The following is a 72,089-nucleotide window of genomic DNA, read 5'->3' as shown; positions in this document are numbered from 1 at the left end:
AGCAAAATTCCCAAAATTTTTTGAAGAACTGTATTTTTTTCAATAAGAAAAAACCAACTTAAAAATTCTTTCTTGACGTTTATTTGACATATCATATGTAAGCGAGTTACAGTAAAAATTTCAGCTCAATCGGAGCATTGATTACGGAGAATGACATATTTGAAGTGAGCGACTTTGCTTAAAAATAGAACAAAAATCGATTTCAAATCATCAACCTTGTATGGAAAGTCGAATAAATTTCCGCTCTACTTTTTTTTCTTTCGCGTTTTCGAACTCAGGGCATGATTCTACACTAAAAATGATCATTAGATTACCGAGTTCAAAAATGCTGTAAACTAGTGATATTAGTCTAAACAGTTTTCAAAAGATGATGACAATTGCAATGTCTGGTTTGACATCAGAACATGCTTTTGTTTGCATCGATGACATAATTGTTGTAGGATGTTCAATGCAACATCATTTAAATAATGTATCAATAGTTTTGAAAGGATTCGAAAATACAATCTAAAACTGAATTTAGCAAAATGTAAATTCTTCAAAACTGAAGTGACCTATCTAAGACACAGAATAACCGATATTGGTATTTTGCCTGATAGCAGTAAATTTGAAACAATTAAGGGGACTCCCCCCTCGTAGACTTTTGTCCATACAAAAAATTTGAAATTTGTATGAAGCGTAGACTTTGGTCAGACCCCTCCCCCTCCCCCCAAAAAGTCTACGTGGTTTATGAACGGCCCCTAAGAACTACCCGGTTCCGAGAAACAGTGACGAAGTTAGAAGGTTTGTAGCATTTTGCAACTACTACCGGAAATTCGTCCCAAAATTTGCAACAATTGCTTATCTGTTGAACCAATTGTTGAAGAAAAATATTTAATTTGAATGGTCATCAAAATGTGAAGATACGTTCAAAGCCCTTAAATCATTTTTGATGTTGATGTTGATCAATTGTTACAGTATCCAAATTTTCCAAAAACTTTTATTTTGACAACCGACGCGTCTGACGTAGGATGCGGAGCGGTATTGTCGCAAAGTATTGATGGCAATGATCTACCTATTGCATTTGGTAGCAAAAGTTTTACACCTGGTGAGAAAAACAAATCTGTTATTCTTAAAGAGTTAACGGCAATTCATTGGGCCATTGACTATTTCAAAGCTTATTTGTATGGACGAAAATTTACAGTCCGTACAGATCATAGGCCATTAGTATGTCTTTTCAACATGAAAAACCCAACATCGAAATTGACTAGAATGAGACTGGAGTTGGAGGATTTTGACTTTAATATTGAATATATTCAAGGTAAAGCTAACATAGCAGCTGATGCATTATCACGCATCGTAACGTCTTTTGAAGAATTAAAAAGTAAGAGTGTATTTGTTGTTAACACAAGAGCAATGACAAAGAAGAAAATTGAGGAGTCGAAACACAAAGCCAGTCATGAAATCGTCGTCAATGATCAACTTGTTATTTATACGACTGAGAACCCGACTGAAACCCGGAAATTCCCAAAACTTCGAAGTATTATAGAAAACCAAAACTTAATTTTGACAATTCATGAAGGAGCGCAGAAAAATAAAGTTATAATTCGAATTACAACACAATTGCGAAGTATAAGACAAATACTAGTGTTTGCACTTTCAGTGTTAGGAAAAGAAATGGAAATGAAGAAAATTAAGAAAATCGCGCTTTCAAGTCATGACACAATATTTGAAATGGTACCCAAGGACATGTTTAAAGAGCTAGCAGTAAAATCTCTTAAAAAATTGCAAATTATTGTTCATAATCCACCAAAGTTCATTAGTGATCTTGATGAGGTTCAAAACATATTGAAAAACTACCATCAAACACCAACTGGAGGACACGTAGGTCAGCACAGACTCTACTATTTATAATTGGAGAAATATATTCGATTGCGACAAATATTCGATTGCAACAAAAGTTCGATTGCGCAATTCATAAAGGCCTGTGAATTGTGTAAGTTGAACAAAATTACCAAACACACGAAAGAAAAATTGACAATAACAACCACAGCATCAAAACCGTTTGAAGTTATATCTATTGATATCGTCGGACCTCTTCCAAAGTCAAACAGTAACAATAGATATGCTGTAACGATACAGTGTGAATTAAGTAAATATGTAGTGTTAATTCCTATTCCAACAAAAGAAGCAAACGTAATAGCTAAAGCTTTGGTTGAAAATTTTATACTTATATATGGTAAATTTTTAGAATTAAAATCCGATCAAGGGTCCGAATACAAGAATGAGGTCCTTGATCAAATTTGTAAATTAGTACACATTAAGCAAACTTTTTCGACAGCTTACCATTCTCAAACGATAGGTTCGTTGGAGAGAAATCACAGGTGTTTAAACGAATACCTGCGAAATTTCGTCAATGAACATCATTCGGATTGGGATGATTGGCTTCAATTTTATGCCTTTACTTATAACACGACCCCACATACTGATCATGGTCTAACGCCATATGAATGGGTTTTTCGGAGTTAAAGCAAGAGTACCACACGAAACAAACACAGATAAAGTTGATCCAGTTTATAATTTCAATATTTACGGTACAGAATTAAGATACAAACTTCAAAAGTCACATTAAATTATTAAACAAAATTTACTTGAACAGAAACAAATTAGAAAAGAAATTAATGATCGTTCAACTAATCAGATTCAAATCTAAACAGGAGACACAGTTTATTTGCAAAAAGAAAACAGACGTAAATTAGATTCATTTTATGCAGGGCCATATAAAGTAAAATCAATAACTGAACCAAATTATGAGATCATAAATTTAAGATCCCATTAAACGGGTAAATATATTTGTCATTGTAGTCCGACATTTATCAAAGGTTGCCATGAGTCACGTTGTGTTGGTCATTTGTTGTGTATGTTTGGCCAAATATTTGTCATCTTAGCAAACAGTTTAAAGGCACCTTTAGGAACAAATCAATCATCTTTAGTTCATAAAAATAGATTAATTAAATCATAAGAAGTGTTAGTTCATAAGCCAGAGCCTAATCTCGTAAAAAAAAAGGAAATCAAAAAATAGTGAAAAAACGAGATAGGTCAATATTCTCAGCATCAACTGGGAAGTGAGAAATTCGGATAGTTTTAAGATACATATTTTTTTTATAATTTGCGAAAAATCCAACATTATATTTCATCATTGTAAAGAAGATTGAACAATTTTTTAAAATTTATCGAAACTATGTTGACAAAAATTGAATGATTTCACTTCGTTATGTCATTCGCTCAAAGGGGGATGGTGTAGCATATCTTTTCTTACATATGTTTTTTAAGAGGTCATAAATTTACGAGTTTGACATTTTTGGTTCGGCTTCATGAGAATTATTCCACAAGTGGATACACAGTTATGGATCACACACGGTTACGGATCAATTCAATGTTTACGGTCGCATGTTGCAGCTTAGCATGGCATGGCGTGGCAAAGTATAGTGTTTATGCTATGAAGACTATGCTGTGTTATGTCATGCTGTGCAGTGAGGCGACATGTGACCGTAAACAACGAATTGATCCATAACCGTGTGCGATCCATAACTGTGTATCCACGGTATATGTCGCATATGCATTGTAAAGGACAGTCTCAAGTTCTTACGAACATTCCTGGGACATGTCATTTCACAAGTTATTATATCTGGCGTTAGAAGTCTAAGTCTCAAGTTCACAGTCAATCGATAGGTCATCACATTTCACTACCCATCGTTCTATCCATGTACTTGTTCCCACGACGGACCGCCAACATGCTGAGTGGTGGCGTCACATTTCATGTCGTAAATTCCCTTTTAGCTAGTGCGCTGACCTTACTCGGTAGCGCACAGCATGTAAAAAGCCAAAGCCCCTTTTCTGACTTTACGCTCTGATTGGTTAATTCATCGACAGTTGTTCAAGCCTTCTGCAGAACAAGAATGTACTAGATTAGCAGTTTAAGTTAGCTGTAAGCTAGGCTGTAAGTTTAAAACTGAATAAAGAGACATTCGTATTTCAACCATCAAGGAGCGAAGTTTGATTGACAGAAACTCTCTCAAGGTAAAGTTATACCAGAAGTGGCGCAATGAAGAATTTTCCGTTTGACGAAATGTTTCTTCTGACTGGAATGAAAATCGAACCCACAATCCGTGGCTTACAATACGTCTAAAAGGCTGGCGTCACTAACTATACGGTCACGAACCCCACAGTTTTGCTGAAGGTATTTTCAAATATAATAACCTTATTCAATTTCCAATATTACTGCTGAGAAATTTCCAAAAGAGTTATCGAACAAAATTCCAAAGAAATTGCCGAAAAAGTTAAAAAAATAAATGACAAACTTAACGAAGTTTTGGATCAAATCCAATAAAAAATGCTGAAAGGATTTCCAAAGAATGTGTCGAAGAAATTCCGCCAAAAGGAAATTCAAAATGTTTTTACAAGGTAACTTTTACTAAATTCGTCAAATCGATTCGTATAGGAAATGCCCAATTAAATTCCCAATCGAGCTCAGTAAGAATTGGCAAAGATATTTCCAGAAAAATGTTGAAAAAATTCCACAAAGTAATAATCATAGGATTTTCCAAACGAATTGTAAAAAAACAAAAAAGAAGTTTCAGACAGAAATCCCAAAGAAATTTCCGTAGAAGAAATTTCTAAAGAAGTTCACAAAGCCATTACCAAAGCATTTGCAACTTATATTAAAGTTTCCAAAGGAATTGAGAAAACTTTTTTGACACAGATTTTTTTTAAGAAATTCCTAAAGAAGTTCCTAAATAAATCTTGAAAACTTTCACCAAACAAAATTCGAGTTCAATTATACACATTAGCTGAGACAGTTTCTAAAAGAATTGCCAAAAAATTCCAAAAATAATGTAGTAGGTTTAAAAAAAATGCCAAAGAAATTCTGAAGGAACTTTCATAGTAATTTCAGAACTGATTTTCAAAGAAATTCATTAAGGAAAAAAAAAGATATTTCCGAATGAACTACAGAGAAGATACTTGACACTTACATCAAACTGACAGCTCTAGAGGACACAAGTGCCACGTTGTGTGCGAATTTGAAATAAACTTTCGATGTGGAAACTTCATTTCCTGTGGGAAGCTTTTACAAACATAGTAACATATAGATACACAAGGATTACATCAAGTTTTCAGCTTCTAAGAACAATACACCCTCAATAATTTTTGCTGAAATTTGCTGAGTTGAAAGTTTTAGCAAAATCTTTGCTAAAATTCAGCAAGGATTGCGGATTTGTTGGAAAATATACTGATCACCATAAACGTTTTGCTGTGACTCAGAAAATTTTGCAGATAGTTCAGCAAAAAAAATTTGGCTGAAAGCCACTTGATGTGTAGCATCACATCACGAAATGTAGCAATTTCTTGTAAGGATTTCGTTTACGGAACTTGATACAGGTCCACTCAGTACATGTTTCAAATATATTTGTTTCTAATCATATACCTGATTTTATTGAACAGAATAGAGGAAAAGTGATCAACTTCCCCCCAGATTACGGTAATTAACAAAAGAGATATTAATGCTTGAAAACGCGTTTTGGGTCATAATGACCCTTATGAAAATGCTATTGTATTACTTTCTTATTTTTTTCTCTTTAGTATATGTACAATTACTCAGAAATTCTAAAACAAATCATAAATTTATTGATTTTAAATGATTTTTATTTTTACACCCTTTTGAAAAGTTAATCTACAAATGCTGAAATAGTACAATAACAAAAGATTTCGATAGTGTATACCATAGAAAACGGAAAAAAATGATAAAAAAAATACATTTTTATCCGCTTGCTTGTAGGGAAATCGCCCAGATTGCACCGAGGCAATCCTGGAGAAATTTTCAGAAAAAAAAAAAAAAAAAAACAAATGAAGGAAACAATATAAGAAGGATCCCTCAAAGAAATCCCGGTGTGGTTTTCTGTTGAAATCCCTGAAGTTGGTCAAGAAATATAACAAAAATCTCTGGAGAGAATTTCCAAGGAGAAATTTACTGGAGAAATTTCCGAACGGTTCCAAGGGGGGGGGGCTTGTTAAGGAAATCCCTAGAATAATTGCTGAAGTTATCTCTAATAAAGATACAGAAATAATCCATGAAAAACTTCTGATGGAAATTGGGGAAGAAATCTCTCGGGAATTTTTTTTGAAAAATTTGTCGTTTTAGCCCTTGGAATAATTCCTGAAAGGAGCATTGGATGAATTTTAGGATTTTCTATAGAAATCCTTACAAAAACTTAGGAATGTATTTAAAACAAATATTTTCCGAAATAGTACCCGGATAGATTTCTGAAAAAATGTGTAGGAATTTGCAAGAATACCTAGAGCGAGTTTCAGAGGAATTTTCGAAAAATAAATTCGAGGGACCCTCAATTCAAATTTGTAAAGGAAGCTTTGGAAGAATTTCTCGTGGAATTCTTGGAGGAAATTTCTTGAGCAATCAATGAACAATTTTTGAAAAGAATTCCTAAAGAACCTTCCACTGGTATCCTTGATTTTTTTCCAGAAAGTCATCCTTGCAGGATATTCTATAGAATCCATACTTATAGTTATACTCAAGAATGTTTTCAGGAAACCTAAAACAGTCTCAACTCCAGTCTCAAGGAATTCCGAAGAAATTATTGAAGGAATTTTTGCAGCAATTCATGCAACCTACTCCTAAAATAATCCTTCCAGTAGGTATGAATTGATTGATTTATCTTTATTTGAGAGACATTCAGCCCTTGGCTGGTTCGTCTCCAGTAGGTATGAATGAATACTCTTTCAAATGATCTGTTCCATATTGCGCTCGATGAAGAGATTCCAGCGTCGTGCGTGCAGAGCAATTTCGATATACCTAATCACACGGTTGCACATGCTCCTCGGCTTTCCGGCCGATGTTGATCTCATTGGCATCGATCGTAGGACAATAGAGCAAGGAAAGGTTTTACTATCCTTATTATTAAGTATAACCGAGCTTATACGAAGATGAAGTATGAAAGTCTCTTAAATAAAGACAAATCGATCAATCGAAGATGAAGTACATGGTTGCCGGTATTATTAAATGCAGGCCTAGTTTAAAGTGGTTGAAGAAATTGTATATCTTGGAACATTTGTAGCGTGTCACAACAACGTTGTCGGTGAAGTGAAAGGCGTTTTGTAGCTGCCCTATCCTATTCCTCTAGTGTCTAACCAAGTTTGGTATACCTAGTTTAAATCCCGGAAAACGACTATTTCTATAATATTTTTTTCTATTATTATCGCTTGCAGTACATCGGAGATGTACTACAAGCATTGAAGCGGCATTGTCCTAAATGCTTTAAAACTTCCTGACATATGTGCGCCCCGCAGCTAAACATAACTTTCACTTTCGTTGGAACTTTAATCCATCGACCCATATCGGAAGGGCAGGGCGGTCACACTGAGACCCGCCATAGGTACAGAGAATGCGTGCTAGTGTAGCGGCGTTACTGTGTTTGTGTTTCGTGACGATGACATTTCACCGAATTATTTCCAGCGGCTGCCCGTCGTCCATTCAATTTTGCGTCGTCGTCGTCGCCGTCGTCATTGTTGTTGGCTGTCGGTTCACTTGACCACACCGTTTGACCGGGTTGGGGACACTCGTCGACTGATGGATGACCAACACCTAGTACCCCTGCTGCTTCCGTTGGTCCTTCTTTCCGCTCCACTCTGGTCCTAAAGGACCAGACATGGGGGAAAAAAGCGGGGTGACTCATATCATTTCATACGCTGCCGATGCGATGGTAGGCTCACGCCCGACCTGGAAGCATGACTCGCACGGACTTCATATTCAACCACCCACAAAACGTAACCGCGTAGTCGTCGCCGGCTACGCTATGTATGTACGTGTACGAGGGGCGTAACGACGCGAATAAAAACTAGTTCCAAGGACAAAAGTCATGTCACGCTTCGTGTCACTTCAAGCGTTGTTCTGCTGTAGATCCACGTCCCGCCGTTGTTGGTTGGATTTAACGAAATCGATACTGGTTCGTGCGTCTCGTGGATATGTATATCACCCCGCATGACGAGAGTCATAAATAAAAATCATGATGTTTGCATATAGTTCTGCTGGATGACAATGACGATGATGAGTTGACACGATCCTGTAGGGGTTAATTATTAAGGAAGCGCGTACAAAGCGAAACGTAGAAAAAAAGGGTGAAACCTTACGGGCAACTTTTTTGCGACGGTTCATTAACGGGAAATGAGGGTTGGTCGAGGTTAAATTGATAGGCGAAACATGACCACGAGAGTAAAATAATGACCGTCAAGATATAATGAATTTCCATGGGTTGTAAATTTGTTGTTCTAAAGAAAAACGATATGTGAGCTAAAGATAGCTACAGCATTTCTTTACTCCAGGGTCGAGCGCATAGTAGAGCTTAATCTTCGTCGGTCTGAGTGATTTGCTCGAACGTTAACTGTTTTCAGGCCTTCTTCAACCGCGTGCGGCGTCGCCGACTTCTACCTGGATCCTTACTGAATATTAATTTCGTTATTCCTTCTTTTGACATTCGCACTACGTAGCCAGACCGCCGAAGACTGCTGTATTTTATTTATTTCATGCACAAATTCATGCGTCTGCACCATACATCATCGTTTTCTAGTTTCCCACCAAGAATTATCCGCAGCACTTTGCGCTCAAATACTCCAAAAGCATTTCGATCTTCACGCTTTACCGTTCACGCCTCGTGACCGTAGAGGACTGTCGGATGAATCAGTGTCATTCATTCATTTATTTAGTTCACATCAAATTCATGATAATACTGAATCAACAATTTGCCGCCATAATACTCGATTTGCAGCTGCAGCTCTCCATCCTCGGTCACGCCCAACACTCGCCAGATCACGCTCCACCTGGTCCGCCCATCGTGCTCTCTGCGCTCCACGCCTTCTTGTACCAACCGGATGGTTAGCAAACACCAACTTCGCAGGGTTGTTGTCCGGCATTCTTGCAACATGCCCTGCCCACCGTATCTTTCCAGCTTTGGCCACTTTCTGGATAGGTACTGTGTTCGCCGTAAAGTGCAGCGAGCTCGTGGTTCATCCTTCTCCGCCACACACCGTTCTCCTGCACACCGCCGAAGAACGTCCTTAGCACCCGTCGCTCGAAAACTCCGAGTGCTTGCAGGTCCTCCTCGAGCATCGTCCATGTCTCGTGTCCGTAGAGAACCACCGGTCTTATTAACGTCTTGTACATGGTACATTTGGTGCGGGGGTGAATCTTTTTTGACCGCAGTTTATTCTGGAGCCCATAGTAGGCACGACTTCCACTGATGATGCGCCTTCGTATTTCACGGCTCACGTTATTGTCAGCCGTTAGCAAGGAACCGAGGTAGACGAATTCTTCTACCACCTCGAAAGTATCCCCGTCTATCGTAACATTGCTGCCAAGGCTTGTCCTGTCTCGCTCAGTCCCACCTACCAGCATGTACTTTGTCTTAGCCGCATTCACCACCAGTCCGACCTTTGCTGCTTCACGTTTCAGGCGGGTGTACTGTTCTGCCACCGTTCCAAATGTTCTGGCAATATATCCATGTCATCCGCAAAACAGACAAATTGGCTGGATTTCGTGAAGATCGTACCCCGGCTGTTGAGCCCGGCTCGTCGCATAACACCTTCCAGGGCGATGTTGAATAGTAGGCAGGAAAGTCCATCACCTTGTCGTAGTCCCCGTCGAGATTCAAATGAACTGGATAGTTCACCCGAAATCCTTACGCTGTTCTGCACACCGTCCATCGTTGCTCTTATCAGTCTAGTCAGCTTCCCGGGAAAGCTGTTCTCGTCCATAATTTTCCATAGCTCTGTGCGGTCGATACTGTCGTATGTCGCTTTGAAGTCGATGAACAGGTGATGCGTTGGGACCTGGTATTCACGGCATTTCTGGAGGATTTGCCGTACGGTGAAGATCTGGTCCGTTGTCGACCGGCCGTCGATGAAACCGGCTTGGTAACTTCCCACGAACTCATTTACTTTAGGTGACAGACGACGGAAGATGATCTGGGATAGCACTTTGTAGGCGGCATTCAAAACGGTGATCGCTCGAAAGTTCTCACACATTAACTTGTCGCCTTTCTTGTGGATGGGACAGATTATCCCTTCCTTCCACTCCTCCGGTAGCTGTTCGGTTTCCCAGATCTTGACTACTAACTGGTGCAGACAGGTGGCCAACTTTTCCGGGCCCATCTTGATGAGTTCTGCTGCGATACCGTCCTTACCAGCCGCTTTGTTGTTTTTGAGCTGGTGGATGGCATCCTTAACTTCCCTCAGCGTGGGAGTTGGTTCGTTCCCGTCCTCTGCTGCGCCAACATAGTCATTTCCTCCGCTGCCTTGGTCCTCCGTGCCTACATTCTCTTCGCCATTCAGGTGCTCGTCGAAGTGCTGCTTCCACCTTTCGATCACCTCACGTTTGTCCGTCAGGAGGCTCCCTTCCTTATCCCTGCATATTTCGGCTTGCGGCACGTAGCCTTTGCGGGATGCGTTGAGCTGCTGGTAGAACTTGCGTATTTCCTGTGAACGGCACAGCAGTTCCATTTCCTCGCACTCCGCTTCTTCCAGGCGGCGCTTTTCCTCCCGGAAGAGACGGGTCTGCTGCTTCCGCTTCTGTCTGTATCGCTCCACATTGTGTCGGGTTCCATGCTGCAGCATTACCGCCCGCGCTGCATCCTTCTCCTCCAGAACCGCTCTGCACTCCTCGTCGAACCAATCGTTTCGTCGACTTCGTTCTACGTACCCGATAGTGCTCTCGGCTGCGTTGTTGATGGCTGCTTTCACTGTACTCCAGCATTCCTCTAGAGGGGCCACATCGAGCACACCCTCGTCCGGCAACGCTGCCTCGAGATTCTGCGCGTATGCGGTGGCGACATCCGGTTGCTTCAGTCGCTCTAGATCGTACCGGGGCGGCCGCCGGTAATGTACGTTGTAAATAACGGAGAGTTTTGGGCGCAGTTTAATCATCACCAGGTAGTGATCGGAGTCGATATTAGCGCCACGATAGGTCCTGACGTCGATAATGTCGGAGAACTGCCGTCCATCAATCAGAACGTGGTCGATTTGCGATTCCGTTTGTTGTGGTGATCTCCAGGTGTAACGATACGGGAGGCTGTGCTGGAAGAAGGTGCTACGAATGGCCATGTTCTTGGAGGCGGCGAAATCGATGAGGCGTAGGCCATTTTCGTTCGTCAGCTGGTGGGCGCTGAACTTTCCAATCGTCGGTCTGAATTCCTCCTCCTGGCCTACCTGAGCGTTTAGATCCCCTATGATGATCTTGACGTCGTGGTTTGGGCAGCGGTCGTACTCGCGTTCGAGCTGCGCGTAAAATGCGTCCTTGTCATCATCAGTGCTTCCGGAGTGAGGGCTGTGCACGTTTATTATGCTAATGTTGAAGAATCGGCCCTTGATCCTCAACCTGCACATTCTTTCGTCGATCGGCCACCAACCGATCACGCGCCTCTGCATGTCGCCCATCACTATAAAAGCTGTTCCCAGCTCACGTGTGTTGCCGCAGCTCTGGTAGATGGTATGAAACGTTCGCACTATAGATCCTGTCCAACACACCTCCTGCAGCGCTACGATTCCGAACCCGCGGTCTTTCAGTATATCGGCGAGTATGCGGGTGCTCCCGATGAAGTTGAGAGATCTGCAGTTCCACGTACCGAGCTTCCAATCGCAAGTCCCTTTTCGTCGCTGTGGTCGTCGCCATTGGTATCGGTTCGCATTCTTCTCTTGTTGATTTTCCGGTGCTAGTCTTTTTACGGCTGGCTCGCAGGGCCTGACACCAACCCACTAACCCAGGGAGCTGGGCTTACCTTCCCGGAAGCTACGGGTTCTGCATTGGCATTTCCTCCAACTACAGTGCTAAATAGCTAGGCTCGAGCGCCAGTCTTCGCCGGGGGTGGTGTTTTTAATGGGCGCCCAGGAGATAATATTTTACCTGAGCTTCCACCCCCATGAATCAGTGTATTTAGTTTGTATTTGGCAGTTAAACGACCTATGCTTGATACGCAATCCGTAAAAGGCCCTATTCGCAGCTGAAATACTATTTCTCACTTCACGGGAAATGTCGTTGTCACAAGTGTTCCAAGATAAACACATTCTTCAATAACTATAAATACCTCAGTACCAAAACCACTAGGCCTGCCTGTGTCTCTACCCGTAACCATTTACTTCGTCTTGGTCGAGTTAATCGTCAAGCCTATTCATGCTGGCTTTTTCTTTAGAGGAGCATCACCTTTATTCACTGTCCAACGATTGATGCCGGAAAAATCATCACCGGAAAACCATACTCTGATATTATCTGCCACAGCTCATTTCTTTTCCTTGAATCGTACGCTGCTGTGAAATCAATTAGCAGATGGTGAGGAGTTATAGTTTCCTAAAGGAGTTTAAGAATGTCATAAGCTATTCCTTAGGAAATTCCTCCAGGAGTTCTTTCAAGAATTCCTTGAGGTTTCCATTGGAATCAAGGAGTTCCATCGAGAATTCCATCAAAAATTCCTCCGGGTGCTTCCTAGGGAATTCCTTTAGGTGTTCCATTGGGAGTGCCTTCACAAGATCTACCGGAAATACCTCTATAATTTCTTCCAGGAAATGCCTTCAATAGCCGCTTCGGAAATGCTTCTGGGAGTCCGTTCGGGAATTAATACAGGGGTTGCTTTAGGAATTCCTCAACAAGTTCTTTTGGGAATTCTTCTAGGACTTCATTCGCAAATTACTTCAGGTGTTATTTCGGGAATTTCTCCTGCGATTTCTTCGGAGGAGTTCTTCAAGAGTTCGTGCGGGATTTCCTCGAGGTGCTTCCTCGGGTAATCCTTTAGGAGCTCCATCAAGCTTTCCTCCAGGAGATCTTCCGATGTTCTCTCTAAGAAGTCACTCTAGAGTTCCTTCGGGCATTCCCCCCAAGTATTAAAGCGAGAACTGCATTAGGGGCTGTCCATGATTTACGTAAGGGTTTATGGGGGGAGGGGGGGTTTGAGAAATCTTACGCGCCATACAAAAATATTTGGGTTCTCATATAAAAAATCTTACAAGGGGGGGCGGGGGTGTCGAAAAATCGTAAAAATGCCCTTACGTAATAAATGGACAGCCCCTAGGAGTTTTTTGGGGAAGTCCTGCAGAAATCCGGGAATTTTCCAGGTGTGCTTTTGGGAATTCCTTAAGGGGTTCCATCGTGTTTTCCTAGAAAACGATCCTTCGAGAATTCCTTTTAGGCCTTCGTTTGAAAATTCTTCCAAGAGTTATATCTACATTTCATATCGGTTTTATGGAAATTGCTAAAGAAATTTCATTGGGATCTTTTACAGCGGCAGTTTCTGCGAGGATTTCTTCAAGAATGTCATCGGAAATTTCTTCAGGTATACCTTGGAGAATTCCTCATCCTCCTTCGGGAATTTCTTCTGGAGTTCTTCCTTCAAGCAACAACTCACAAAACAAACTCCTGCAGGGGTTACCGATAGCATTGTGGAATTTCCCGAAGAAACTCTCGGAAAAATTCCCAAACTAACTCATTGGAGGATTCCCGACAAAACTCCTAAAGCATTTTTTGAGGCAATTATCGATATAACATTTGAAGAAATTTTTGAAGAAAAAATTGAAGTAATTTGTTATTGAACTCTTTCAAGAATTACCGATAAAACTTCTGGAACAATTAGCAATAAAACTCCTAGAAAACTTACCAATGGAACACACGGAAAAATTATCCTGGAAAAAGCAGCCTGGAAGAATTCCAATTAAAATACTTGGAACAATTCCCGTTGGAAATCCATAGTTCATAGAAACTCAACTCCTGGAGAAATTCTCAAAATAACGCCTGGCGTATTTTCCAAGAAGTCCAAGAGTATTTGCCAATTGAACTCTTGGAGTGCTTCCCAATCCAATTCTAGGGAAAATTCCCAATGGAACTCCTGGAGGAATTCATAATGAATTTCCTGAAGGAATCATTAATGCTGAACCTGGAGAAATTTCCAATGGATCTTATGGATCTTATAATATTTACATGAAGGAATTGCCAATAGGACTTTTGGAGATATTCCCAATGGAACTCATGGAGAGATTCCCAATAGACTCTTGGAATGCCTTAACCCTCTGGAGCCGGAGGGGTCAATGTGACCCCGACGATAAAACCAAGCACAACACAAGTGTTTTTTTTTTTAGTGTTTGAGCCCACAAGGTTGCGGCTTTAGTGGCGAAATTATCCGGTTCCAAAGTGCCAAGGAACCCGTAAAAAATTCCCAATGAAATTCCGGGGATCTGGGAATCATGGGACAGCTCCCGAAGGATCTCCAGGAGAAATTCCTACCGAGCAGAGTAGAATAGCAAATTAATAACAAAATAATCACATATCCTGTTTTAATATCATAATTTGTCATTGTTAACTAATCAAAATGTCATTCTAATAACATGTTGTTTTGGGTAATCTTATTTTGTTATGTTATAGTTTCTGAGATGTATCCATAAGATATCATTTCAATAATATATTTTATTGTAGAACAAGTATAGTTATTATTATACTACAAAGAATGTACAAATAAGTGATGAACAATGACACAACAATAACAAGTTCACAAATTTCCTGTTATTAAGTTGTAATTGATCTAACAAAACATGTTCTTGAATAAGTCTTCCTGGAAAAAAATTTAGTTATGATATTTGTTATTTTGCCGTTTATGACAGACAAGTTTATAACACAATATGTTATGATAATAACATTAAAAATACTGATTCCATTATTCAGTTATTAAGTAAAAATAACATATTTTATTATGATGATTAACCTGGGCTTGTTAGGGGAATATCTGTAAATAAAAAGAAAATCGGGTTAAGTACGGTTCCTTTTAATTCCACTAAGAATTTGCATCCTTCAACCTCAACTGTAAGGTCGTCTTCAGTGTCTTGTAGTCTTCAGTGTCTTGTAGTCGAGTCAAGTACAAGACACTGAAGACGACCTTACAGTTGAGGTCAAAATACGTATCTGTCAAAGGATGCAAATTCTTAGTGGAATTAAAAGGAACCGTACTTTACCCGATTTTCTTTTTATTTATTTTTTATTATTCTGTTGATATTTTCTTCTGCTCGGACTGAAGGAACTTTTAGAGATACATACTTCCGAGGCAATTTTAATGGAACATCCGGAGGAATTTCAAAAGGAAATTTCACAAAAATTTCCCAATGAACTCCTGCGGAATTTTCAAGGCACTTCTGATGTAATTGTTGAGAGAACCCTTCGAGGAATTCCCGAAAAAACTCCTGAGGGATTCTCCCAAAAAAATTTGAAGTAATTATTGAAAGATACCCTGGAGAAATTCTGGAGAGGACAAGAAAATTTTGAAGGAACTGTTGGAGAAGTTATCAAAGAAATTTCATAAAGAATTTCTGAAGAAACGACTGCAGCAATTTCTATTGAAATGCCTGGAGTGATTTCCATTTGAATTCCTGGAAGAATTCCTAAGGAAACTTAGTATAGTATATGTCCAGCCGAAGGTAGGACATGGAAGAATTCCTAAGGAAACTTAAGAAAAAAAAAACACGATGGAACTCCTGCATGAGTTCCCGATGGATTTCGTGGAGAAATTTCCGATCGGGGATTTTTAAGAAGCTTCTGAAATAATTGTTGAAGAAACTACTGGATAAATTCCCGAAACAATTTGAAAAATTCCTGGTTTGCATTTCATGAGGGACCTACCAAAAAGTTTTATAGAGCTGTCGTAGAAATTTAAACAAAAGATCCTGGAGGAATTCCTGAAGGAACTTGTGGAGAAACTGCGATGGAAATTCTGGAAGTTTTCGAAATGGAACTCCTGAAGGAATTACTAATAGATCTCCTAGATAAATTTCCGAACGGATTCCCAGTGGAGCTTCTAAAAGAATTGGCAATGGAACTCCTGGAGAAGTTCCCGATGGAACTTTTGGAGAAACTCCCAAAAAAGCTTTTGAAAAAAAAACCTATACGATTCCTGGAGAAATTCTTCAAGAAATCGCTAAAAATATTTATTAGAGAACTGTTGGAAAAAAAACTGGATAAAACTTCTTGAAGAATACCCGAAGCAACTGCGGGTAGTAGCTTACAAATATTAATATAAAAAGTTGTTACAATTTAAAATTGTGGAACAGGTCATAATGGCCCAAACATAATATGGCTTGAAAATTCAATCAAATTAAACTTCAATTTTCTACTTCTACTCCTAAAACGTCACAACCAGTCCGAAGTAAACCAAGTAAAGTATGCTAATTTCTCTGTGACCAACTCGTGTCTCGCCTAAATCTGTGCCATATGTTACATACACTCTCTTCATCCGTGACGTGGCCCCACTCGAGAACCTCGAGAACAAACATCTAATCGCGTGTCGTCAGAACTAGGCCAACAGCCTTCCCCATACTTTCCGCATTCTACGTGGAACTCAGGTAAAAATATTCTGCACTTACAATTCTATACTGAGCTCCCACTCCGTGGCTTCGATATAATTATTCAGCTCACTGATGATGATAAGAACAACGGTACCGCACACTCTCACTGTGTATCAGCAGCCGTCCAGTTGGATACTCACTCTCATTAATTATCGATCTCGTCATTACAGTACAGGGTTCACCATATACCCACATCAGGCTCATGGGAGTTTTCTCTCTCCAACCTATCGCGCTCAGTTTGCATCCGAAAGCAATTGTCAATGGCATGCGGCACAACTGCAACTCCTGGTGAAGGGGAATAGGGTGATCCATGTTTTGTGCAAATTAAAGTGATGATCGATTGGCAAAGAAAGATCTCACTAGATAACTGTAGAAGTGCCATGGGCCACTCAAAAGTGTGTGTCAGAAGAAGGAAGAAATACAGTCGGGTCTCCTATAAGACGCTACCACCCACTTTACACGCCCACTCAATTTCTCAACCGTTTTGCATTCGATTCAGCTGATTTTTTGCCTGCAGTTTGGCTATATTATAGGCTAGTTACAAACCGAAAATGAACTAAATTGGCTAAAAGATAACGTGGGAATTACGGTGGGCGTAAAGTGGGTGGCAGCGTCTTATAGGAAACCCGACTGTAGTTCTGTTAGCAAAGTTTGGTCTTCTGAATGGCAACGCAGTGTCAGTGTGTTGCTCACTCGTGTTGATATCTCCGCTGCATAGAATGGATATCGTGGTGACATTATTCGACGAGGGCTCACATGAAGGTATATTAGTGAGCTCGTTCCATGTTGTTAATATTGAAAATTTGCATGATAATTGGTTTGAAATGATACTTTATTTTCCAGAGTTAGATTTTTTTTCATAACTTGGAACAAGCTCATAAATTTACGTTTATCTGAACGCGGACTTGATTAAGTATGAATTTCTGGAAGGTATACATTGAGGACTGTATGCTACTTTCAAGCTTCGTTTGTTGGCTACATGAGTAGTTTCGATTTTCCTATCGTTTGACATTTAATATTAAACAACTTATTCAACAAAAGTACTAAATCGACGCACCCTAGAGTTTATGACGTTACCATGTACCGCTAAAAAATCGCTTTAACCCCACGTCGTCTTAGGTGGGAGCGCGAGAAGTAATTATAAAATCGCGAGAACCGCAGCAGCACGTTTTACGTTCCACGCGGCCTCGCGATAGGGTTGCCATGAAGCTAGTTTCCTTTCGCACCACTTGTCTGCCTCGAATCCGAGGAGAATGAGAGTAGAACCGCGCTCCAACAGCTGCTGGGGCGCGCATTCTCCCGTCTCTCCCGGCGAAGAGGTCAATCGCGTGTGTCATGAACCGCGGCTCGGCGGCGGCTGTCGTCATACTACTGGTTGTCCCGCTCTGGCTCCACCAATCGATGACGGCGCGGGGCCACCGTGGTAGTTGGGGTTGGGGATGATGATGACGGTGACGATGATTAAACCACGCCTTGGCCAGCGACCGGTGCGAGAGGGTTTCCCCGATTTTTTCGGCGATGTGGTTTACGGGTGGCACACATCGAAAGGCGGTTGAATTAGGAGGATTTCTTGTGATTACTGCCGCTCATGGGAGGTTAATTGCGGATTGATTCCAGTGTGTTCAGTGACACCTGTGGAAGCAATGAGTTTGGTTCCTATTTTTTGTAGGGCGTGATTCAAAAATGATCGGTTGACCAAAAATCTCTCAGTCAATAATTGTGAACGTACTCGTAGAACGCTGACAAAGCCTAATAGCAGGCTCCACTTCATTTTCTGTTCTTTTTGACGTAACGTCCCCACTGGGACATGGCCCGCTGTTCAGCTTATTGTTCTATGAGCACGTCCCCAGTTACCTGATAGTTTTATCCGCCAATTACCATTTTGCATGTGATAATCGTGTGGCAGACTAGCAGGTACGAAGCTACTCTATAGCCAAGGAAGTCCAGGAATTTTCTTTACGAAAACTCCTGGACCGACCGGGAATTGAACCCACCACCCGCCATAGCATGTTCATGCTGGATATCCACGCCTCTAGAGCTGTAGCTATATGGGTTCCGTTGGATCATTGAATGAACTTCAAATAGAAATCTATGCCAAATAATCATTCCTAGTAGTGTCTCACCTATTTAATTGAAAGTAAGTTATTTAACTGAATGGTTTTCCTCAGGCATTTGAATATTCATCAGCAAAGTCCAGTAAAACACCGGAAATTTGTTATTTCGTTATAGCATGTAGCTGCAATCGACAACAGTGATTTTTTTTCCGACATATGCATATCAAGCTTATGCAAATGTACCGATAAATCACAAAAATCGTTGAACATGTCCGGGTTACTGAAAAATCACAGTTTTTCTGGTGCATTGATTTCATTGGGGATTTTGAAGATTCTTACTAGATGCGATTTATTAAATAGCACTGAGTTGTTTGTATGAAACAAGCTTTTCTGAATTGTAGCGTGGTTCTTATGATTTTTTCTCAAAGTATCTCAAAAACCAACTTTTAAACTCTCAGCTATCAGCCATGGTTGATCGAGGTTTTGTCACGAATTTAGTAAACCTCTTGTAGGATTGATGAGGCATTAGATATTGTGACCATTTGTAGTGAAAATTTTCTTGATTCCATGGGCATAAAGTATGGGCTAGCCACATGGTATGCACATTATGTAGAAGCTTAAAATTTGTTCCTAAGCAAACCTCATTCGCACATCAGTGTGGACTAGGGACCTTTGTCATTTTCCCTGAGAGGGTAACTGAGTTACTGGTATCCAGAGTTTAAAATTTTCATTTTCACTGAGTGAAATTCAACGTAAATTTTGAAAATTCTCAACTGAGGGATCAAAATAAAATTCATTTTGGTGAATGAATTTTTTCACCTATTCATTAATTTTTCTGTCACTGAGAAATAAAACTGGACCGTAACTCCCGATTATACTTCCAATCACATCAAAACTTGTGGATAGTAGTTAATTAGAATATTAATTATGTTTTCTATTTGTCCATCAAGTCGGATTGTGTGTCTATTAACAGAAATTGAACATTTTACGACGTGTGAAAAAAATATTCGTAACAGAGAATTGAATGAGAGGCATTCAGCTGACAATGAATGTGGCCAAACACGAATGAAATGATGAGAATGTCAATCTTCACTTTCAATCTTCGAATTTTTTACGCTCTGCTGGTATTCCGATTGCTCAAGCGGAGAAGGTCTAGCCTTGGTGGAACCCCTACAAAAACCACACATTGGCAAGCAACTCTGTATAAGCACTTGGCACTGTTTCTAAAAGTCTGCAGTCTAGCAATGACTACCTAGGGCACACCACTAATGATGCCAGTAAGTATCTGATTATGATAAACTAGTCTACGCGATTGTATTGATAACTTTGATTGAAATATTGAGCACTAAGTGAGCGGGTAGCAATGGCATTGTATCCTCGTAGTAGGGTTGGGTGACACTGAAAATGGCGGGTGGACTAAAGCCGTAAATCGCCTTCCGTCCCGTAAAAAAAACATAGCAATGCCTCAACATATTGTTCTTCTTTATGGCTCTACGTCCCCACTGGGACTTGACCTACCTCGCTTCAACTTAGTATTATTTGAGCACTTCCACAGTTATTAATTGAGGGGCTTTCTTTGCCTGCCATTGCATGAATTTATATATTGTGAGGCAAGTACAATGATACACTATGCCCAGGGAGACGAGAATTTTTTTTTCTTTTTGAACGGGAATCGAACCCGTTGACTCTGGATTGGCGATCCATAGCCTTAATCACTAGACTATCTGGAGAACCCTCAACATATATCTAGGCAATTAACTGGGCGGTAGTGAGTTCAGGTGAAAACTCCTGTTTATAGCTAATTCGGCTCTGAGTTCAGCCCTCATATGGGGCTCCAACATCAATCGGGTGGCCCTTTGATCACTGAATACTCAAATGGCAGGAATAGATTACGACTTCAAGGGGGACCGTTAGAACAACAATTCCAACGATTTCGAAGAGTTAATCGCAAGCAAAGAAATGAATGGCGCATCGGTGAACCCAAGAGTTCCAATCCAATCTAAGTTTGGATGCTGAGTTACCCCGACGCATGCACGGAAGAAAGATCCACCCAAACGAAAGAGTTCGCAATTTACCGAAACCCTGGTCCAGGTCGGCTGTGCTAAGGTAAGCCCAAAATTGTTGAACACTCGAAAAACTAAGGAACAAGCCTGACTAGGAAAGGAGAGGCCCTGGCCCTGGCTTACCTTTAACTTACCTAGACGATAAGAAAATGCTGAGAAATAAGGTCAATTTATGCGCTGGTCTTCAATATTGAGACGTCTAAATTAGGCCACAAGAAAGCTTGTGAAGATATGACGAAGCCACAGCCCGAATTTTCAGGAGCACAAATATGAAGAACCACGTGTTGGTTTGCGCTGAAAAGTTGATCGTTTGGCTACCCGCTGGTGGTGACCAATCGATCAACTTTCCAGAGCAAACCGTCCAATGGTTCTTCAGATTTGTGCTTTTGAAAATTTTGGCTGTGGCTTCGTTATATATTCACTTTAATCTACCTGAAAAATAAAGTGAAACGTCAAACATACCCGAGCAGAAGGGCACACCTTACAAATACCATGCGAAGAGCACCATGTGCTCTAATACCTACAATTGTTGTTGCTGCGGTATTCTACGAAATGTTATGAGAACATCACAATAACAGTTGGAGGTATTTGAGCAAAGTTTGGTATTGATGTAGTATTCGTTGGTTTAGCAGTGAAAAAAACCGAAGAACCGAAGAACCGAAGAAATGTTATTAGTTTGCTATTCAATAACTTTGGGATAACAAATAGAGCACTTGAAATTTTAGGTATGCATTCATTATTGAAATAACAAGACTTGTTATTTCCTAGGTGTTATTTATATAAAATTTTGGTATTCGTTTTTGTTATTTTGCCTCTTATTACCACCTAATGAAGGGCATGTCAAGATATGGTAGTATTTATGATTAATACCTTGATGTGTTATTCACTTGTTATTTTCTTCTGCTCGGGTAATGTTTCTATCGAAAAATCTGTATTGATACTGTGCAAAAACTTTATTTTTACAGTCTCTAGCTGGATTTTTTTTTTCTACAATTATCTTACAATAGCGCATTTATAGGTGAGAACTTTTATTCATTTTTCCCAAGGTACTAAAGTAACTTAATCATTTTATGGCTATATCGGTCTTTTACTACTCAGAGTATAAGGGAGTAGAGATCAAAGTGGTAGGTAGTGAACAAGTGTGACAATTTTTATAGAAGATGAAATAAGGCAAGTAGGCCATGTATTGAACGAATACATCGAAACTTCTGAAACTTCTGCCTCGGCAAGCCTCGTTGGATAAATGTACGACTCGGGCTGAAAAATTCATCTTTTTGCAACTCGTTACATAAATAACTATTATAATACCACAGAGTATGGAAATTTTATTCTCAATGCTCATTATGTGATAAGTCCATGACAATGTTGGATCTGAAATCATTTCCAAATATTTATACTCATGAACAAGTTCGATGACAGTTTGATGCAGTTTATGATTATTTATTGGTGATTTTTTTTTTCTTGGCGAATGAAATAGCATGAATTTTATTTTGGAAAGGTTAAGTGAGAGGAGATTCGTACAAAAATAATCAAACAGGACACGAAGATCGCATTAGGACACGAACCAGGGAAAAATATGGCTGAGTCATCTGCGAAAAGTCTGGGAATGCCGTTAAGCTTAAGCTTGCCAATATCATTTATATAAATTAGAAAAAGGAGTGGACCTATGTTGCTTCCTTGGGGTACTCCAATGTTTATTCCAAGTGTTTCACTTATTGCACCATCAATAGTAACAAATTGTTTTCGGCCTATCAAATAACTTTCTATTAGTTGGTTCGGAGCAGCCTAGCATTTTAAGAAGAATTGTGTGGTCCAAGGTATCGAAAGCTTTCTTGAAATCTATGAACAGACCTCCAACAACATTTGTCGCTTCAATTTGTTTAGTCGACTTTGTAGACTAACTCCACAACTGCTGTAGTGGTGCTCCATCTTAATTTCTAAAACCATATTAAAGTGGATACAAGACGTTATTTAGTTCAAAAACAATCTGAACATGTTGTTAACAAGGAGTTTTTCAAAAATTTTGTTGAATATTGGTAGCGTGGAAATTGGACGATAATTACTTGCACAACTTGCATCACCTGATTTGAAAATTGGAATTACCTTCGACAACTTTAAGCAATCTCTATATTAGCGTGGCTCAAAATACCACATGTAAAAAAGTTCGACCCCCTTCTCATTTCGTTCTATATGACGCCACGATGCTCTGGTCAAATTTTCAACTAAATCCGTTAACATTTGAGCGGTGTTAAAATCATTTGAATTTTGTATGGGAGTTTATATGGGAAAACATCGTTTTTAGCATTTTTCTCATGAGGGGCACTATTTTGACTTAAAACACATAACCGATTGTATTGAACTATAGTCTCACATGTGCTGAAAAACTTTGTCAAAGACCGCAAAGTCATCCGAAGCTTGTAGGAAAAGATATTACACGCAGACCATCTGGTGGTGCTTAACATTTAGCATGTAAAGGAATAACAATAGCAATAAAATCTCATTGAATGGGCCCGTATTGTCTAGGCTATAGCTTTTTTCGCAAGTGTCTGATCACGTTGCGGTCTTCGACAAAGTTTTTCGGCATATCCCAAGCTATATTTTTATATGATCGATTACGTGTTTTAAGGGAAATTGGAACCCCTCAGAAGAAAACTGCAAAAAACGATGTTTTCCCATATAAACTCCCATACAAACTTCAAACAAGTTTAGCACCGCCCTAATGTTGACGGATTTAGCTGAAAATTTGACCAGAGCATCGTGGCATCATATAGAACGGAATGAGAAGGGGGCCCATCGAACTTTTTGACATGTGGTTTTGCCATACAAGCTTGAGCCACCCTACTCTATATACGCCAGTTGAAACTAATATATTAAACATTTCCGATAGATCCGTGAAAATTGCTGGCATGTTTCAGAAATACCTCGTTAGGATTTGTAGATCAAAGAAATATTGAGCTATTATTTACAGTTGTTATCGGCTAAGTTTTTACATACGGTGGTAAAATACGTATTCAAATTATTACACGACGCTTCAGTTGCTACAGCTGGAACTCCGTCAGCATTTTTAACCGTAATTATTTGCTGTGTTGAGTAAATCTTCAAAATATTGTTTTTGCAGGTATATTTAGTATGCTGCATCTTTTTTACTAGCATGATCTAACATCTGTTTGAGATTGAAATCATATGGATTACGTTTCAGTTTAATAAAATAATAATTTTTATTTTAATCAATACGCAAAGGTCAAAAGACATCCAAGGACAGTATCTGTTTTTTTTTATTTTAATGTTTTTCGATACAGTTTTGGTGCATCTAGAAACAATTGTATAATATGCATTTTGTATACCGGTAAGGGTCTCTGAAACACTTTCCACTTCGATCACAGTACACAAAAAAACAAATTCAACTTACAATAGTAGAGATTCCACCGGGATTTACAACTCTTATCAGTCATATATTGGAGTAGTATGAATAAAATGTATGCTTACACAGCCTCATGCAACTATGTGCTGTCAGAAGATGAGTCTAATGTCTGTTTCTGGTTCTCAAAGAACTCCCCCATAAACTAGAGTGATTCAACTTTACTAAAAAACTTGTGATTAGAAGGCACATAATGTTGCTAATTAACAAATTGAGAGATGAATTTGCGAAAAAATGCGTTCTGGTTGAATTCGAACCCACAACTCCGTATTTGCTAGACCGGCACTATAACCAACTATGCCACAGAACAAGCAATGATTCTGTGGAATAGAAAGCCAAACTGACTCTAAGCCTACATATGCAATTTGAATCCCACCAGAACGCGATTTTTTTCACAAGTTTATCTCTCAGTTTGTCTATTAGCAAAATTTTGAGTGCATATGTACAAAGTTGACATAAGGATTTCATTATTGCGTAAGAAAAACAATAACAATGTTTTGACGCCGGATATCATATTCTGTTACCAAGCATCCAACCAATTTGTTATCTGAGCCTTAGCTAAAATGAAGAGACCGAGATTTGCTTAGCCGAGCTCAAGAAATGTGTGCCATTGAATCTCCAAACATAACTAGTTGTCGCTAAGACCAAGCCCACTCGTGGACTTCATACTACACACGCAACAGCACGTCGTTAACGATTTTTAATTTCGTTATCCACCCATTTTCGCACCGGTCGTACGTTTCCATGTGAGTAAAATAATGATCGGTCGCCTTTGCGCACCGGTGGTCTCTATTCTATCCGTACCATCGGTTTTTTGCACTTCTGTAAATCATCGCAATATTTTGTGTATTTCTATGGTGTTATTGCAAATCTTATTCAGTATAATAATCTGTGCTCATATTTTGAAAGAAGAGGTTATGGATAAGACTGAAAACAGTTAGTAAAAATTTAACTCAAATAAATAATTCCCTTGGAGATTTGTACCAGTTTAGGTGCGTTAATAGATGTTATTTTCTCAATAATGTATGATTGTATTTAGGGGGCTATTTTATAACTCGAGTCGACCGTAATTTCATGTGACTCGATAGTTGTCGAATTATACAAAACGAGTTAGTCGATGGATGTCGAGTAAATAGTCTAGCACAACGAATGCTCGACTCACTAAAACGACTCGATGAAAACGGTCGGCCACCTGTCATCGCACAGCAATCAGTGCCTGCTGCGCACAGCGATCAGACAGATTGATGTGAAATTTTGAATTTTTACCAACAACATGGCTTTGTGCGCGTAGGGATTTTTTTCTGCATTTTATTAGTAAAACTACTCTAGAATATTCATTGGAATCCGTTTTAAACCCTCCATCAGTCGCGCCATAAAGAGATACACGAGCGATCGGGTCGGGTATTCAGCACACGGCATACGCTTTAAATTATGGTTGCAGTACTAGATAGCATATTGGTGTATTAGGCAAAAATGTCCAGCTGATTATGAGTGTTTGGTAGCTTGGTTGGTAGTTGACATGTAGAACCGACCAACCCGATCTGGTCCTGTCGCGAGTGTTGGAATGGCCCCCGTGGAAACCTTGGCATTCAGTCAAAGCCGCCTTGGTCAGGACACCAAAGCTAGGCATGCGGCGGCTCTTTCTTGATGATTCAGCATATCCATCATCTTAGCGAACCAACGGCCATCCTGGTGGACCCGTGGCCACCGGAATGTGCCCTGGAGGAGCTAACTACGAAGAAATTTTGACCATAGTGCCAAAACTAGGCATGCGCAGGCCCTATATTCACCATTTTTCATATATGTACACCATCTTATTATCCATAAAAAGGATTAATGACCTCCCTGGCCAACCCGTGGCCACCGGAATATGCTCTGGAGGAGCCTGCTCCCAGGACGCTTTGGTCATAGCGCCAGATCTTCTATCTTTTTATGTTTATCCTGTGTTTAGGTGATCAAAACCTGATTCTTCGCCTGCAGGCATCTAAGAAACTGAAACCAGGAATTGCGTCGGAATGAACCGATTGCACTCAAGGAATTCCTCCAGAAATTCCACTGGGGATTACTCCTGAATTCCTCCAAAAATTTCTCTAGGAATTCCTCCAGATATTCTTCTAGGAATTCTTACATAATTCCTCTAGGAATTCCTCCGGCAATTCCTCTGAGAATTCTAAAAATTCCTCTTGGAACTCCTCTAGGAATTCCTCCAGGAACTCCTCTAGAAATTCCTAAAGAAACTCCTCTAGGAATACCTCCAGGAATTCCTCCAGCAATTCCTACAGGAATTCCTCCAGGAATTCCAATAAGAATTCCTCCAGGAATTCCAACAAGAATTCCTTTGGGAATTCCTACAGGAATTACTCCAGGAATTCCTCCAGCAATTCCTTTAAGAATCCCTCCAGCAATTCCTGTAAGAATTCCTTCAGAAAATCCTCTAGGAATTCCTCTAGAAATTCCTCTAGAAATTCCCCCAGAAATTCTTCTAGGAATTCCTCCAGGAATTCCTCTAGCAATTCCTCCAGAAAATCCTCTACGAATTTCTCCAGAAATTCCTCTAGAAATTCCTCTTGGAATTTCTCCAGAAATTCCTCCAGAAGTTTCTCCAGAAATTCCTCTAGGAATTTCTTCAGAAATTCCTCTAGGAATTTCTTCAGAAATTCCTCTAGAAATTTCTCCAGAAATTCCTCTAGGAATTTCTACAGAAATTCCTCTGGGAATTTCTCCAGAAATTCCTCTAGGAATTTCTCCAGAAATTTCTCCAGAAATTCCTCTAGGAATTTCTTCAGAAATTCCTCGAGAAATTTCTCCAAAAATTCCTCTAGGAATGTCTCCAGAAATTCCTCTAGAAATATAACCAGGAAACCCTCTAGAAATTCCTCCAGAAATTCCTCTAGGAATTGCTCCAGACTTTCTTCTAGTCATTTCTCCAGAAATTCCTCTAGGAATTTCTCCAGAAATTCCTCTGAAAATTTCTCCAAAAATTCCTCAACGAATTTCTCCAGACATTCCTCTAGAAATTTCACGAGGAATTCCTCTAGGAATTTCTCCAGAAATTCCTCTAAGAATTTCCCAGAAATTCCTCTAAGAATTTATCCAGAAATTCCCCAAGAAATTTCACCAGGAATTCCCCTGAGAATTTCTCCAGAAATTCCTCTAAAAATTTCCCATTAATTCCTCTAAGAATTTATCCAGAAATTCCCCAAGAAATTTCTCCAGAAATTCCTCTAGGAATTTCTCCAGAAATTCCTCCAGAAATTTCTCCAGAAATTCCTCTAGGAATTTCTTCAGAAATTCCTCTAGAAATTTCTCCAGAAATTCCTCTAGGAATTTCTACAGAAATTCCTCTGGGAATTTCTCCAGAAATTCCTCTAGGAATTTCTCCAGAAATTTCTTTCGGTGTTTCTCCAGCAATTCCTGTAGGAATTCCTGTATAATTCCTCCGGAAATTTCGCGAGGGATTCCTCCGGAAATTCCTCCAGTAATTTGTCCACAAAGGAATTCCTCCAGAATTCCTCAAGGAATTCCTCCACAAATTCTTTTAGAGATTCCTCCAGAATTCTTCCAGAAATTCCTTCAGGAATTCCTACACAATTCTTCAAAGAATTCCTCCGTCAAATTCTCTAGGCATTCCTCCGAAAATTCCTCTAGAAACTCCACTAGGCAATTCTCCAGAAGTTTTTCTAGGAATTTCTCCGAAAATTCCTAGAGGAATGTCTAGAGAAATTCCAAGATGAATTTCTGGAGGAATTTCTAGAGGAATTTCTGAAGCAATTCCTAAAGGAATTTCTGGAGGAATCGGGTTTTAAAATTATGAAAAATGTATTGATTTTTTGATTTTATACGAAAGAGCACCTTGTTCTGAGCCACTATGATTTTTTTCAGATTTTTAGATCCTTATTTTGATACCTAAAATCAATTTCAAAGAGATTTTTTGAAATCACTTTTTGACAGCTGGGTAACTGTTTGACAGCTCCACCCAGTACAAAGTGCGACGAGGGGTGATTCGACAAATCGCTCCCATACAAACTTCAAATTGATTTTTAAATAGGTCCCCGGGCTCCAAAATTCGTGAAAATTTGGATTTCAGCTCAGTTTGACATGCAGATTCAGAATATCGAATTATCTCAACATCGTTAAAGAAGCCAATTACTAAAGGATTTCCTAAAGGAATTCCAGGATGAATTTCTGGAGAAATTTCCGGAGGAATTCCTGCAGAAACTTCCGGCGGACCTTCTAGAGGAATTCCTGGAGGAATTTCCAGAAGAATTCTCGGAGGAATTTCCGGAGGAATTTCTGGAGGAATTTCTCAAGGTATTCCTCCACAATTTCCTTTAAGGGTTTCATCCAGAATTCCTCCAGAAATTCCTCTAGGAATTCTTCCGAATTCCAGGAGGAATTCTTAGAGAGTTTTCCAAAGCAATTTCCAGAGGAATTCCTAGAGAAGTTTCCAGAGAAATTTCCAGAGGAATTTCTAGAGGAATTTTTGGAGAAATTCCTAGAGGAATTTCTGGAGAAATTGATAGAGGAATTTCTGGGAATTCTTAGAGGAATTTCTGGAGAAATTCCTAGATGAATTTTTGGAGAAATTCCTAGAGGAATTTCTGGGAAATTCTTAGGGGATTTTCTGGGAAATTCGTTGAGGAATTTCTGGAGAAATTTCCTGAGGAATTCTTGGTGAAATTTTTAGAGGAATATATGGGGAAATTCCTAGAAGAATTTTTGGAGAAATTTCTTGAATTTCTGGAAAAACTTCTGGAGGAATTTCTGGAGAAATTCCTAGAGGAATTTCTGGAGAAATTTCTTGGGGAATTTTTGGATAAATTCTTAGAGGAATTTTTGTGAAATTCTTAGAGGAATTTCCGGAGAAATTCCTAGAGGAATTCCTCGTGAAATTTCTAGAGGAATGTCTGGAAAAATTCGTAGAGGAATTTTTGGAGAAATTTCCAGAGGAATTTCTGGAGAAATTCCTAGAGGAATTTCTGGAGAAATTCCAAGAAGAATTTCTGGAGAAATTCCTAGAGGAATTTCTGGAGAAATTACTAGAGGAATTTCTGGAGAAAATTCTAGAGGAATTTCTGGAGAAATTTTTAGAGGAATTTCTGGAGAAATTACTAGAGGAATTTTTGGAGAATTTCCAAAAAGAATTTCTGGAGAAATTCCTAGAGCAATTTCTGGAGAAATTCCTAGAGGAATTTCTGGGGAAACTCTTAGAGGAATTTCTGGAGAATTTCCTAGAGGAATTTTGGGAGAAACTCCTAGAGGAATTCCTGGAGAAATTCCTAGAGGAATTTCTGGAAAAAAGATCCTAGAAAAATTTCTGAACAAATTCCTAGAGGAATTTCTGAACAAATTCCTAGAGGAATTTCTGGATAAATTCCTAGAGGAATTTCTGGACAAATTCCTAGAGGAATTTCTGGAGAAATTCCTAGAGGAATTTTTGGAGAAATTCCTCTTGGAGGAATTTTTGGAGAAATTCCTAGAAATTCTTAAGGATTTCCTACTGGAATTTCTGGAGTAATTACTAGAGGAATTCCTGTAGGAATTCCCGGAGGAATCCCTGTAGGAATTCCCGGAGGAATTCCTGGAGGATTTCCTTGAAGAATATCTAGAGGAAATCCTGGTGGAATTGCCGGAGGAATTTCCGGAGGAATTCCTGGAGGAATTTTTGGAGGAATTCCTGGAGGAATTTCCGGAGGAATTCCTGGAGGAATTTCTGAAGGACCAGAGAGGAAAATTTATGAAAATGAAGCCGTCGCATGCGTAGTTCTGGCTTCATGGCCTGAACGTCCTCCAAACAGATTCTCCAGGTAACATTCTTTTGACCACGGGATGACCACAGTCGCCTGGCCGTTGGTCCTTTTTTGGATGGATTTTTTGGATGTCACAAAATTTCAGCTTATTATATGTAATGGCTTGATTGCCCTAACAGCGGGAGGAAAAAAAAGATAATTAATATAAAGAATCAAGAAGATAGACCGTTGCATGCCTAGCTTTGGCGTTCACGAAGAAAGCACCTTCAGGACGCATTTCGATTGGCCAGGGAGGACATTGAACCTTTTTACGGTAACCAAGATGATGGATATGAAAAAAGCATGGAGATAGAGCCGTCGCATGCCTAAATTTGGCACCATAGTCCAAAGGTCCTCGGAACAGGTACCTCCAGGGTATATTTCAGTGGCCACGGGTTGGTAAGGAAGACCATTAGACCTTTTCATGGTTACTAAAATGATGGATATGAAAAATCATGAAAAAAGTGCCGTCGCATTTCTAGTTTTGACCGTATGGCCAAAACGTCCTCGAAATAGGCTTTTGCAGAGTACATTCCGGTGGCCATGGGTTGACCAATGGTTGGCCAGGGAGGCCATTTGACGTTTTACGGTGACCAAAAAGATGAATATAAAAAATCATGTAGACAGAGCCTTCGCATGCCTGGTTTTGGTGCCCTGACCGAAATGTTCACGATCCAGGTCCCCGCGGGTGTAATTTCGATGCCCGCAACAGGACCAGATTGGGTTGGCCGGTTCCACATGACCACTACCAGACACGCATCACCCAGCTGGACATGTTTGCCGCAGACACCAACATTCAACGACGCGGCCGCTCGTAAAAAGCTTGTATAAACAAAATTCCTCTCAGTAAACTGTCAAACTCGCGAATCGACCACTCTTCTGCTGTCGACTGTCGAGCTAGTCGGTTTCTGTGATCGCTTTTCTGCTCGACTCGACAGTGATAGCAGGCGACCCGATTTAATCGACTCGAGTTATAAAATAGCCCCTTAATCTCGGGATTCAGCAATATTTTTTAAATTATGTGTTTGGTGCTTACTGTATGACTTGTAGTTTGAATTTTTATCTAAAATAATAACCATCTCTTCGATATCCATGTTGCCTTTCTCGCAAGAAATTTATCAGAATTTGAGATTTTGAGCATCTTTTTAATAATTAGGTTTATTGAATAATTACATCCCTTGGATTTCCAACACATTCATAACGTAGTTGTCTCCTTTACAACTTCGCGTAGGTCAAGATTTTCGAATCCTGGTCATAGTAGAAGCTGTCTTCCAACAGTCTGCGATAAGTTTGCGAAACCTTTTTTCATTAACGTGTATTTTAACTTCAGCTTATTCTATACTCAGTCACAACCTTTTAGTTACAAAGTATCAATCGGAAATCTTAATATATATATATATATATATATATATATATATATATATATATATATATATATATATATATATATATATATATATATATTGCGATCCTTTGGATGCTGGTATATGAATATTTTCTTGGAAGCAGATTCTATGCGCTTGAAGTAGACTGCGTATTTGTCAAAGTACATAACTCTCCTTTTTGGCACTTCATACAACAATTGATGTATCTTAACATCCAACACCTTGCTTTTTCTATAATGAGGAACCTACAATATGGCAGTCCTGCACATCGTCTATTTTAATTGATGAAACTTGGCAGCTCGACTACATTTTTTTAGATTATTATCGGTATGATTAAAGTTTGTTTTTACAAAAAAAAATACTGAAGTATTTCTATGATATCTGACCCTGGAATCACCCTGGAAAGCAATCGTATTACTTTTCTTGTCAATCACTATATATTTCTTTAAATATTAGTTTCGAATCGGCCGAATCAAAAAGTAAAGGTGTGATTATGAACAATCGTAACTATTTTTATAAGAAAATCAATACATTTTCGTTATGCATGATCCTAAAATTGGCGAAGAAGGGAAAACTTTATTCATAACATACTTAAGCAAAGCTTGTCAATTTAAACCTATTATTTTTCTGCATTTGTATTGTCACTCTATCACAATTGTATGTCAGACAATTTGTCGTGTTATTCGTGTAACGATCTATGATATTGTTTGGTTGAAAATTTCAAAGCAAGTAAACATAAAAATTTTAAATATTTGATGCAAACTAAAATAAATTCCTACCTATACAAAACAAGAAAATCATTCTCTAGAAACTATATACCTGGCAACAAATCCATACTCATGTTCTTTCGTCTCCTCTTTACGCTACCCAGAGAGCTAAACGCGAGAGAGCGCACGAGCCTACGGATAGAGACCGTACTTTGCGTGTCTCTATATTCTAAGCCCTGCTACGAACCGTACGTAAACTTTTCGCTTTCGAGCCCTACTTAGCAGCGACCGGTGCGGTTCACTTCTATGTTCGGGGCTCTACTTAACGTTAAAACGCTTGATTGAGCCCATGAGTGGGCTTGGTCTAAGAGCTTTATACTGAAACGCTCTTGAAAATCCTCTGGAAGCCTGTGAAATCCACTGAAACTCTCGGAAATATCTTCTAAAACCCGCTGACACCGTGAAAACGCATTGAAATGCCTTTGAATCTCCTATGAAGCTTACCCTCAAAACACCCGCGAATTTCTCTGAAACGGTATGAAACCCTTCTGAAACCCAGCATAACGACCCTGAAGCGCCTTCAAACTTTAACCCACATTGACCGGCTCTAAAGTCCTCTTAAGCCCATCTGTTATCTACTGAAACTCCCTGAGCCGCCCGCTGTAATGCTTGGAAACCAATAAAAAAAACGCAGCTGAGACCAACGGGGTATTTGGAACGATTGATTCGATGGTGAGAGTAGAGAGATTTTTGGAAGAGAAGAACGCAGCGAGGGCAGTCAGAACGAGACTCGACAAAACGTGGACCGATTTATAAGAACGCGGAAACAGCAGACCAGCCTCTTCCGGGAGAAAAGACGTCGCATGGAAAAAGCGAAGTGCTAACGAATGGAAGAGCTGTTCACAAGAAACAAAGGGAGCTCTACCAGAAGCTTAACGTGTTCCGTAAAGGCTTGGCATCTTGATCTCGATCTTGATTAATGATCGTGAGTTGATCGAAAGGTGGAAGTAGCACTACGACGAACAAATGGTGCGAGAGCGCAGACATGGAGGACCAAGGCAGCGGAAGAAATGACTACGTCAATACAGCAAGGAGCAACTATAAGCAAACTCCCACGCTGAGTGAAATTAAGGATACTATCCAGCAGCTCTGGAGCAATAAGTCAGGTGGTAAAAAAAGTATCGAAGCGGAACTCATCAAAATGGGGCCTGGAAAACCCACACCGATTGATAGATCGGGTCTGGAAGACCTAACAGCTACCGGAGAAGTGGAAGGAAGGGGTCATATGCCCCATCTACAGTAAAGGTGACAAGTTGGAATGCGAGAACTTCCGAGCGATTACAATTCTGAATACTGCCTACAAAGTACTATCTCAGATCATCTTCCGTGGTCTTTCACCTAAAGTAAATGAGTTTGTGGGCAATTATCAAGCCGGCTTCGTCGATGGCCGCTCCATAACGGACCAGATCTTCGCTATGCGGGAAGTCATCCAAAAATACAACGAATACCGGGTCCCAAAGCACCACCTGTTCATCGACTTTAAGGCATTTTACGACAGAAATGACCGCACAGAGCTATGGAAATTATGGGTGAGAATGGCTTTTCCGAGAAGATCACTAAACTGATGAAAGTGACCATGGACGCACGATGGTTTATTTTCACATTTTCACGCTATTAATTAATAGCTCGTAGGATTAAGGATATAGCCGAGGCGGTAAACGCACGGGTATTCAGCATGACCATGCTGAGGGTGACGGGTTCGATTCCCGGTCGGTCCAGGATCTTTTCGTAAAGGAAATTTCCTTGACTTCCTTGGGCATAGAGTATCTTCGTGCCTGCCACACGATATACACATGCAAAATGGTCATTGGCAGAGGAAGCTCTCAGTTAAAAACTGTGGAAGTGCTCATAGAACACTAAGCTGAGAAGCAGGCTTTGTCCCAGTGAGGACGTTACGTCATGAAGAAGAAGAAGAAGAAGAAGGATTAAGGATATTTCCAATCCGACCAATGGTGTCTTCGGCAAAGTTGACGGGAATGAATAGCGCCATCTTTTGACAGTTAGAGTTCTCGGATCAATCTCTCTAAAAGTAACATACAAAATTATTATTTTTTTTAAATTTAAATCATAAATATATCTATAACTCGTCTCATTTGATTCTTACAGCTTTGATGTATTCGGCAAAGTAACGTATTTTATTGATACATTCAACTTTGCAGAGCATTATATGGGTCTAAAAATTCAACAAATGTATGTTTTACTTAAAAAACGTGTTTTTGGGGTTAACTTTCAAACACAGGCCTCTATCTCCATTGGTGTGAAAATTACAACATTGACGTGTTAAGGAAAGTTGTTTGGAATCAAAAATGCTACAACTTTGCAGAAGACGTCAACCCTCTATCTCAACAGTTAAAAAGCATTATATCTCACTTTAAGGGGGATTCATCTGAAAACTCTAACTGTCAAAAGATGGAACTGGTCATTCTCGTCAACTTTGCCCAAGACACCATTGGTCTATTTCCTCAATCCTACGAGCTATTAAGGGGCTGTCCTTAAACCACGTGGTCATGAGGGGGGGGGGGGTTCGGCTAATGACCATTTTGTATGAACCAATAAAAAATTTTGTATGGACAAATGACCACGCGGGGGGGGGGGGGGTGGGTTGAAAAGTCCCAAAAAAATGACCACGTGGTTTCTGGACAGCCCCTAATTAAGAGCGTGAAAATGGGAAAATAAACCATTGTGGGACGGTGTAAAACACTACGTAAAAAGTATTCATATGTATATGTAAATTCATGGATATTCATTCCAAGAGTGATCAACCTCTTGATCAATAGCAAGTTTTGTTTGGCTCATTTATCTTGTATGAAACGTCCAATGGCATTGTGAATGAACAATCAAAGAATGCTTATAGAAGACTTCATAAACACTAAGTAGAAAAGCAGGATTAATCTCAGTTGGAGTGTAAAGTTGTGAAACAAAATATTAAGACGTCACCGTTTTTAAACCAGGAAACCTTTCCACAAAACATATTTAGCCAACACAACGTTATTCACAAATAGACGCACCCATGCGAACAAATTTCATAACAATACAAAACCATAACATACAAATTGTTCTTGACCCCGTACACTGCATAAAAAGCACGCTCCAGTCCCATGGCAGTCCAAATCAGCGCAATTGACTAAAGTTCTGTTCGCGTCACACGTTCTACAGCGCCACCTCTTCCATTCGCTCCCTTCAGCCCCAACAAACCGATGATAGTTTTGGAACACTTTAAAAATAACCACCAATTGACGCGCAACGATCCTCATTACGCCCGTTCGCGATCAACCTCGAACACCACAATTTACCACTTGGAGCTACCAGAACCCTCCGAAATTGATTGAATAATCTAAGCTGCCTACTTACCTTAAACGACTGGCCACTGACTGTCGCTGATCATATGGATGATACGACTTTCCAACGCACACGGCGAGAAATCCCCACCGAGAACAACCGCATCGAGGTGACTTACCGAACTATCTACCCCGTCCAGTCATGAACTTCCAGTGCGAACAGCACTTGCTTCTAACTACCCCGTGCCGCCACCGCCAGAAGAACAGAATTAGCGACGACCCGCGCTCTAAGAAGACGCAATTTTGCAAGCCCTCTTAATGCATTGTTATCTTTTATCAATCCGGTCAGTTGAGCACTGGATCTTGGCGGCTGTGGATCGCACTCGAGAAAGCGCGCTCGAATCGTAATCGAGATCACTATCTCCTCATCTCCCCCTGGAGTGTTGTGTGTGTTGGAAGAATCGGCAGCTTTGGTGTGGTGGACGTCTGTGACACGGCGCGGAGAGTGTTGATCTGTCCACACAGTGGTGATCCAGTGAGGAGTCGTGCGTGAGATCCTTGGGAATGCCCTGAGGAGAAGCGTGCCGGAGGGATATTTTAGTGTGAGCTATCTCGAAGACAAGTGCGATCGAACATCTCGAAGAGTGTGACAGTGAAGATGGAAGGCCTCAGTGTCGATGAGGTGAAGGTGTCCCTGCAGAGATTTGGGCTCTACGACTATGTGGTGTTTGTGATTATGTTGGCCAGCTGTGCCATGATCGGAGTGTATTTCGGGTTCATCAAGAAAAAGTCACAGAAGGGTGATGTGGAGGCGGACTACTTGGTTGGAGGACGTAAGATGGGCGTGATTCCGGTATCACTATCATTGATTGCCAGGTAAGATTCCACAATCTCCACAATGGAATGATTCTATTGAATACCGAGCGGAAATTAATTCTCCACGCTTTGGCTTGGTTGCGGTCGGTAATAACCACCGCACCGTTTGTGGTAGCGATCGAGAAGCGCGACAAATTCCAAGCAATTTGTTCACGTGCCGGAACGTTCAAGTTTTGCTGTTTTGCTGACCGAACGTGACCACTTTGCTGCATATTGGATATAAATATTTACTACAACGTACAGAGAGTTACCTATGCGACACAAGGTGTTGAGGTTTCGGGTAAACCCTTCCAGATGGGTAGATTTGATCGCTACCGAAACGAAGTGAGGTAGTTTTCTGGTGGAAAGTACACGGCTTGTTGCATATACTTTATGTGCTTTATATTCACGGGAATTTTTCCAATTAACCCAGTAACAGAAAAAACATACCTAGATGCGTAGAGAAGTATTTACAATCTGGAATCTAGCGGCAGAAACAGGGCCCACATAGCCGAAGCGGAAGCTTTATTGACTCCATTCCCGGTCGGATTAGAAACTTTTATCTTTTTCATGATAACTCCTTATCTGAAGCTGCATGACTAATTGGGCCGAAATCCAAATTTTCACGAGTTTTTGTGCCTAGGAGCTATATTCTGTAAAATTTTCAAGATGTGGTTTTTCTCCATTCCTGAGTTATGACCAATTTTGTGTAAATTTTCCAGATGTGCTATATGAGCCGTTTATTTTTTTGAAAAAATCATAACTTAAGAACGAAGCATCGTAGTCAAATGGTGGCTCATTTAAACCGTTATAACTAAGGACGTGAGTCCCACAGTGATCAACTACCCCCCAAATTATGGTAACGTCAAACGGGGTATCTTTGATAATGCGAGTAACTTTAATAGTACGGCTGGCATTGTATATTTTATCTTATAACTATGACTCCTTCAATCAGTTAAGAAAAAGGAAAACGTGGTTCAAATTTATACATATGAAAATCAATTTAAGAGGTATTTTCATTACAACCAAGCTTTATATAAAACTTTTTGGGCAAAAAATTAAAATGGGCGATATTTTCGTCATTCGTTAACACGCTAACAGCTGGGACGATCTACTTTTGGCAAAAATGCAATATCTCCTTTATTTTAAAATATTTTACCCTGGAGTCTTTTTTATAGTCAAGAGAAAAAGTTGTGCTAAGAAATGCATGAAACCTTCCTCCTTTGCACCATCCCCCCTTTGGCTGGTAGCCGAAAATACGTGACTTTTTTTGTATTTTTCATAAATTCCACATGTTTTTGCTCAAATTTCATCGTTTTGCTAATGAACAATAGTTTTGACTGATCCCAGAGTGATTGTACTCCGAAGTTTGTATCACAAATCCAACATTATTAACCAAATTTTATACACAAATTATGATCACAGAACATAGTCTAGTAGTCTACGGTGCTCAAAAAGCCTCAAAGCACCCCAAGAAAAGTGTTGGTGCATGAATTGGGTGATCTAGGTCATCCAAACTACTCTGGAATTTATTTTCTTAAGATCCACCGGAACCCATAATTTGTGTTCACTCTGTTCAAGGAATTTGATCACGTTGGTATCCATTAGTCCTCGTAATGCTACGAGCTGCTCGATATTGTGGTGGTTGAATATTCCGTGAAATAAAAATGGCATCCAATACATTTTGAAGTTTGGATTACAATATCTATATACTGTATCATGCTTTAATTGTGAAAAATATTTGTGGAATGCAGTCTTTACTGCTGATGGAGCCTCAGTGCAAAACTATAATACTTTTAGTACGTTCATGTGATATTCCAGGGTTTCCAAACTATTCTGGAATTAGGACCTTCAAGGTCTACAAGTTCTACTCTTGTTTCTCTTCACTCAATCGGCATTTTTTTCACTATTATGAGGTGCTAATATTACGAGGATCTCTATGTGTTACTTATTGGGTGTCCACCTAAGAACCCCAAGTATTTTGAAGTATGGGTGACAATATCTGCAAATTTTTGGATATTTGGAGAGTTCCTCCAGCATTTGTGGTAGAGTGCCCCCAGGATTTTATTGGGGATTTCTCCATCATGGCTCCAGAAATCACTGCATAAATACTCCGGAAATTCCCTCCAGGAGTCCACCAAGAAGTTCTCCAGCAATAATACATGCTCCGAAAGCTAGATTTTACAAATACTGTCGTGAGTGAGAAACAGACAAATTGGAGTGGAATTTGCTAAATAGCTACTCATCCTCTCGGTGAGCTTCAAACTCACGACTCCTACTCACTAGACAGGTGCTTTGTCAAGTACACCACGAGAAGACCCGAAGATGTAGTTACTAACCTGAATTCAAGTTCAGCTCGAAACTCTGAGGTTATCTTCTCACTCACACCAGTATTTGTAAAGTCTAGCTTTTGGAATTAAGTAAAACTTCCACTCGGCTGGATAAGCCGGAAAATCGATAATTAATTAATTTGAATAATGCATGCTTCTCTTCCGGATTTCCCTGGGATTTATCCAGGATTTTCACAAATATTACTAAAGGACTTCGGGTACGTTCCACAAGTTCTAAAATCATTAAGAATTCCTCCAAAAGTTCATCGGAAACTACCCAAGAATTCCTTCAGGAGTTCCTCGATTATTAAGCGTGATGTTCTCTGAAAATACCTCTACGAGTTCCTAAGGAATTCCTCCACGACTTCCTGTGAAATCCTTCACGAGTTTTCTGGATTATTTTTTTGGAAATTTCTTCAGGAGCTATTTTGAAATTTCTCATGGCGTTCATCAGGAATTACTCCAGGAAACTTGAAAAAAAAAACATGCAGGAGTTCCTCGGGAATTCCTCCAGGAGTTCCCCGGGATTTCTCCAGGAGTTTCCTGAAAACTTCTTCAGGTAATTTTCCCAAGAGTTTGTTCAGAAATTTCTCCTGGTATTCCTCCAAGATTCCTCCAGGACTTTATTTAGGAATAACTGCTTATTCTAGGAATTCATCTAGGAATTTATCAAGGGATTCCGTCAGAAATTCCTCCACGGTGTCCTCCAGAAATTGTTCCCGGAATTCCTCCAGCAATTCCTACAGAGGTTTTTCCAGGAATGCCTCATAGGAATTCCTCCTAAAATTCCTCAAGGGAATTATTTTGGATTTTTTTTTCTGGAATTGTCCAAGGAATTCTACTACGAATTCTTCCAGGCATGCCTCCAGAGATTCTTCCAGGATCCAACCAAGAATTCATCCAGGGGAGTTTTTCCAGGAATTCCTCCAAGGATTCCTTCAGCAATTCCTCAGGAGAAATCCCCTCCGGGAATTACTGCATGAGTTCCTCCCTGAATTCTTTAAAACTTTCCTCCAGGGAATCCTCCAGTGATTCCTCGAGGAATTACTCCAGGGATTTCTATAGGGATTCCACAATTGATAAATAAGAAATTCCTTTAGAAATTCCGTCACAAATTCATTCAAAAATTGCTTCAGAGACTTCTCAAGAAATTCGTCAAGGGATTCTTCCAAGGCTTCCGCTAGGAATTCTTCATGGTACTCTTTCAGGAATTCCTCAACTGATTCCTTCAAAGATGCCTCCATAAATTCTTCCTATAACAGCTTCAAGAAATTCTCAAGAGATTCCTCCAAGGGATCCTCCAGAACTCCTTTATTAATACGAAACCCTCCAGAAATTCATCCGGAAATTCCATCAGTCATTCCTCAAGGAATTCCTTCAGGGATTCCTTTATTAATTCCTCAAGAAATTCCTCTAGGGACTTCTCCAGGAATTCCTCCAGTATATATTCCAAAAATCCCTCCAGCAAATATTCCGGGATTTCCTCCAAGAAATCCTCCAAAAATTACTAATTCGTGGAGTAATTATTACAGGAATTTCTCTAGGAATCGTTCCGGGAAATACTCCACGAATTTCTACCAGAAATATTCCAGTAATTCCTCCAGGAATAACTACATGAATCCCTACATGAATTGCTCTAGGGAATCCTACAGAAATTCCTCCAGAAATTACTCCAGTAGTTATTCCGGGAAATACTTTAGGAATTTCTCCCGGGAATAGTCCAGGAAATCCTCCAGGAATTATATTAGCAATTCTTTCAGAATTAATTCTTTAATTCTAACAGGAAATAATCCTGAAAATCCCCCATGAATCTCTCCAAAAATTCCTCCTGAAAACAAAAAAAAAACTTCTAGAATTCCTGGAGGAGTTCCTCTTAGAATTCCTCCAGGAAATCATCCCAGAATTCCTCTAAGAATACCCCCAGGAAATATTTTGAAAGGTCCTATATCAATTCTTCCAGAACGAACTCCAGGAATTCCTCCAGAATCTCGTCCAGAGATTTCTTCAAGATAATCTTGACAAAATTCCAGAAAGTATTCTTGTAGGAGTTCTTGGAGAAATTCCTGAAAGATTTTTTCGAGGAATTCCTGGAAAAATTCCTAGACAGATTCTTGGTAGAACTCTTGAGAGAAGTTTTGGAGGTATTCCTGAAGAAGTTCTTGGAGGGGAATTCTGGATGGGATTGTTTGAGGAATTCTTGGCGGATGTCTTCCTGGAGGAATTCTTGGAGCGTCCTGAAGGCATTTGTGGAGGACTTTCTGAAGGATTTCCTGTAAAAATTCCTAAATTTATTGCATAAGTCCCAGAGGAATTCTTCCTGGGATTTCCTGGAGTATTTTCCGAAAAAAAAATCCGAAAAAAAACCCCGAAGGAATTCTTGGAGTAATCCCGAGATAATTTCTTGGAGTAATTCCTGGAGCTATTTTTGATAAATTTAAAATAGCTAAATTTAGAAAAGAATTCCTGAATGAAATCCTTTTGATGAATTCTCGGAGGAATTTTTGGAGTAATGCAAGGAATGATATCTGGAGGATTTCCCGGTGGATCCTGGAAGATTTTTTAGAAGTATTCTTGGAGAAATTCATGGAGGGGGTCGTGGAGAAAGTTCTTGACAGAATTATGGAAGGAGTTTCTGGAGAAATTCCTGTAGGAATTCTTGAAGGGATTCTTCAAAAAGAAATTGGCAGAAGTTTTTGAAAAAATTCTGCAGATTTTTTTTTTTTTTGTGGAAATATCTGAAGGGTTACTTGGAGCTATTTCTAGAGAAAAACCAATAAAAATGTATGGAGGAATGCTAGAGAAATTTTGGAGTATTCCTAGAGGATTTTGTGGAGAGATTTTTTGAGAAAATTTTGCAGGAATCCCTGGAGGTATTCTCGGAGCATTAGGAGTTCTTGCAGGAATTCCTGGAGCAATTTTTAAAGGAATTTGTGGAGTGACTTCTGTAGGAATTCCTTGAGGACTTTATGGAGGGCTTCCTTGTAGAATTCCTGGAGGTGTTAGTGGATGAATGGTGCCAGACAGCACCAGGATTTGATGGTACTATGGCCAGGGTAGGCTACAGCCGTACAAATGTTGTGCGAATGATGAGGCATCCCAGTTGACATCAAAGATAAACAGCCAAACTTTGGGTACAGTACTTGGTATCTTGTGGGATCCTTCCAATGATGGTTTCCTGCTCGGTTTAGAGTTCCACGTGAAACTAACTGGCTATGCTTCCAAAATTCCCAAGAAGAAAAACACTGTCACTTGCGAAATTACGTCCACTAGCGGTCACTGTCTATTTCGATCTCAAGAAAAATTACAAAAAAGTTTGTGACAAAACTATAACATTAGGAGAAATCCCTTAAATATTTCCAAAAATCCCTAAGATAATCTGTTGACGAGAGACCTTGAAAACTTTGGAGAAAACCACTTGAGGATTCTTCTACGGCATTTTTAGATGCATAGCTGGAGGAGTTGTCGAAGTTATTAGAAGGAACCCTTTAAAAAGCCGGGAAAAAACCCTGAGCGAATGTCAAACTTATATGCTTAGGAAAATCTTCAAGGGACTGTTGCAATCGAATCTTGAAAAATTTCAACAATGTCCTTCAAGAGTTTTCCCAGAGGAGTTACTAAGGCATTTTTTAAGTATATTCTCCAGGTGTTGTCTATGGAAGATTCCTATCTGAAGCAATTGCACTTTGTTCCTTGAATTTGTTCAGACATTACTCAAAAATTTCTGAGAGGAATTATCCTTTGGCATGCTTCTTTTGGGATTTTGTCTGTTAGGTTTTAAGAATGCCCTTTGACTTGCTATGGTCAGAGCCATAGCGTGAGTCCAGAGTGCCATTTGCAAGCACCAAAATTAGCACCAGCATTATACTTGCTCAATTTTTTTTCTGTTTTTTTTTTGTGTTTCTCAAAATTTATGTTTTGCGAAGAACTTCTTCCGAAACTTTGAAATGTTTTTTTTTATATTACAGTGCGAATTCTTTAAAAATGTTTTTATAATTATCATTAACCCTCTAATACCCAACCCCGCCTTTAGACGGGGTATAGTTTGAGCATTTTTGTAATTTTTGTTTCTTGGAAAATCAAAACTTTTATATTTTTGGCTGATATTTAGGACTGTTTTGTATATCTCAAAATGGTTTTTGGAATATTTTAAAACGTATTTACATTTTTTTTAAATCATTGAAAAATTGATGTTTTAGTCGCCTTTTGGGAGTCATTGTTTATTTTGTGTTGAATCGCTACAATTAACATATTTTAAATTTTTCCCAAATCATGCTACCCTAGTTTAATAGTTTAACTGAATCGAATACACTCTAAAATTATTTTCCTTAAAATTACACGAAAAATAAAATTTTCTATGAGAAAAATTTAAAATAAAAATATTTCAACAATACTCATAAAATCTCAAAATGTTTTCATCTCAAAAAATCCGTACCCCAAATAGGCTTCCAGGAAAAATATAAAAGTGTGGGGATGTTCAAAAATAAAAATTAGAAAAATCAAGAACTGAAATTCACAAAATCGAGAATTAAAAAGAATGATCTTCCAAAACATGTTTAACTCGATTTTAGATGACGAAAAATGATATTTAGAACAAAATCAAAAATTTGGGTATTAGAGGGTTAAACGCTGTTCTTGAAGTTAAGAAATTCTATTTTATTTTTGTTCAAATAAATTTGGTTTTTAGCTTTCGCTAATATTGCTGCCAAACGGTTCAGAAATTTGTTTTTTTTTTTTGTGCACGTATATTCTTTTATAATTCTCTTAAACAAGCAAAATTGAATGAAAGAAATAGAAGAAATAGCAATGAAATCTCAGTAGCTATTTCTATTGAGAGAAAATCTATACATATAAAAATGAGTTTGAAGTTCATTTGAGGCAACAAAACTCAAGAACGGGTGGATCGATCAACATGATTCTTGCACGGTTCGATTTGTATTCGTGTTGGCTGTATTTATATGTACAAAAAGTAACCAAAATCATCTAGAAAAGCATGAAAATAGTCAAGTTACTGATTTTTTATGAGCTGGGAAGGAAATCAAAATGGTCGAAATAAAACCAATCTAGAGGGCGGTGCTGACATGACCTTAACAGTTGTCAAACCATCACAAGTGGGCAAGACAAAGTTTGCCGGGTCTGCTAGTAATCCATAAAATTCATACGTGAAACTAACATTATTATATTTCAATCAAAAGTTCAACAAAATTTCTACGAGAGTTCTTTTCGGACATACTTAATTGAACTTCATGAATTTTCAAGAGTACTTAAAGAGTTCTTTAACTGTCTAATCTATCAACTGGTCGCAGTGACTTAGATACCCAACAAGGAATAACTGTCTAATTTTCTATTTCCGGAAGTTTATTCATCTTTTCCGTAAAGTTTTTATCGAAGGATTATTTAGAATTTTATAAGAAAATTAAACGAAATATGTTCGGGCACTGAGCTATAACAAATGTTATCTGTTATAGCTCATTGCCCAAACTAATAGGATTTATAAGGGACATTTCATGCTTCAGATTATTTTGCTTTTTATAAAGATTGATTCAGCAGTATTTCCTTTTTTGTCAAGACTGTAAAGCCAATTATTATCTACAACTGTCTTTCTTCGTAGCTTCATCTCCGGCATATCCCTGCTGGGAACGCCCACGGAGATCTACGTGTACGGTGTCCAGTACATGTACATCGTCGGCGGCGTCATCTCGATGGGCTTCATCATGATGTACATCTATCTTCCGGTGTTTCATAATCTCCAACTGACGTCCACTTATCAGGTACTGCTTCCCTAAAGTTTCTGTCAAATCTTAGTAGCAAATTTAACAATGATCTTCATATTCCACAGTACCTCCAAACCCGCTTCGACAAACGTATGCGCCTGTTCGGATCAATCCTGTTCACATTCGCCACGGTAAGTTTACATGCTCAAGGGTCAATGTCAAACCGAGGAACGGGAACGTCGTCACCGGAAATCTCAGTTCATCCAATTGACGACGACGACGACGTCTCGTTGCTTTGTGTCGTGAGAAAATCTGGTCACATCATTATCTAATGAACCAATTTGTTTCCCCCCAACCAACAACGGTCTTTGTCGGTGTGTTTTGACATGGCCAATTAATAAATTGTCCGCAGATGGCGTGGCTACCGATCGTCATCTACGTCCCGGCGCTGGCGTTCAACCAAGTGACCGGAGTGAACGTCCATCTCATAACGCCACTGGTTTGCATCATCTGTATCTTCTACACCTGCGTGGGCGGACTGAAGGCGGTCGTGTGGACCGATGTCGTCCAGACTGTGCTGATGTTCGGTGCCATGGTGTTGATCATCGTTAAGGGGACGTTTGACGTGGGAGGTCTGTCGGTGGTGATGGACCGTGCCAGCCAGAGTGGACGCCTCGAGGCGCCGGACTTCCGATTCGACATGACTACGAGACACAACGTGTATTCTTGTGTGATCGGTGGAGTGATTTATTGGTTGAAGACGAACGCAGTCAGCCAGAATATGATCCAGCGATACCTATCGTTGCCAACGATGAAGGACGCCAAGCGAGCTCTATGGACATTCATTGTGGGAACTTTGTTCTTATTGGGGCTGTGTTGCTACAGTGGACTGCTGATCTACGCCAAGTACCACGATTGCGATCCGTTGACGACTAAACTGGCGAAGGCCAAAGACCAGCTGCTGCCACTGTTGGTTATGGACACTTTGGGCGATTATCCGGGACTTCCGGGACTGTTCGTTGCTGGAGTGTTCTCAGCAGCGTTGAGTTCGCTATCTACGGGACTGAACTCGATGTCCGCGGTGGTACTGGAGGACTTCTTCAAACCTTTCTCGAACAAACCGCTGAGCGAGCGGGCAACGGCGTAAGATTAAAACATTCAATTCTAATTCATAATCGGAAATTAAACTATCCTAAATTACAGGATAATCATGCGTTCGGTGGTGGGAGTTTTCGGTGTCATCTGCGTTATCTTGGTATCCGTAGTGGAGAAGCTCGGTGCCGTGCTGCAACTTTCGATGAGTTTGGGCAGCGTAAGCAATGGACCACTGTTGGGCATCTTCACCTTGGGTGTACTTATTCCTTGGGCTACTGGAACTGTACGTAGTTTTCTTATCAACTCTATGACTATGACTCTAACACTAATTTCCATCTTAACTGCACAGGGAGCAATAATTGGAGGAACCGTCGGATTGGTAGTGATGTCATGGATTTGCTTCCGTGCTCAGGTGGCCATCGCAACTGGGGAACTGCAGTTCGAATCGAAGCCGGTAGATACCCAAGGTTGCAGTTATCACTTCATACCATCGGAACCAATGAGCATGCTGGCCATCAATGTGACGGCACCGCCTCAGCAATCCGTGCCAAGGTAAGTTGAAAACTTAACAACTTTACTCGATTGAAATTTTAAAGCCGGAACATTTATGGACTATTATGTTGATCCCACTTTCCCACATCTTTCTAAAGGATATTTGTTTTATAACTCACTACTTATTTGTCATAGTCAATACTTTAATAAATTTTGACTCATTACCCAAGCAAAGATGGATAACAAAGTGATATCATTCTGATATTAAACTGTGCTATCGGTATTATCATGTTGTTATTTTTGTTATCATCTTTTCCAATTGATGATAACAGATGATAACAAACTTAGTTATCGATAATTTTGGTCTATCGCGATAACACAAAAACACTAAATGATAACAAAATCTGTTATCAGTTTCCAAACGCATATTTCGAAGCTTTCCCAAAACTGAGGGTCTGATGAATCTCGAAACTAAAAATAGATTCTGCTTTCTACCTGCCATGCGACTGTAGTATGAAATCCCGAGCAAAGGCGGATAACAAAATGAAATCAAGCTTTGTTACCTGGTTATCATTCTTTTATAATTGAATTTAATGACAACAAATTGAATTAAGAGCCAACATAACAAAAATGATAACTCAAACTTACTTCTCGAATACCAAAAGGATAAGAAGTTAAGTTATCATTGAGTTCAAATTGATAAATTATTGTGGTATACAACATTTTGTTCAACATTACATTTACTGGTTTTGTTATCAATTAGGTATCACTCAGAGCAGTTTTATCGTCAGCAGTTGAAAAAAAAATCTGATAATTCACATTCAATGTTTTCAACTATTGCGCTCATGCGGGTCTCAAACCCTGATCGAGCGATTGTCGGTCGCAGCCGATAGCCCCTATACCAACGGGACACAGTGAAAGTGAGAGTAATTGAAAGCTACTAAACTAAACTGAAGGCTAAACTCAACTCAGCTTAATTATCAAACGAATGATAATCAGGTAATAGAACTTGTTATCATTTTGTTATCCGTTCGTTGGCGTGTGATCTTTTGAAAAATTAGTCAAGCTAGTACTTTTTTATCCCTTATTTAAGTTGACTTTATTTGTACTCTACCGTCTGAAACGCTTCCAAGAACTCTTGGAACCCTGAAAACCCCCTGAGATCTCTGGAACGCCCTTGAAACTACTTGAAACGCTCATGAGACCTCCTGAAACTCCCCTGAGTCCTCTTGAGACCCCCTTATTTGGAAGGGTATGATTTTGGGTTGACTATGACACTTGCACAATAAACTAACAAGATTAAGATTTTGTGTAAGTGTAATGGATTAGCAGTGTTGGTGAGAGTGTTTCAATAAATTCAAACACCAACAATGGGAGCGACGTAGCTATCAGTTTTTATTCCATGGGCCTTTCTGGTTCAGGGATGGGACAGAGGCCACTACCGAAACTCTCTTACACACCCTTGTTACCCCCGGATACCCCCTGAGATGCCCTGAAACTCCTTGAAGACCCTCTGAACCGCTCGTGAGACCTCCTAGAGACCCCCTTAAACGCCCCTGGAACCCCTTGAGGCCACCTGAGATGCCCCTGCGGTATCCTGAGACCCCCTGAGACATAGAACTCCCTCTAAGATTCCCTGAAACGCTCCTGAGACCAACTACACCACCCTAGAGGTTTCCTGGGACCCCTTGGGGTCCCCTGAAATCGTTTTTGCAGAAACCATTTTTGAATAAGATTTCACAAAAAAATGGTTTCTGAAAAAATGGAAAACTTTTTCCACCACAAAAAAAATCAGAAGATACCTTGATTCATACCCGACATGTGTACGAAAACCGATTTTGAAAATATTTCTTCGTTATTTAAAAAAAAATCAAAAACCAAAAAAATGAGGAAATGCTTCCAGTTTTGCCTTAAGTCTCTTGGTACCCTCTGAAGCCCCCTGAGACCCCCTGAAAACCTCAGAGGTCCTCTGTAACGGCTCTGAAACGCCCTTGGAACCCCTTGAAATGCTCCTGACTTCTCCTGAGATCCCCTGAAATTCCCATGATACCCACTGAGCTTTCCAACACAACTATTCGCCAGCCTCGTTGGATAAATGTCGTCAGCTCGAACAGATCATAAGACCAAATAGGTGGAAAAGGTTATTAGGTCGAAAAGGTTATTAGGCCAAATTGGTCATTAGGGCAAATAGGTCAAAAGGCTGAACAGATCATTAAGCCAAATAGGTCATTAGGTCGAAAAGGTTATTAGGCCGCAACGGTCATTAGGCTGCAAAGGCCATTAAGTCGAACAGATCATAAGGCTGAATAGGTTATTAAGGCGAAACTGGAAGCATTTTCTCATTTTTTTGGTTGTTGATTTTTTAAGCCGAAACGGTCATTGAGCCGGAAAATTCATTAGGCCGCAAAGAGCGGACAGGTCAATAAGACAAAAATACCATTAGGCCGAATAACTCATTGGGTCGAATGTGTCATTGAGCTGAATAGGTCATAAGGCTGAACAGGCCATTGAGTCGAATGGTTTTCATGTGGCGGATAGGTAAAAAAATGCTATTTTGAGCTTGATTGTTGCTTTTAGTGAGTTAAAGCTGCTGAAAATTCATGTAGGGTTGACATTTCATCAGTAGTAGTAGCAGGGATGCCAGATGGTTTTTTGAAAAATCTGTTTCGCATTTTTCAAAAAACTGTATCCCATACAAAATTTGGGTGAAAAAGCTGTATCCCATATAAAACGAAAATCTGTACGGAAGCTCAAAAAACTGTATACATAATACGAATAAATCTGTATGTATGGCATGCCTGAGTGGCAACTGAGCACTATTTTGACCAAAGCGTAAGAAAACGAGATGTTTAATAGATGCTCTCTCTCTCTCTTCCTGGCGTTACTTCACAACTGAGACTGCTACTCAGTTCAGTGTTCTATGGACGCTTTCACGGTAAGGCAGTTCAGATTTTAAATATTCTATTTAAAAATGTTTTTTATTTCATTTGATTTAACTTTTGTAAAGGGTGTATGGAAAAATCCTAATTTTCTTCTTCAAAAATTATATTTCGAAATCGGTTTGTACGATTGAAATGATGTCTTCGAAGGTGTTTGAGGATATTTGAAGGACTTTGAGGAAAAAATACAATGGTATTGATATTCATCACTATTCTATATTAAGTGTCATAAAATTTCAATTTTCCAAAAAACAATGCCCTTCAATTTTTTTTCTGTAGGATCCCAGAAATTCCCAAGAAGAGGAATCTTTGAAGAATCTCTTGGATAAATTCCATAAGCATATTCTGGTCAAACTTGGAAAATCTGGGATGAATCCCAGAAAGAACTCATGGAGGTATTCGTAAAGGAACTCCTGAGGGAATCCTCGAAGAAGCTTCTGGAGCAATCCAAGAAAAACTTGAAGAAACTCCTTGAAGAATCTCAGAAAGAACTCCATGAAAATTACAGAAGAAGCTTTTGAATCAGTAAGATCTGGAGGAATTCTCAAATAAGAAAATCCTAAAGAAATTTTTGACAAATCCAAGAACAAACTTCTTGTTGATTCTCAGATTAATTTCCTGTAGGAACACCAGAAGAAACAGTAATCCAGAAATTTCAGCAGGAAATTCTGGGGATCCCTCGAAGGAACCTCTGGGGAAATCTTAGATTGAACTCATGGAGCAATACCAGAAGGCACTCCTGGAAGCATTCCAGAAGAAGCTCCTGAATGAATCTTAGAAAGAACTCTAGAAGGATCTGATAAGAAACGTCCGGGAATTCCTTCAGGGATTCCTACGGGAATTCCTTCAGGGATTCCTCCGGCAATTCCTTCAGGGATTCCTCCGGGAATTCCTTCAGGGATTCCTCCGGAAATTCCTTCAGGGATTCCTCCGGGAATTCCTTCAGGGATTCCTACGGGAATTCCTTCAGGGATTCCTCCGGCAATTCCTTCAGGGATTCCTCCGGGAATTCCTTCAGGGATTCCTCCGGAAATTCCTTCAGGGATTCCTCCGGAAATTCCTTCAGGGATTCCTCCGGGAATTCCTTCAGGGAATCCTCCGGGAATTCCTTCAGGGATTCCTCCCGGGAATTCCTTCAGGGATTCCTCCCGGGAATTCCTTCAGGGATTCCTCCCGGGAATTTCTTCAGGGATTCCTTCCGGGAATTCCTTCAGGGATTCCTCCCGGGAATTCCTTCAGGGATTCCTCCCGGGAATTCCTTCAGGGATTCCTCCCGGGAATTCCTTCAGGGATTCCTCCCGGGAATTGCTTCAGGGATTCCTCCCGGGAATTCCTTCAGGGATTCCTCCGGGAATTCCTTCAGGGATTCCTCCCGGGAATTCCTTCAGGGATTCCTCCCGGGAATTCCTTCAGGGATTCCTCCGGGAATTCCTTCAGGGATTCCTCCCGGGAATTCCTTCAGGGATTCCTCCCGGGAATTCCTTCAGGGATTCCTCCCGGGAATTCCTTCAGGGATTCCTCCCGGGAATTCCTTCAGGGATTCCTCCCGGGAATTCCTTCAGGGATTCCTCCCGGGAATTCCTTCAGGGATTCCTCCCGGGAATTCCTTCAGGGATTCCTCCCGGGAATTCCTTCAGGGATTCCTCCCGGGAATTCCTTCAGGGATTCCTCCGGGAATTCCTTCAGGGATTCCTCCCGGGAATTCCTTCAGGGATTCCTCCCGGGAATTCCTTCAGGGATTCCTCCGGGAATTCCATCAGGGATTCCTCCGGGAATTCCTTCAGGGATTCCTCCGGGAATTCCTTCAGGGATTCCTCCGGGAATTCCGTCAGGGATTCCTCCGGGAATTCCGTCAGGGATTCCTCCGGGAATTCCGTCAGGGATTCCTCCGGGAATTCCGTCAGGGATTCCTCCGGGAATTCCTTAAGGGATTCCTCCGGGAATTCCTTCAGGGATTCCTCCGGGGATTCCTTCAAAGATACCTGCAGAGATTCCTTCAGATATTCTTTTAGAAATTACTCCAGGGGTTTCTGCAGGAATTCCTTCAAGAATTCTGCCATTAATCCATAAAGGTCGTTCTTCAAAAATTCCGTTTAGTTCTGCCGGGAAGGTATGCTATAAAGATTCTTCTTCAGAGAATACTTCAGAGTTTTCTCCACGAATTCCTTCAGGGATTTTTCCAGGAATTTCTTCAAGAATTCGTTTAGGATTTCCTTCAGATATTTCTCCAAAGTTTCCTTCGAAGATTTCTGCAGAGATTCCTAAGGGATTCTTCTTAAAATTTCTCCAAAAATTCCGCCATTAATTCATCGAGGATTCCTGCAGGAAATCCTTAAGGGATTCATCCAGGAGTTCCGCTGAGATTTCCTCCCGAAATTTGTCCGGAAATCCTTCCAGGAATTCCTTCAGCATATTCTCCAGGAATTCCTCTTGGAGTTTATCCCATAGGAGTTTCTGGAGTTTTTCCAAGAGAATATCCTGGTAGAATCTCCGGAGGAATTCTTGGGGGAACTTGTGGAAAAATCCCCGGTGAAATTCCCGGAGGAGCCCCGTAGGTATTCCTGGAAGCAGACGCGCCAACTTGATCAAATTATTGGGGGGCAAAGCCTTGTTTTTCTGATTTTGTGTATGGGAAAATCGAAAAACCGTCAAATATTGGGGGGCAAAACCATGCTTGCCCCCCTAAGTTGGCGCCTATGCCTGGAAGAATCTTCAGGTGCAACCCTGGAGTGAATAACTTGAGAAATCCCCGGAGGAATTCTTGGAGAAATTCCCGGTTGAAATCCAAAAAGAGAAGTCCCTGAAGAAAATTCTGGAAAATTTTCCAACAGGAATTCTTGGAGAAATTTCTAGTAAAAATTTCTGGAGAAATTCTCGGTAGGAGGAATGGTGGACAAATCTCCGATGGGAATTACGAGAGGGATTCCCGGTGAGAATTTCTGGAGGATTCGTTTGTGGGAATTCCTAGTAAAATCACCGGTGGGATGTCCTGATAGGGCCCATATAGCCGAGGCGGTAAACGCACGGGTATTCAGCATGACCATGCTGAGGGTGACTGGTTCGATTCCCGGTCGGTCCAGGATCTTTTCGTAAAGGAAATTTCCTTGACTTCCTTGGGCATAGAGTATCTTCGTGCCTGCCACACGATATACGCATGCAAAATGGTCATTGGCAGAGGAAGCTCTCAGTTAATAACTGTGGAAATGCTCATAGAACACTAAGCTGAGAAGCAGGCTTTGTCTCAATGAGGACGTTACGCCAAGAAGAGAGAGAGAGATGTCCTGATAGAATTTGTGTTGAAATTCTTGAAATAATTCCAGCAGAAACTCCTGGATGACTACAGGAATTCCTGGGAGAATCATCGAAAAAATTGGGGGATGAGTCTCTGGAGGAATTGCTAAAGGAATCCCCGAAGGAATTCCTGAAGAAGACCCCGGAGGAATACACCGGGAATTCCTCGAGGAATTTTTCTGGAGATTCATCCAGGCATTACTCCTGGGATTCCCTCAGGAGGATACATTTCTTTAGAAATACCTATTGTGATTTCGTAAGGAATTCCTCCAGGGAATTATTCGGGGATTCACCACGAATTTCTACGGGGATTCCCAAAGAATTCATTCAGTGATCACTCCAGGCATTTCTTAAGACATTAAACCAGGAATTCCTCCAGGAATTTCTCTGGAATTCCTCCAAGAATTCCTTCGGAGCTTCCTTCCTGATTCCTACATAATATCTCCGGGATCCTTTCTCCAGGAATTCCTCCGGGGATTCCTCCAGGAATTCTTCTAGGAATTCCTTTGAGGATGCCTCCGGGAATTCCTCCGGGGATTCCTCTGTCGTTTCCTCCGTAGATTCTTTCAGGAAAATCAGAGGGAATTTTTGGAGGATCTAAGAAGGAACTTCTAAAAGAATGCTTGAAGCAATTCTTGGATTATCACTCTGCAGCAGGCGAACTTACTGGTATTTCTTCATTAAGTTCACCCAGTAGCCAATGGCTGTATTTATATGAAAATGAAAAATAAATATAATAAACGGCATTTTTAAAGTGATGGTCATTCCATACGCACATGAGTACAAAACTTTAAATTTTAGCTAAATAGAAAATTAGCTCAAAAACGACTTGATAAATAGTTGAACTTTTGTTAAAAAATATAAACAAGTATAGTCGTTGTGGTCCAACATTGTGAAAATCATAAAAAACTGATATTTTGATCATTTTTGCATATTAATGTTAACTTATTTTGTTTTGCGATATTTTTTTTCCTTAATCTAGAACTTTTCATTCGCAAAAAAAAAGATTGAAAATCGGTCAATGGATTCAAAAATTATAGTGGTTCGAAAATTGGAAAAAAATGAAAAATGTCTTTGTTTTGACCACCCTATTTTCAAAATGACCACCCTAACGACAGAACAAAGAACTACGGGTCTAATTATTTTCAGTAACAATCTTCTTCTCCTTCTTCTTCTTTACGGCTCTAAGTCCCCACTGGGGCTTTGCCTGCCTCGCTTCAACTTAGTGTTCTTCGAACAATTCCACAGTTAATGATTGAATGCCTTTCTTTGCCTGCCATTGCTAAATTTGTGTATTGTGCGGTAAATACAATGATACACTATGTCCAGGGAGTCGAGAAAACTTTCCCGACCGGAAATGGAATCGAACCCACCGTCTCCGGATTGGCGATACAAAGCTTTGATCACTAGGCTAACTGGAGACCCGGTAATGATCATTCATACCGAATTTGAGCAATATCGGAGCACTTTTGTTTTTAGGTCTGTTTTTCATTAAAAGGCTGATAGCTTGACTGAAAGAGTATCTAGAATGAAAGTGTTAATGAAATTTCAGGAAAAAAAAAACTCACGGGAAGACATAGCCAAGTTTTTGAGAGGAGATCAGGTTGACTTGTAAAAAAAAATCCTTGAGAATTTTCTGATGGTATTTCTTAAAAATACTCGAATTTTAGAGTACACATTGTTGGGGCAGGTTCGTGATTTCCGAGTAAATTGTTTTTGCCTTTCTCGTACACTAAGTGTACTGGAAAGGCTATATGTTCACTCTAAAAATGACTTTTTGATAGAAGGCCCGGAGGGTCGAGTCACATATACCAATCAACTCAGCTCGACGAATTGAGGTGATGTCTGTGTGTGTGTATGTATGTGTGTGTGTGTGTGTGTGTATGTATGTGTGTGTGTATGTGTGTGTACAAAAAAACTCACATCACTTTTTGGCAGTAAACCTCAACCGATTTTAATGACCAACGGTTCATTCGACGCGGAATCTGGTCCCATTGTTTTCTATTGAAAATGGTTCGAATCGGTCCAGCCGTTCCGGAGTTATGGCCATTTAGGTGTTCCGGATCGGTACCCCAGGAAGGGGCCAGATATGAAAACGATACAAACCCATTCATGCGACACATCAAACCGCGGCACTTTCGAAAACATGATGAACGGTAAACAGGAAAATAGTCTCGGACCATATCTGAACCGGTAGTGTTCCGGAACCGGTTCCGGATGACCCGCCGGAAGTGGCCAACTATGAAAGTGAATCAAACCCATACATGCGACACATCAAACAGCGGATTTTTCGATAACCTGATAAACAGTAGGCAGGAAAACATTCTCAGACCATATTTGAACCGGTAGTATTCCAGAACCGGTTCTGGGTGTTCCGCCGGAAGTGGCTAAATATGAAAGTGATCCAAACCCATGCATGCGATACATCAAACAGCGGCTTTTTCGATAGCCTGATGAACAGTAGGTAGGAAAATATTCTCGGACCATATATGAACCGGTAGTGTCCCGGAACCGGTTCCTGGTGACCCGCGGGAAGTGGCCAAATATGAAAGTAAACCAAACCCATACATGCGATACATCAAACAGCGGATTTTTCGATAACCTGATAAACAGTAAATAGGAAAACATTCTCAGACAATATCTGAACCGATAGTATGCCGGAACCGGTTCTGGGTGTTCCGCCGGAAGTGGCCAAATATGAAAGTAAACCAAACCCATGCATGCGATACATCAAACAGCGGCTTTTTCGATAGCCTGATGAACAGTAGGCAGGAAAACATTCTCAGACCATATCGGAACCGGTAGTGTTGCAGAACCGGTTCCAGATGTCACGCCGGAAGTAGCCAAGTACAAAAGTTAACCAAAACCTTACATGCGACGCATCAAATCGCAAGCTCTTCAGGCAACCTGATAAACGATTAATAAAAGAAAATAGTTTCAGATCATATTTGGAACAACCGATAGAATTCCGGAACCGGTTCCGGGTGTCCCGCTGGAAGTGGTCTAATGTAGTAGAGATCAAAACCCATGCCTGCGGCACATTAAACAGCGACTTTTTGAATAACGTGATGAACGATTAGCCAGAAAATAGGCTCAGACCACAACGAAGATCTTTATAAAGGCTACCGATAGTGTTCCGGGACCGATCTAGGGTGTCCAGCCGGAAGCATGCGACACATCAAACCACGGTCTTTTTTTAAACCATGAGGAACGATTAGCAAAAAAATAGGCTCAGACCACATTAGAGGCTACCGATATTGATGCAAAACCAGCATTGGGTGCTTCGTAGGGTGCTTCGCAGCAACTACAAAAATGAACAAAGTCAATGCAAGCGATAAATATGTGTGAGAGAACAAAATCTTGACTGAACTAAGGCCACATACATACAGACGTCTTACTCTACTCACTCTCCATTGGAGAGTGAGTAGCAGTGCTGCAATTTTTCGACTGGCCTTTATGAAGGCGATTTTTTGCTTTTTTCATTTTCTTCGTTTTGTTTTTCCTGTCAATGATGCTTTCCGATCAGCAACACGGGAGCGAAATGAAATAGGTACTCACACTCACATGCAGCGTGCTGAAAGCGAGAGTTGACCGGGCTAAATTTCCATTCAATTTTCTGTATTTGAGTGTTTTCACCCGTGGTATTGTATAGGGCACTCACTCTCACAAGCCACCGCTTGAGACGAATGGCCTGTCAGCATGAGTAGTGTGTGAAGGATTGGGAATTGACCTTGTTGGGTTGCTCACGAATGGAGCTCTCGGACTCTGTCAGTTCTCACATCGAGAAACTGAAACGACCGCCGCAGTCATTCATTTTCGGTTGAAAAACAGGCACTGACACTGATATTTTGCAGGACTGCTCTCCATCGTCCTTGTTTTCAACGGTTGAATCAAATATTAATCGTTTTTGCTCGTTTGACGTCTACTCACTACCAACATCAAGCCAGCAGCGGCTTGTGAAACGCAACCTGATTAGCATTTGGCGATTATTTTTTTGTAACGATGAATATAATAGCAATATGTTACAAATGATATGTCTTTTTTTTCTGTACTTAAGCAATCTCATCAAATCACTGAGGTGTAAAAATATACAGTAGGATAAGTCAACGTTATTTGAGAAAATGAAAATTATCGCATCAAAGCCTTTTCAATCCTCTTTTGCGTCTAAAACTACTGGGATTTTTTTTATGGGATTTAGATGGGCAATTTCACTTGCTTGCATTTTTTGTCAAATTTTACATGAATTTTGAAACCTATGATAATAAAATATAGCCTAAAGTGTGAAGAAAAAACTATGTCGAAGACCGTAAAGTCATCTGTGATTGTGAAAGACGTTATATCCTAGCTTGTAATAATCGTCTTGATGTTGATCGGTCTTCAGTGATAGTGAAGGTGCTCAGGCAGTCAACTGAAAACTCTGATATTTTTCAGCTCTGTCTATACGTTTAACGTAACGTCAGAATATGTTCAATTATTAAGTTTCCCAATTTTATTAAAATTATTGCTTTTCTAAATAAGGTATTCTCAGGATTCAGGAACAGTTCGCATTACGTCGACGGAAATATCATGCTTCGGAATGATGGCCCATGCACAGAAACTAGCTAAACAAAGCAATAGTCGAAGATTCCAAAAACAGGAACCGAATTCTAGACCGTCCGATAGGTAGGAGATTGTCCGCATCACGACGGTTTCAAACCGAACGAACTCAATCAATACCAAAACTTCCGTGTGACATTTTTAAGTTAATCAAGGCCATCTTGACTAGGAAACCTTGACCGATTGAACCCTTGAAAAGTCACCATACGGACCGAAACGTCGGAAAAAAAATCATTAACTAGTGTTTTCGATTCCCCCAAAAGGCTGAAGCCAACATTGTGAAGCAAAATCATCCCAGTCGTATCCCAACCAAGGAAAGATCATGAGTACATGTTCGACGAGAAAGGTGGCACTATCACCACTAGGTGGATTAATCTGGGTTTTTTTTATTAGAGCTAACCATAGTTACAGCATGTCAAATTTGGTAATTGTGTGTGTAATTCGGCGTTTGTCTGATCAATTGTGTACACACTTTACTGATGTACCGTCACCGTCCATTCGCATGCCACGAGCAGCTCATTTCCTTCCGTTACTAATCGTGCAGCAACCATATACTCGCCTGACGGTGCTGGTATGACCTTTGGAAGCTCATGTTTGTAGTTTTGAATCGTGTAACGTCCCTTGGGGAGTGGACACGTCCCCGGCTCCGGGATGTTGGACACTGTTCTAAGCTTCGGTATGAGAAACGTATCCGTACTTACGAACTCGCAAAGGCTCAATTTTCGCTCTTTAAATTTCCTATATCGTCCGGTTAAAACTTCCTTTCGAGACATTGAATATTGAAACTGAATGTCTTTACCAACGTTCTGTAGAAACTCAACGGTTCCGGAAATAACCAATTCATTGCGTGATTTTTTCGTGATTCTTAGCGTTCCGGGGTTGTAAAAATTGGGGTCAGTGGCGGGGTCCACACGATAACTGCTGATTGTTATATCGTACGATTTACTTAAATGAATAAGCACAAGGAAAATTAAACCAACGTGTTTAACGTTCATTGGAGTTATCAATTTCCTACGGGTGCGTAAAGTGAAAACTACCGGAGAGTCTCAGGGGTAGCACTCAATTTAAATTTAAAAAAACATAAATCTATTGAATTATGCATGTAAATCTTAGAACACACGTTATTCAATTTATCTAATGTTTGCTGCAGAACGTGATTTCGAATCATGGTTTGTAACTTCGTTATAACTTGTCATATCCATAATATTACTTGTACAATTTTATCAGTACAAAACAAGCAACACACCCTTGAATTGTTTACACGTATGATTGTTATCATCCTGTAGTAATTGACAGGAATGTGGATTCAGAAAAAAAAACACAACAACTTTGGTGACGCATTGATGCTGCCTGTTGCTACTAATGATTTAGGAGAATACCGATCTCAGCAGTTTGCAGCTACGGATGGATTGATGATCTACGATGATCAGCTTAGAATTGCAAGAACAAAAAAAACTCAGAACTGCACATTTCAATCAATGCAAAATTGAAAGGTTTTCAACATATTAATCAACCAATGTTATCTTTTTTTTCACACAAATACCAGTGAACCCGAGTTCGCCCTGTACCACATCTCCTACCTGTGGTACACCCTCATGGGAGCGCTGATCACCATCGTCATTGCCGTGATCGTGTCCTTCCTGGTGGGACCCAACAAACCGGACGAAATGGACTCCAAGCTGTTCTCGCCCTTCGTGGCCCGCATCCTGGACCGTCGACGACGCCGGAAAGCAGTCCACAGCCAACCACGGATAGAAGTGAGCGAATCGTGTCATCTGTAGGTATTAGGGTGTAGTATTAAGGTAGTGTATTGACGACGACGACGACGACGACGACCACCTCACAGAGCCGCGATAAGCTATCGATTTTAGTTCCTTTCGTGTCCGGTTGGAACCGGTTGGAGCCTCGGATAAAAGGGTGCCCCTCATTGCAAGTGAGACAATGAATCTCGATTGTTGGAAAGTTGAAGAAGCAATAAAAAATGTTGGAAATTAAAAAGACTTGTTTCTCGTTTTTCTTTTGGATGACGACGTACTCTATGGGCAGGGGGAAAGGATTCAATAGCCTGTGGGTGTGCTTCTGTGCTCGCACTGAATGGGAAAAAGTTGTTTTCTTGAGGCAACCACCGGTCACCGTATCACGTGGTACGAGGGAGTATCGTAACCAATCCCACTCGCCAGATGACGTCCGTTGCCGTTGCGCGATGGTTCAGAAAACTTATTTGAGTGGAGATTTGGGTGTTCTTAAGATAACACAATACTACTGCGATATAATGAATTGCGTCTCACATCTCGTAAGAAGAAGCAAAAGAAGAACGAGCGAGACGAATCGATCAAGTGGGGGACGATCCTTCGACCCTTCGCAGAGTGCGCAAAGTGCGTAAGATGCACAGCCATGGAGCGAGTTGAATGGACACGTCTCTTACGTACAGCAGAGGACACGCAGGCTTTATTCTGTCCGATAAGGTAAGTAATCGACTGCAAGCAATTACATGTTCAATCGAATCAATTGTTTTTCAATTCAAACTTTCGATTAATCTTGATGTACTACTGGTTAAATTTCTAGAAAGACATTATATTTGTGCAGACTATCATTCGAATTTCGAAACATTTTGTGAATCTTCAATTCAATTTCCCAAACTTGTTCACAAAGAAAATTTAGTTTTTCAAATCAAACTCATTATTAATTGTTTTTGATCGAAGACAAACACCCTTTTGAAGTTCTTAGAAAAATCGTTTGTTAAATCCTATTTGAAATTGTTCAGAAATAATTTTGGTTATTATTGAAACATTACTTTTTCGAACACTTTCAGATATGTCTTTGTGTTCTTTTTAGAATTTTCATGTTAAACCTTTTTTTGATGCATTTGCAATGTAAACTGGATACTTCCACGTAAATACCTTCCCGAATTTCTTTTGTAAATTCCTCGTTTATTGTTTCAGCAATGTTATTGAAATCTTTTTGTATGTCTTTGGGGAATTCTTCAGAAATTTTTTTTTCAAACTTCATCTCAAACATCATCAACAATATCTCACGAAACTGATACTTCAGATGTAGGGATTCCATTGGAAATTCTTTTTGAAATCCCTTTGCACCCCTTTGATAATACATCTCTTGGGCGATGTATTAGGTAATTTAAGAATCACGATGACCGATAGGAACTTTTGAATGAAATTGCAAAAGTAAAATGGAAGGTACTCACAAAGAAATGTAAAATGAGTCTAAGAGAAAGCCTCAATTTCCCAGAGTAATTTTCGAAGGAATTCATAGAGAAACTACTGCAAGCTCAAAGAAATTACCCATATCCATTCCTAAAATATGCCGATGAAGTTCCAGAAGGGACTTCCGAAGGAACTGCTAAGAATTTGCCGGAAGATAATTTCCTTGGACTATTTTTTTTTCGGCTTATTCTTTCGAAATTAGATTATCAATGCATACCATCACACATTAGTTTAGGGATTTCTTAGGCAATTCTGTTTTTTTTTCAACTTCAAAAGAAACTGCCGAAGCAGTTTACAAAGGATCTTGGAAGTTCCCAAAGCATAACGAGAAGAATTCCCAAAGGAATCACCCTTAATAATTCCTTAGAGATGGCAAGAGAAATATTCAAAGGAATTGCTATTGAAATTTACATATGAGTTGCCTCAGAAATATTCGTATAAACAACCGAATAGCTTACGGAGGAATTGCCGAGGGAAGGCTCAAAATGAATTGCAGAAAGAAAACTCAGAGAAATTGTTGAACAACTAGCAAAGGAACTCTTGGAGATTTGCCAAAAGAGTTCTGAAGCAATTTACATATAACTTTGAAATGCATATCGGAATGATACAAGTAATCATTAGCACTATACTTCGCCTTTTTGGCCTTATAAGGCTATAATATGGCCCATATAGAGCAGACCAGTTTACACTAGCACTGGTACGCAAGGCGAATAATAGTGCCATACGATTACTTGGGGAACTGTCGATTAAGGCTCAATAAACCATCATTCAATCATTAGCAATCATCAACTATTCAAAAGCAGTTTTTTCATCCAAATACACAAATCCGCAATTGGAAATTATTTCACTCTGTTGTCCAGATGGTGAACAGAGTGCAGTGATATTTTTTTATTGTAATGGATTGGATTTTGAACGAGAAAACTTCTTTTGAGTTTTTGAAAAACGTTTCTTCTTAAGTTCGCAAAGGAAATGCCGAAAGAATTTTTAAAGAGTATTCAAATGATCTCCCAAATAAATCATCAGAAGAATCCCGAAATTTGCCATCAATTAGTGTCCTAAGGAATGAGAACAGAAGGAATTCCCGAAGAAGTTGCCATATAAATATCCAAATTTATTACCACAGGAATTTCTGAAGGAAATTATTGTCGAAGCAATTAACAAAGAAATTGATTAAGAAGTAAACGAAGGAATTTCCCAAGCACTTTCAAAACATTATGTCAAAGAAATTTTCGAGAAAATTCCCGAAGGTATTACAAGAAGAAGTCCTTAACAGATTGCTGATATACTTTCCGAATGAGTTGCCGTTGAAATATTCAATTAAATTACCGGAAAAGAGTTTCCAATTCTCTCGGAAATTATGTTTCGGTAATTCATTTGAATATTTCGCACAAAAGGAGTTGTGAAAGGAACTGCTAAAGCAATTGCCGAAGAAACCACCAGAAGAATTTTTGGGAAATTTTCGATGCAAAAAAAAAATTAAAAAAAGTTCCATAAAATCTGCCGATATTTTTTTTTTTTTCATTTATGTGTATTTTAACTTTCCATAAGAGTTGCTTATTATTTTTCCAAAATTGTTGCCGTAGAAATGGTCAATGCAATTCTAAAAGAATAACTGATGAATTTTTGGAAGAAATTTGCAAAAAAAAAAATGCCAATGAAATTACCAATTGTCGAAGTGATGTTCAAATGAAATCTCAAAGAAACTGAAAAAACAAACCATCGGGAAAATAGTAAAGTGAAATCCCGAAGAAATTGCTGAAGAATTCACATGGAAATTGTCTAAGGAATTCTCACAGAAGTTACAGAAGGAGTTCACCGTAGAAATATCGATACAGGGAAACGGAATCCATCTTCAGCATAGTGCTCCAATTTTCATGCCATTTAAAACAAAGCTAATAAGCACAATTTGTTTTTTGTTAATAGTGAGCATGTATAATAACAAAAGGAAAGAAAGCAATTGCTGGTTACATCGTCTGTTTCTGGAATAAGATGAACATGAGGGCATAGGCTAAAGAACGGTGCACTGCACATACCCTATATTAACGGAGATGTTCACAAAGGCATTGCCATTTTTTTTCCAAAAAATAATCTAAAGTAATTGCCGAAAATTTTTTCGAAGGTAACAGAAAAAAAAATCCTCAAAAATTAACGAAAAATTGTTCAAATAGATGCCCTCGGGAAAATAATGGGTAATTCTCGCTGAGACAGACCCACTATTTACACCTTGTCTTCAAAAATGTTTAACTTGCCGATTTTCTGAAAGTCCTCGCTTAAAAAGTAAGGAAAATGCGTTTGGTTACTCAAATTGATGGACCCCCGTTAGAGCCATAACAATTTTTGCAGACCCCTCGATTTTGGTCAAATGGTGGCTCATTTAAACCGTTATAACTCGAAAAGAGCTACTATTTACAATAATAAAAAGTTGGGTCGGCCATATTGCTTTGGCCGCCATCTTGGATTTTTATACCAAAACATTTTTTCACCATGCCTCCATTGCCACCGATTTTCACAATTTTTGCATCAATTGAAAGCTTAGACATTTATGCATAACATATCTATTTTTCCTATCAAAAGTTATCTACAGTTTTTTTTTTAATTAAGCTACGTTTTCTCCATACATTTCCATGCGCACCAGCAACGACATGCAACAGCATCCGAGTTTACGCCTGCATGTGTAAATAAAGACACCTGCTGCAAAATTTGGGCTGAGCAAAAATGGTTTACAAAACAGCAGATAACTTTTGATAGGAAAAATAGACATCTCTTATTTTTTGATATGTCATGCATAAATGTCTCAGCTTTCAATTGATGCAAAAAATTTGAAAATCGGTGGCAATGGAGGCATGGTGAAAAAAATGTTTTGGTATAAAAATCCAAGAAGGCGGCAAAAATCAATAAGGCCGACCCAACTTTTTATTATTGTAAAAAGTAGCTCTATCTTTCCTCTTTTCAAAAACACTTCGTTTTGAGGAAAACCTTTCGAGTTATAACGGTTTAAATGAGCCACCATTTGACCAAAATCGAAGGGTCTGCAAAAATTGTTATGGCTCTAACTAACGAGGGGTCCATCAATTTGAGTAACCAAATTCATTTTTCTTACTTTTTAGCAAGGACTTTCAGAAAATCGGCACCTTAAAAATTTTTGAAGAGAAGGTGTAAATAGTGGGCCGGTCTCAGCGAGAATTACCCTAATAAAAGCTAAATAAACAAAAAAAACTGCAAAGAAACTCCCTGAGAAATTTACGATAAAATTGCAGATGAAAATTTTAAAGTAATTTCCGACCAAAATTCAAAAGAATTACTGTGACCGTTTCCCAAGGTATTTCCATAACAGAATGCAAAAGAGCCAAAGAAATTTCAAAAATATTAGTCAAATATATTCACAGCTCAAATATACCGATAAATCAGCGGCAAATCAAGAAAGAAAGAAAAAAATTCACAAAATATCTTCGCAAGGTATTGTTTCCATCGTATATGCCGACTAGAAGATTTTTTAAAGCAGTTCCCCAATGTAAAAGACAAATGAGTTTCCTATGCAATTTTTTTAGAGGAACTTGCAATGGAATCCACTATGAAATTACTGACAGAGATTTCAAAGCTATTTTCAAAGAAATTATCGATAAAATTCCCGAGAGAATTGTCAAATGAGTTTTCCAAGTAATTGTCGGAGTTTCCGAAAAAAAAAATCCAAATTGGATAGCTAAAAAATCTGAGAAATTGACGAATGCGATGTTTAATTTTAAAAGTGTGGAAGAAAAATTTGTTTCAGTTGCCGATTTAAATAACAAAAATCAACAGCATTTACCAAAGATTTTTCAGGGATTACAACTGGTCAGGAAAACCATTTTCATACAATAAAACTAATGTTACTTGTATTTGATCCAAAAGTACAAATTTCCTAATAAATAAGTAATTATTTATTTTGTAGTTGTGAGTAAAAGGGATGTGGTTGTGAATGCTGATTTCGAACCGAAATAAAAAAACATTCTGCATTAGGTGTACGAAAAACCCGTACGAAGGGGGGAAGGGGCGGGGGGGGGGGGGTTGTCGAAAATTCCCAAATTTCGCGTGACGTACTCAACGTTTTTGGTTTTATAATTTGGTGAGCTCATTCCAAAGTATTTTTTTTTATTTTGAGTTTTTCTTTTTTTTGCAGAATTGTCCATATACATTAGGCCTGTTAATTTAAAAAAAATATTCTTTGATGCCTAAGTCTACCTATTTTGTTTCGCATCCAAAAAAATGGCTGGTCAAAATTTCATTAAAACCCATTCAAAATTTGGAAGTGAATCAAACTTATTTTGTGTATTTTGACTATTTTATAACGTCAAAAAATCCTAACTACACTAAAACTTATCAAAAATTAATTATTTTTGCTCAAACTGACAGATATACAGGAAATTGACAAAATGATCGAGGCAGGCAAAATTTACAATTTTCAAAAAATGTTCAATTACTGTATCTCTTCGAAAAGTGCATCAAAAAATCTCAAATTTTTACTGTAGGTTGATCAACTGGTTTTGTCAAAATTTGGAAGAGATCGTGGTATTCTACATGAAGTAAGAAAGATTGTAGAAAAAGGTATAATTATCCGATAGCCATCTTTAAGCTGTTACATCTCCGGTTTCAATTAACCAAATGCAATGACATTTTGACCGTAATTGACTTATATAATGAGCTATGAAGGTATTAGACCTTTTCTGAAATCCCAATCATTTTGTGTATACCCTGTACTAGTTTGCTAAAAATTCTCCGAACAACGTACGCCAATGAAATTAAAGGAAACATATGTAATCATGACATTTCTAATCCGGAAAACCTGTAAAAGTTGACTTTCTTCGAATTTCGACTGTTGATGATTATGCTGGGAGGTATGGCGTTCAGTATTTGGAGGAATAAGTCAAAAACGAATTCTTAAGCTTTCATCCTGGAGCTTAAGTATCCGTTTTTGAGTTATTTCTCCAAAGACTTAACGCCATACCTCCCAACTGAAAGAGTAAAATTTTTGATAGAAATTGTTCTGGAACACCCTAACATCCGTATTAATTTGAATGTTGTAAGACGGTATCATATTATCTGATGTTTTGCGATAATTTGCTTCTTTGGAATCAATGCTGTAGGAGTTTAGCAAAAAATATTTAAAAAAAAACCTGAAAGCGGAATATGTCCTAAACTGGCTTTCCGGGGGCTATCATGCCAGAACCATTTCTATCGAAAATTCCACTGTTTAAGGTTATTGTTTCCTTCAAATTTATTGGCATGCGTTGATCGGAGAATTTGTGACAAACAAGTATATATTTCCTGATGTGGTAGATTTAGTTCTGTGAAACTAGCAACACTGAGTGGAAAGACAAAGAAAATAATTTGTTAAAGGAATCAGTTATGAATTGGAAGTACGATCGTTTGCAGGCTGCGAACAACTTCAGGATGAAAGTTTATAGGTTCAGTATTAACAATTGGATAATAAATTATATCTTACAGCATTGAAGCTGCTACACCAAAAGCTGCTATCAATAGGTGTTCGAGCGTGGCAAAAAGATATTCGAACCCAACATTTCCATTTGTGCTGAAAGAGTTAATTTTTCACATGTTTTAGTTAAGTTATGATTTATTGAAGTACGAAAATAGTCGAAAAACACAAAATTGATTCGATGCATCTCTTTATTTCAATGGATTTGGCTGAAATTTTCTGTTCATATCTATTTTTTATCTTTAAAAATGTAAAAATTTGAATCGCCATTCAAAAGCTGATCGACAACTAGATAAGATTTATTACAAACAATACTTACTCACTAGACCATCGTGCACTAAGGCACTGGTAGCGCCTTTCATAATCGAGTGCAAAAAAGAAACCTATCGTCAAAGTTCTACGAAACCCGCAAAAAAAACGTAAATCTCACCACCACCTCCACAGCAGCAGCGGTTGGCAAAGATGAAGCGTGGGATAAGAAAAGGCGAAGCAAAAAAAAAAATCTGAATTAAAAGTAAATATTTGATATTTCCTTTGACCGCACAAATTTTCGGGACTGCGGAAAAGGGGTACGCGCAGTTATCGGGAGTAAGACAAGCGGAAAAATGACGATTTATTAGAACTTTCTCGGTGGGATGGGAGGACGGCCAGGGAGGAAGGTCCTTCGTCACCATGGAAAACCATGGCCTACCTACTGTTTCGGCAGTCGAGATGATCTAAAAAAACAGCCTTCTTTGATATTGTATCCCTGATCGCTAGCCGAAAAAAAAACTCGGACTAAACCAACGGAAAATTTGTGGATTTTTTAAATTAAATTTTCATGATTTATTGTTAATTTCATTAATTAATTTACGCGATTTTTCCTTCTCTCGGGTTTCGCCTGTTTGCAATCTTAAGACTGGGTTCACTCGTTGGCTTCTTTCATCTGCTTCTCCTATCGAAGAGCATAAATTATGATCCCATGCGGTTGATACGGTTTATGTTGGGTCATTTTTTTTTTTGCTTCTGAAGCTGAGAGATGCTTTATCTTGCTCATCCGGTGACAGCAGTTGAAAGTTCTCAAAAAAAAACTTTTTACCGTCGTCCGTTCAAAAACAGCGTGAAACAACTTTACCAATTCTCAATAAACAACTCATAAAAGCCATTAGAAGCAGAGTTTTTCCAACTTTCCTCCCATTCCGTTATAAGCCATTAATTTTCAATACGACAAACCAATTGATCTGGCCACCCAAGAAGCTGTTATCCTTTTATCCCCAAACCCACCGATATCGAAGATTTCTTCCAGCCAGACGACTGCCACAAACTACTCCGGGAATGAGTAAGAAATTAGCTTTTTGCCATTGCCAACAGCCGCCGCCGACATCGAACCCAACTAAAACGCCGCAACGGATGGGGACAAAAACGTCTTTTCATTAGGAAAACAGTTGTACTTACCCCGTCCTCCCCCTTCCCTTCACACATCGGCAGCTACCGCATGCGGGAGAAAGCAAATCGCAATGTAGTAAGAAAGAACAATATCCCTTTCCACCACACCATCACCAAGAAGTAGGATTTTCATTAACACGTAGAAAGCCTTAAATGAACAGTGCAACACTCTTCGGCTCCAGCACTTTTTCACGTGCAACCTCCTGCAGGAAACATAGGTCTGGCTTCTTAAGAACTTGGGGACGACGTGCATTCGTTGGACCAGCAGTGCTCTGAGTGAGGCCACGGGGGAAAACTTTGACAATAAAAACCAAAACCGAAAACATACAAGATGTTTTCCCGATTGTTCGAAGGGGTTGGCGCACAGGAGGCAGCAATTGGATGTTTTTTTCTCGAACGTTGTTAATACGGTCAGCGCGATGTTGTTCTGGAAAGTGGATAAGTGTCATTTGGAAAGGTCAACCAACTGCAGTGAAGCATTTTAGTAATGTTTTAGTAAATCGAAGATACTTTTGATGTAGGTGATGTGACACATGAGATAGTCGGCCTAGATAAGTAATTGGCGTGGAAAAGGGTAGGTATTGGACAATTCAGATCGTGTAGAGATCACTAGCCGTTTCCCATCATGTTCCTCAATGTATGTGCGCCTTTTTTGTGCGCAATGCCATCCCTATCTATCTACAGGCTATTCTACCTATACGTGATCGGCCAGAAATAACTGAAACCTCTTTTTATGCACTCTTGCATCCTTTTAAATCCCTGCATTAAAATAGGGAGAGCTACTCAGACGCAGTATGGTGCATAGAAAAATGTGTAATGACAGGGGCATTTCATGGCGACCCAAGGGATTTCAGCGGGTTATCAGGAGATTGCAGGGGCGTTTAACCCTGCAGGACGCGCGCTGCTGTAAAAAGTACAACACTACTAAAAAACCTCTCTCATCGTATACAGCGTGAGCGCGGTGCTTCAGCTGCTTGATGGCGCACGTCCTGAAAGGTTAACGGGGTTCCAGGGAGTCTCAGGGGCACTTCAGGGAATCTCAAAGCTGGTTCAGGTGTGTTTATATTGGTCTCAGGGGGTTTCAAGGGAGTTCCAGGAGTGGGGATTTTTTTTTTTTATTAACGTACGGGTTTGGGCCGAAGGGTCTCAGATTTTCATGAAACTTTTTCCACAAGCAGGGCTCATGGATATATGAACAAAAAAAATGAGAAAAATTCAGGGTCGCCTATTTTCCCGGAAAACTCAGATGGATTTTTTTTTGTTTTCCCCTGACACTACTTACTTTGAAAAATCATAACGCAAGAACGAAGCATCGTAGAAACAAAGTTTTTTTTTAGAAAATGAAAGCCAAATTACAAAATATGAACTGGAAAAAGTGTCCCACAAAATTTTCCACAAAATTTGTAAAGAAAAACCGGAAAAACTATGCCCGAACTCATGGAAAATTTTCGAAAAAAATATTTTTAAGAAGGTTATTTTATAAGCTTTAATCGCTGAAATTTTTGGATTGCACTTTTTTTCGTTTTGAGTTATGGCCAATTTTGTTGAAAAATGTCCAAATGTGCCATCAAAGCCTTTTTTCTGAAAAATCATAACTCAAGAACGAAACATCGTAGAAACAAAGTTTTTTAATAAAAATGAAAACAAATTTTCTCAGGAAAATATGAAATGGAAAAAGTTTTCAACAAAAGTTTTCACCGTTGAGAAAATTCATAAAGAAAAGCCGGAAAAAGTAGGTCTGAGCTCGTGGAAAATTTTCAAAAAAATATTTTTGACTAGGTTATTTCATAAGCTTTGATCGCTGAAATTTTTGGAATGCACTTAATTTTCGTTCCTCAGTTATGGCAAATTTTGTGAAAAATGACCATATAATATAGGCTTACATCAAAGAATAAAAATAGAAAGAATGCCATCTCTTGCCTTTTTCTATGTAAACGTCAAACGACAAGACAAGTGGCGCTCTTTTAGATTTCCCACGAGTTCGGACATGGTTTTTCCGGCTTTTCTTTATGAATTTTGTCAACGGTGAAAAATTTTGTGGAAAACATTTCCCAGTTCATATTTTTTTTGGATTTCTGAGGAAATTTGCTTTTATTTTCTGAAACAAACTTTCTTTCTACGATGCTTCGTTCTTGAGTTATGATTTTTCAAAGTAAGTAGTGTCAGGGGATAACAAAAAGTTTCCACCTGAGTTTTCCGGGAAAATAGGCGACCCTGAGTTTTCCTCAATTTTTTTTGTTCATATATCCATGAGCCCAGCCTGTGGGAAAAGTTTCATGAAAAGGGGGGGGGGGGGTCTCAAGTGGTTCCAGGAGTTCTAAAAGGCATCTCAGGAGATGTCTTGAGATCTTTTAAGGAGGTCTCAGAAACGCTGCAGAGACTCTGGGTTCTCAGGGTGTTCCAGTAGGTCTCAAGGACAAATATGAGAAAACCGCCTTCGATTTTGTTTTTCGCTTTCATATGTAAGAAAAAGTTATCTCTATGAGTTTCTGATTTTTTAAAAGATTTCTTCAGAAATCCATTCAAGTAAAATAGGTATATTAGGAATTTTTTCATATATTCGTCCCGGATTTATCTAGAAATTTATTGCCCACAAATTCCCTCAGAAATTCCGCGACGGCCTCTAAAAAATATAAAACAGATTTATGCGGAAATGTTTCGTATTATTATTATTTCTTTTTTTTTTCATTCAGGAATTAATTTGGATATTTCACTAGCTAGGATCTGGGACCATTTGGGCAGGAGCACCTATTTTGGGCACTTGCTGCTACATATAGCTCAGTCAATTTTTAACCGATTGACTTGATTTTTGAGACATGATGAGATATGCACAGTATCTAGCCATGCGCAGAAATTTATGTCAATCGGTTTGGAATTGACTGAGTTATAGCAACATGTGCCCAAAATAGGTGCTCCTGCCCAAATGGTCCCAGACCCTACTCCTCTTAAGTTTCTAAAATAATGTTTTGGAAAGTTTACTATGGATTGTTTCAGATTTTTTTTTTTGAGCAATTCCTCCAAAAAATGTCCAAATAATTTATTCAGAAAACCATGTATTGATATCCTTAGAAATTCCTTCTTGAATGTCAATGAATAAAATAAGGTTAGCGTTAGCGTTAGCGTTAGCGTAGTTACGGTATACTTCGTAGATTGGATACTAACAACATTCATGTACCTTTTGCTAATCTTGCATGGATTGCTTTTCGGAACAAGGCTGGGGAGTTAACTTCGCCCCAATCTTATACAAGAATACCAAAAGCACAAATGTCAATGAATAAAATAAGGTATGCAAAAACATCAGGTTATGTACTGTTCCTTTTATCCTTTGTATCCTTTGATAGATACGAAATTTTAACCTCAACTGTAAGATCGTCTTCAGTGTCTCGTACTTGACTCGACTAGTCGATTTTTGCCTTTCTCGTACACCAAGGTGTACCGAAAGGCTATATGTTCACTCCGAAAACGAAAATTTGATAGAGCCCCCGGAGGGGTCAAGTGTTATATACCAATCGACTCAGCTCGACGAGTTGAGATGATGTCTGTGTGTATGTATGTGTGTGTGTGTGTATGTATGTGTGTGTGTGTGTATGTGTACAAAAAGGTCACCTCATTTTTAGATAGTAAATATCAACCGATTTCAACGACCGATGGTTCATTCGACGGGGTACATTGTCCCATTGTTTCCTATTGAAAATGGTTCAGATCGGTCCAGCCGTTCCGGAGTTATGGCCATTTAGGTGTTCCGGACCGGTACCCCAGGAAGGGGCCAGATATGAAAATGCAACAAACCCATGCATGCGACCCATCAAACCACGGCATTTTCGATTATCTGATGAACGGGAAGTAGGAAAATAGTCTCTGACTATATCTGAACCGGTAGTGTTCCGGAACCGGTTCCGGGTGTCCCGCCGGAAGTGGCCAAATAAAAAAGTGAACATAACCCATGCATGCGACACGTCAAATAGCGGCTTTTTCGATAACTAGTTGAATGGTAATAGTTTCAGACCATGTTTGAACCGGTAGTATTCCGGAACCGGTTCCGGATGTCCTGCCGGAAGTGGCCAATTAAAAAAGTGTACCAAACCCAGGCATGCGACACATCGAAGAGCGGCCTTTTCGATAACCAGATGAATGGTAAGCAGGAAAATAGTTTCAAACCTCGTTTGAACCAGTAGTGTTCCGGAACCGGTTCCGGATGTCCTGCCGGAAGTGGCCAATTAAAAAAGTGAACCTGTTACAACGCCGCAGGGATATAAGTTTTTGTAGTTTTCTGGACCGGTCTAAAGCATGTACCGGTCTAGCCGCAACATAACCACCGCAGCATGACAGCTTGCGTGTGGTGGTAGTAGTAGTGTGATAGGCAATGAGCGAGAAGGTAAATAAAAACCATATGATGATGATGGGAATGACGATGATTATGACGGTAGGCAGATATTTCGCCATTGCAGTAAATAGATAAGGCAAATTAGTTGAGTTTTGCAAAGGCGCGTTATTTTATTGAAATTGTAGTGAATTCGGGGCGAGAACACTTCCAAAAATCGGTTGTAATTATTAGCAATACGGTAAGAACCTGGAAAGAAATTAATTAGTGTTGACCGTGAAATGTTTGTGTGAATACTTACCAAGATTATTTCGTAGCTGTGGCCAATCCGATCCGTGACAGATACCTGGGAATCACCGGTAATAGGAATAGGAAAGGTGTCCACATTCCGGCGACATTCGCTGTAAGTAATTACACGTAGATAGTAGCAGAAACGGTTTGAGTGTTTTTTTTTTATCATTTACTATCTACCGTACTACAGATTCACACTCAATCAAGTTAGGGTAACTGCACCCATTATCATCCCAAGATAGAATTGGAAACCACTTCTTGTGAGTATTTGTACTAGAATAGATTAAGAATGTTAATTAAATGATTAAATAAATTGCAGTTTTAAGCGTTGCTACAAAATCTGAGCCGCTCTAAAAATTTTGGTTTCCCTTCGGGAACAGAACCAAACCCAGGCATGCGACACATCAAAGAGCGGCTTGTTCGATAACCAGATGAACGGCAAGCAGGAAAATAGTTTCAGACAATGTTTGAACCGGTAGTGTTCCGGAACCGGTTCCGGATGTCCTGCCGGAAGTGACCAATTAAAAAAATGTACCAAACCTAGGCATGCGACACATCAAAGAGCGGCTTTTTCGATAATCAAGTGGACGGTAAGCAGGAAAATAGTTTCAGACTATATCTGAACCGGTTGTGTTCCGGAACCGGTTCCAGCTGTCCCACTGGAAGTGATCAATTAAAAAAATGAACCAAACCCATGCATGCGAAACATCAAAGAGCGGCTTTTTCGATAACCAGATGAACGGTAAGCAAGAAAATAGTTTCAGACCATATCTGAACTAATTGTATTCCGGAACCGGTTCCGGATGTCCTGCCGGAAGTGGCCAATTAAAAAGGTGAACCAAACCCAGGAATGTGACACATCGAAGAGCGTCTTTTTCGATAACCAGA

The 72,089-nt window shown here is 39.6% G+C and overlaps 1 protein-coding gene and 1 long non-coding RNA gene across 2 annotated transcripts; both read left to right on the top strand.

Moving 5' to 3' along the window:
- Window positions 1–35,228: 35,228 nt before the first annotated feature.
- Window positions 35,229–58,473, top strand: LOC109422010 (sodium-coupled monocarboxylate transporter 1-like). The gene is made up of 7 exons (XM_029876837.2): window positions 35,229–36,040; window positions 43,958–44,117; window positions 44,186–44,251; window positions 44,473–45,203; window positions 45,264–45,438; window positions 45,505–45,707; window positions 58,020–58,473. The coding sequence occupies exons 1-7, from the start codon at window positions 35,823–35,825 to the stop codon at window positions 58,252–58,254; spliced, it is 1,788 nt and encodes a 595-aa protein (XP_029732697.1). The 5' UTR covers window positions 35,229–35,822; the 3' UTR covers window positions 58,255–58,473.
- Window positions 58,474–70,858: 12,385 nt separating this feature from the next.
- LOC109412021 (uncharacterized) lies at window positions 70,859–71,560 on the top strand. Its single transcript, XR_003898411.2, has 3 exons — window positions 70,859–71,151; window positions 71,228–71,313; window positions 71,392–71,560. It is a non-coding gene; the product is annotated as an uncharacterized LOC109412021 (long non-coding RNA).
- Window positions 71,561–72,089: the final 529 nt, after the last annotated feature.

The sequence above is a fragment of the Aedes albopictus genome, chromosome 3, assembly GCF_035046485.1.
Source record: "Aedes albopictus strain Foshan chromosome 3, AalbF5, whole genome shotgun sequence".
In the NCBI taxonomy this organism is placed as follows: domain Eukaryota; kingdom Metazoa; phylum Arthropoda; class Insecta; order Diptera; family Culicidae; genus Aedes; species Aedes albopictus.
The sequence above is the reverse complement of the archived record's forward strand: the minus strand, read 5'-3'. Positions and strand labels throughout refer to the sequence as shown.

What these genes read in the sequence shown, in the direction of transcription:
- LOC109422010 (XM_029876837.2), top strand. Translation starts at nt 35,823, where the DNA reads ATGGAAGGCCTCAGTGTCGATGAGGTGAAGGTGTCCCTGCAGAGATTT. An exon ending in TCACTATCATTGATTGCCAG is followed by an intron (nt 36,041 to 43,957) that starts GTAAGATTCCAC and finishes CTTTCTTCGTAG; the next exon opens with CTTCATCTCCGGCATATCCC. An exon ending in CCTCAGCAATCCGTGCCAAG is followed by an intron (nt 45,708 to 58,019) that starts GTAAGTTGAAAA and finishes CACAAATACCAG; the next exon opens with TGAACCCGAGTTCGCCCTGT.